This window comes from Papio anubis, chromosome 5 (genome assembly GCF_008728515.1).
Source record: "Papio anubis isolate 15944 chromosome 5, Panubis1.0, whole genome shotgun sequence".
In the NCBI taxonomy this organism is placed as follows: Eukaryota; Metazoa; Chordata; class Mammalia; order Primates; family Cercopithecidae; genus Papio; species Papio anubis.
Window position 1 is genome coordinate 96,895,832 of NC_044980.1, and position 72,089 is coordinate 96,967,920.

A 72,089-nucleotide genomic window follows, 5' to 3' on the forward strand; every position below is an offset into this window, starting at 1 on the left:
TGTGTGTCTTAATGAGTATCACCTTTTCCTCATCCCTCCCACTGTTACTGGCATGAAAACTGAGAACTAAATAACTCCTAAAATCCCATCATGAATCAGACAACTTACTTCTAAATGCCTTTGTGATTGGAGCCAAATCCTGATTTTTGAAAGCGTATATCTTTCTTTTGAGGCTGAGATATGTCAGTTGCCATGAAAACATTTTTGACAGTAAAATCAATTATATTCTGAAAATGTTTAAAATGGTAGTAACAGAAGTTCTATCCAGACAACATTTACAACATCAGAAAAAGAATACTCCTTATATACAATATTCTGGGAAGTTACCTCTGCTGTGAAATATTACAATACTCTTGTAGAAATTAAGAATTAAGTGAACCTAAGATAAGATTTAGGGAAACATAAATTAGATTTCTTTTTTGGTTTGTACCAGTTAAGATGCTATAAACAATGCAAGTAACATCTTAAGCATTAACAAAGGAACTTTGTAGGCTGAAGGTATTTTCTTTAAATATTGTGTTGAGATCAATTAGCATCCCTAATGAAATAGACACAGCTACTCTAAATGACATAAACTGAAGTATGCAAAAGCAGAGGAATGTAAGTTTTCTGGGAGAAACTTAATAAATTTACTTTGGAACCATATCAAAGCTTTTACCTTCTGTGAGCAACATCTAAAATCATGTCAAATAGAATGACATTAGATATATTGTCTTTAATTGGGTTATACTGTATTGAAAGGATCTGGAAGAATAAACTTCTATAAATATACTTTTAAAGTATCTAATAGAGTGGCTTGTGCCAACATTTACATTAGGGACCATTAAAAAATAAGAATGTGAGTTGGAACAGAAAAAAGGCAAGAAGATTTGTGTGAAAACGACCAGGACTTTAATGGGAGTAATGAATTAAGAGAAAAATTGTCAAGGGTCTAGATCTACCTGCATAAGAAAACAAGATTTTAAAATTCTCTTCTTCATGTAATCCAGAAGTTAGAGAAAGAGATCAGATATATGATACTTCTATAACAGACCACAAGCCAACATACCCATTAAATCCTAGTATAGAGCATCTGTTTTTAGAGTTGTGGCAACGGAGGATACAAAGGTCTTTAGGGCAAAGATGAAGGAAGGATGAATAAAGGGGAAACAAAAGGAAAATGGGGAGGAATTAGCAGGGGATTAGCCAGGAGAATGAGAAGAGGTAGAAGAAGAGAAGGAGAAAGAAAGTAAGGAGAGGTATTTTGAGAGCACCAAGCTAAATACGGGTTCCAGGACCAGAGTGGTTAGCAACCCTGTCCTAATGGAAAATGAAGGGGAGCTGGACATGAGTATTTTTACAGGGTACTTCTTTGACTTGGTGGATGACCTAATGACTAGTTGTCCAACCAGTAACCAGGGGATCCCTCACACGGGATAACTGCTTGTACTGGGAGATGCTCTTGTGACTCCTTTGGCCCATGTCTAGTTTATGCCAGACTGACCATTGCTCTGGCACTGTGAGTCCAACCTTGTATTCTCCCTTGTGTTCTGGGGAAAACCCAGCTTGAGGCAGATGGAATGTGCAAATTCAATACACTGCCACAATAGAATACAACTGCAAAGATTTTTTTACTTACAGATCCTGGGCAAGGCGGGCATGAGTCAGGAGGGCAGACTTCCTTCCTGAGTTGCACAAGGCAGAAATGAAGGGTCAAGCAGAAACAGAGAGAAGTGGCAACTAGCAGTATATATGAGGAAATAGAGTTTGGGTCACTTTAAGTTTGTGGGCAAATGCCTCAATCTTTCCTCTAAAGAAAGGGATAGCCCAGTCCACTAGGCTAGGCAGAAGAGATGGATCTGAGTTATCTCTGGCCACTGGCTTGAGCTACTTGGGTGAGGTATAGAATTGGAAACTGTGTCAAGCATGACTGAACCTTGCTTCTAGTATAAGAAAGTTAAACTGGTATTCAAAATGGATACTAAGGCAACAACAAATTATAAGAATTCACTATGACACCGAAAAGTGACACAAAAGGAAAATACCTTCTCTCGCAAAAGTAATCCAATTATATTCTTTTATGTACCACTCCAAATTAAAAAAAAAAGAAAGTTGTATTTACTTCAGAATAGTCATGACTCTCATGTACTGCCTCAGTTTCTTTCCATTTTAATCATCTTGTCATCTCTCCATTCCCTGATACCCCAACATATCTTGATGTTACTTCAGGTCATTTTCCTTTGTCTCTTCTTTAAGCATCATAGAATTTACTTTTCTTTGTATTTTTTATTTTTTGGTTGGTCTTTTTGCTCATGCACTGTAATATAACAAGCGAAAATAAAATTATTTCTAAAAATAATTGCAAATAAAATTAAATGCCAAAGGAAACCTTGTAGAAAATATTTACTTTACATATAATAAACCAAAAGTAAATGTCTTTAATACATTAAGGGATTATTCACACAAAGAGAAAAAATATATAATCTAGACAAAAACGAAAAATACCATCTAGAAGAAAAAACGTGGTCCGATGGTGAAAGAAATAAATATCCAGTAAATATACCAAAATATTTAACTTCTGTAGTCATTTTGTTGTTGTTGTTGTTGTTGAGACAGGGTCTTGCTCTGTCGTTCAGGCTGGAGTGCAGTGGTGTGATCTGGACTCACTGGAACCTCTGTCTCCCGGGTTCAAGTGATTCTCTTGCCTCAGCTTCCTGAGTAGCTGGGACTACAGTCGCCCGCCACCATGCCTGGCTAATTTTTGTGTTTTTAGTAGAGACAGGGTTTCACCATGTTGGCCAGGCTGGTCTCAAGCTGCTGACCTCAAAGTGATTCGCCCTCCTCAGCCTCCCAAAGTGCTGGCATTACAGACGTGAGCAATGCAGGTACTTAATCAATATGCAGAAACATATGCAAAATGTGAAGAAATGAGCAAATTTCTTCAATTAACGCCATCATAATGCTTTATTATTGTCATCTATTAAACTGTAAATTGAAGGAATATTTACACTTGATTAGCAATTTCTCTTTTAGGAGTCAACTTTAAGGAAATTAAGAGTAAAGAATATAAAGTGCATTGATTACAATTATACTTTTAATGGTGTAAACCTGAAGGCTTTTTAAATCTCTCCAAAGAGAAATGTGTTTAATTATATGAATGGGTATATAGAGATATACATTAATGTATGTCAACAATGTTTTCAGATAATAACACTATTGATGGGTCTTATATTATTTTTATGTTTTCATATCTAAAAAATTTATATGATAATATGTCTGCTGTACTTATACTCAATATATTTGCCAAGTTCTACATAATTTTCTCTAAATTGCCTTATTTATTCTTCAAGATTTCCCACTGTGCGTTTTTACCCATTAATGTGTATAAGCAGTTATACTAACTTTAGCTACTTTTGCCATTCTTCTTCAAACATGCACAGATACCGGTATTTTGGTTGTATAATGGGAAACTCCCTCAAAGCAAGTTAATCAATAAGGAAACATATGGGCTCATATGACTGGTAAGTTCAAGGGTGTGCCTAGTGCTCTTTATCTAAGATTAGACTCATGTCATCGAAAATTAAGCTTCCTTGATTTCTGGGCAGGCTTCTTCTATTTGCTAGCAAAGAAGGCAGTAAAGAGTTCAGGCTTCCATGGATCTTAACGCCTACAAATAAAATAAAATACTTTCTTAAAATGTGAGCAGTTTAAATTCTAGAATAAGAATTTTGATTGGTTGTATTAAGTCATATACATTTAGAACTCTGATTCACTAGTATGGCTCTATTGACCTCTCTTTGGCAGAAGAAGAAGAGCTCCTTAATTGACAACTCTACTAGAGGGAGGAGGAGGTCCTAGTAATAACATGATTTTATTGTTAACAGTTCAGGCAAAAATACAGTTTTCAAGTACAGTATACAAATATTCTAATTCTTTCCCCAAATGTATTTCTTACCTTAATCTCTTTTTCTTTTTCTTTTTTTGCCTTCTTCTGTCTAATTTATACCATAATTTTTACAGAAGTTTTAAATAGTATTTAATTGCATATTCGGATGGGCTCTTTCTTGCTGCATTCTTCTGTATTTTGAGAAATGGCTCATTTCTTCACATTTTGTATAGGTTTCTTCATATTGATTAAACACCTACATTGCAGTAAAATCACAAACCATGTCTAATATTAACACTGGTCAGAAATGTCGCTTTTTGTGGGGAACCACTTTTATTTTAAAAAGTAGGATCACGGCCGGGCGTGGTGGCTCACACTTGTAATCCCAGCACTTTGGGAGGCCGAGGCAGGCAGATCACGAGGTCAGGAGATCGAGACCATCCTGGCTAACATGGTGAAACCCCGTCTCTACTAAAAAATACAAAAAACTAGCTGGACGAGGTGGCGGGCGCCTGTAGTCCCAGCTACTTGGGAGGCTGAGGCAGGAGAATGGCGTGAACTCGGGAGGCGGAGCTTGCAGTGAGCCGAGATTGCAACACTGAACTCCAGACTGGGCGACAGAGTGAGACTCCCTCTTAAAAAAAAAAAAAATAATAATAAAAGTAATAAAAATAATAAAAATAAATAAATAAAAGGAGGATGACATCGATCCCAGAAATAGCGAGAACAAATGTCCATCATTCCATTCTTCCTTTAATGCCACTGACCTATCCTTGGTCCCAAGGGCAGTACTTCTTTGAGGTTGTTTCCTTGTATACTAGGCCTCATACCCTTTAGCTTATTTATTTGTCTTAATTTAAATAAATTATGTTTCATTAATTTTAAAAATTAATTTTAATTCATAAATCAAACATCAAATTTTAAATATATAAATTTAAATTAATATGTTTGTTTGCTTTATGAGTGATGTTATAGAAAATAGTGCAAGTTGAACATTAAAAGACTTACTTAGGCAACCCTTTGGATTGTCCCTTTGTCTTCCCATCTCATGTTCATTTTGAATTATCAATATTCTAATCCTTTCCAGTGTTCACTACATACTCTTTGGAATATACAGTGTATAACCCATACCACATTCTTAATGAAACTTGTATTCACAATGAGATTTTGTCATAGTAATATTTATTTTACTGTGAGATGTGCCTAGGAAGACAGCTGCTTTAGTTGTTAAATTAAAACCCTGTAATTAAGGAGGTATACTGTGGTTGGCTACAGCTTTCATATTTCTGGTTTTTACTTAGTTAAGAACATCACAATAATTTATAGAGCTTTTGACACATGAATGTTGATTAATCTTGCAAATTACTACTATCCAAATAAACAATATTCCTGCTGGAGAGGCAATAAAAAATGTTGATTTATTCTTAAATATCGAATGTAGAGTCAACTGTCAATTAACTATATTAATTACAGAGATGGAACACTAAAAATTCCCAGGTAATTTATAAGCATTACTTTTGACAAATAATTGAAATCTATCCTCTGTTATTTATTCCGTAACAGAAAGCAAAATTGAATGAGTTGAATTACATGTTTTTAAATTTCTCTGTGTTAATGAAGGGGAAAAAATGGGCAAAAGTCATTTAGCAGAAGGAAGGAGAAGAAGTCAATGGCCTGGATAATTTACAAACTTATAATCAGCTCTCAAACAATCATGAGTTCACTGACTCTCTTCTGGAAAGTGATATAAGGGAAAAGAGTATCGAGGTTAAATAATATAACTGGAAATTTCATTTTAGACGATATTTATTTCATAACTCTTGCTAACTTTATTAGTTGTCTTTGAAGTCAATTACATTAAACTTATATAAAAATTCGATAACAACTTTTTCCAAGGGAGGGCAATATAAGAAAAGAAATTTGACATTGGATGTCCTGCCTTTAAGTCCCAGCGAACACTAATGTGATATTTTACTTTAGGCACTTCAAGTAAACTTAAACTATTGAACCTTCATTCGGTGTAAGTTCCTCTGATAATTACGAAGCAAAGGCACAAATAAATCATATTTTGAGAGAAATGTGTAGTTAGTTGTGGGGGAAAAGACTTGTTTATAAATAATTCTAATACAAGTTACTATAAAGCAATGTACTAAGGAACAATAAGAATTACTAATTACTTCTCAGAAGGAAAACAGTCACTCCTTCCTGGAGGAAGTAGTATTTAAAATGCTCCTAATGGAAAGGATTCCAAAATTTAGGGATCATGAAGAGGGATAGTAACAGATAAATCAAGTTATGATAATAGAGTAATGGAGGAAGAAATTCTGAAGGCTTGAGTAAGGGTTGTCATACGTTTCAGTAAACTACAGAAAATAGGAAGTCAATGAATGAAATTAAAGTTGGAAGAAAAAACAAGAGTTGAAGCCAATTCATGCAGGGCTTGCAACATGGTGGACTTTAATGGCAGATAACTTGATAACCTGGGAAAAAGAGTTGCCTTTGAAGTGAGAACATGATTTCACCTTAGATTTGCACCTGATGAGCTGTGTAAGCAACACAACTACTCTGTGTTTACATTTACTCATCTAAAGGATTATAATAATACTTCGTGGATTAGCAGCAAGCCTGGAAACTCTAAAAGTAAGGGATCTACAGCACTGTCTGCACCGGATATTGCACAGGTATTGCATGTGGGAGTCATGATCTAGGATTACTATAGAAAAGTACAAGCGTATCACTGTGGGAAAGCGGTTTGGATAAACCGACTTCAGAAATGGAGAGACCAGATGGAATATTAAACCAATACTCCTGAATTAGGTAAATGTGATTATGTGAATAGTGCAACTGATAGGGATGAAAAGAGCTTTGCAAATCAGAGGAACTTGAATCTGGAAGCATCAGTTGGGCAGCTTTTCACTAATCATTCAGAAGAAGGTTTGTGGAAGGGTACAAAAGTACCCTTTACCCCACTAAAAATTACGTAGGTGAGTGATGTTTTCCTGGTACTGAAGAGCACTTCTGGAAAGAGCATCAAAATTCTTGAAGTTAAACTGGGGCTTCCAGACAACCTAAGTAGAAGAACAACAAAGGACATAAAGGATGTACATTGTTTTTACATTTATGAAAGAATGCATTGATATTTGTTTAAATAACCGGTGTGCAATAAAAAACAAAAATTTAAAGATGTAAAAGTTTATATTAACTGGCTCCTCTTTCAAAAACTATGACTTGCTTAGGCACCAATATAACCAGCCATAGTAGTTCATAGCAAAATCTGGGATTGATAACTATCTATTAATCAAATATTCATATGAAGTTACATAACAGTAGACATAAATTTTACAATAGTTATGGTGATACTGATAACAATAACACCACCAATAATAATATAAAAGTAATAATAAAAAGCCAGCCACCACCAGTAATAATATAAAGGTAATAATAAAAAGCCGGTATGTATTTATTACTCAAGACATGATAGAAATTAACAGGATAATGTTAATTTCCTCAGTTTATAAGAGAGGAAATTCACTCCCAGAAAAGTTAAGTAACACTGAATGGTCATGCTAGTAGAAAATGGCATTATATTTTACCTTAAGTCCATTCTTAAAATCCCCCATTTCCTACCACTCAGAATGGAACAGAAGTTTCACACGCAATTTGCAGGTCTTGAGTGATGAAAAACCAGTCACGATAGGAAGAATAGTTAAAAGATAACTTATTTGATTCTTATATGTGTGTCTGTATGTCAGAGTCCTGGGCAATACCTACTATTTGAAATAGCTCAGGATATTTTATCACACTTTTTAAAGTTGTTCTCAGTCTAACCTTAGTAACTCTTATATCTTTGAATAAATGTATTAACCATTAATGAAACTGTATTGGAGATAAAATAAGAGGAAGAAAATACTATAGGAAAGAGAAAAACCTGGGCAGCATTGGTTTTGTCATTTTTCATGCACAAATCAATTATAAGAAAAAAAAATGTGATTCAAATCCCCACACAATACAGATAAAGAGGAAAATAAAATCAAACAAAATATAACAGCACTTTTTAAATAAAAGTTTTTCTAAATTTAGAAACACAGAAATATGAATGACATCAGATGTTTTTCTCTCAATTATTATACATTAGAGATAACTAAGCAACTTTTACAGATGTTTTAGAGTTAAAACCTGTCACTAAAGATATCTATATTGTTAGGATATCATTTGGGAAGCATGAGAGGGGTATCCCTATGTGTATAAGAGATCAAGAAGTAGAATGCTCATGTATTTATCCAGAAACAAAATACTGAAAGTTTATTAATGATCCTTCAGAGATTGATGAAAATAATTAAAGAACAGAAAAGCTACAATATGTCTTAAAAGAACACATTGACAGAATCATGGCCAACAGCAAAACACTAAGTCCAAATAATTGATAAAAACATGAGTTAAAACTTAAAGCAAATGTGAAAATACTATGTAAATATTTAGTATTCAAAGTTAAAGAATTTATTACAGTTTGGAACTATAATAAATTTATTTTCAAAACTACAAATATAGGTTGAATGATAAAGGAAATATCAATTTTATCTTGTTATGGGGAAAGCATGTTCAATATTAAGATTTATTTGAAATAGACAAGTTTCTTTAAAAATATAATTTAGCAAAAGTGAAACAAGGAGAGAATCATAATGTGAACAATTTATAACTATCAAAGAATTATTTACAGAGAGTAAAAGTGAGATGCACATGTCTTTAGAAATATATCTACAAAGCCATTTAGAAACAAATGAAGATAAGACTACATTAAAAAGGTGGGAAAATTTATAAGTCAGGTATAACTTTGGAATCAACTTTACGGTGACATTACAGTTCAGGAAAATTACAAGCCAATTTCATTAATAACCACAAGTGCAAATCCCTACACAAAATATTAACACATCAGATGCAAAAATTTATAAAATGAAAACTGTGATGTCACAAATTTGTATTTTCTTAGGAATAAAATATTAATTTAACATTTGAAAATTAATCAAGGCATTTTATCACATTAGCAGAACTAGAGTAAACTTATTAAATCAACCTAATGGTGTCATAAAAATCATTTGATGAAATCAATGTGTATTTTTATAGACAGTTACTAAACTGAAAATAGAAGTCAATGTGATAGAAGGTAACTACAAAAAAACATAACTTATTAATAAACAACATGCTTCTAAATATTACATTTGTTAATAGAATTTTGAAAGCTTCCTGTCATATGCTACATGAGATAAGAGAATTCCTATTTTCACTATTTTCATTAAATATTTTAGGCAGTATAATAAGGCCGGAAAAAATGGTATAACACGTAAAAAGGAATAAACAGAAGTGTATTTACCATAATATGATCATATACATTGCAAATATAAAAGAATATATATACATTGTTAGCATATGTAAATTAAACTATGTTATTTGTCATATCGTTATATAAAACCATTTGTATATCTATAATCAGACACAATGGTGAGATAATACAATTACCAAAATTTTATGATTTACAAAAGCATTAGAAACATAAAGCACTTAGAAATATGTCTAATAAAAGGCCATATTAATAAATGCAAAGATGTGATACATCCGCAGGTCAGATTGTCAGTTTTCCTTGAATTGATCTATAGATTAAATTTATTTCATTTAAAACCCCCAAATTGTACATCTGCGTGTGAACTGGCAAGCTGACTCTAGAGGAAAAGCAAGGGCCAAAAATGCAAGTACTCTTTAAGCAGAATAATAAAATTGAAGGATATATATTACCATATATCATAATTTATTATAAAGCTACAATAATTAAAACAGTATAGTGTAGACTGAATATAGATAAATATAAAAATATAAAAATGGAACAAAACTGAGAGTCCAGACTCTATCTTTTTGATTTTTAGAAAGGTGGCATTGCAAAGCATTGATCCTTTCTGTTCAATCTAATACATTATCACAATTGGTTGGCCATATGAACAAAACATAAAAAGAAACCATGCCTTCCTTATGCCATTTCCCAGATAAATGTCAGGCAGATTGTAGTGTTAGAGTTTAGTTCTAAAATGTGAAAACTAGACTGTTTCCAGAAAATAATATAGGAGAATGTCTTTATGATCTTTTGGTGAGCAGTTTTCTTAAACATAACAGAAAAATACTGACTGTAAAGGAAAACCTTGATAAATTGTTTCACATTAGATATAAGAACTCTGTTTATCAAAAGAGTCTGAATAGCTACTAAGAGTGTGAATAGCTAACCAATGAGGTTACTTGCAATACATGTCACCAAGAAATAGTTTATATCAAGAATATATAAGGAATGTCTACAAGAAGATATAAATAACCCAAAAGAAATATTGTCTTTCAATTTAAACTGGACCTTCACAAACAGAGATGGCTAATAGATAAAGGAGAAGTTTCTCAGCTTCTTTCATGAGAATAAAAATTAAAAACATAAAAAGGTAACATGTGTTATGATAGATTTAGCTGATAGCTGAATATTTAAATGTTGCTGGAAGTGATCTACCGTCTTAAACTTTTTAGGATTTTATATCCAATTGTAACCTTTTAACTTAGCTTTCTAGTTATGCTAAATTTGGGAAGAAGAAGAAACAGATTAAAAATAAACTGTTCAAATCAATGGAGATACTCCTGAGATGTGTAACTAGTCATTCCATGATTAAGACTGTTACCAGATTTGATTCTACAAAGAAATTTAAGTGATACTCACCTGCTTCAAACTGAAATATTATTCTTACTTAGAAACACTGCCACATTGTTGCGTAACATAGCCAAACTCCTAATAACGATAAATATATTCCATTAAGTTCATTTTTTTCTCTAGGGATTATTTTGATACATTTCTTTCATGGGTAAGATATTAAGTCATGTTTGGTCACTAGCAGTTTAGCAGGGATTTGTTAGAATATTGTATTAGTTTCCTGTGGCTGCTGTAACAAATTGCCACACCTGATCGATTAAAACAACAGAAATTTATTATCTCACAGTTCTGGAAGCCAGAAGTATGAAATTAGATGTCAACAGAGCCCACACTTTCTTGTGGCTAAATTACTTTTGATCTCTGCCTCCATTTGTGGATAGTGTTGAATCTCATTCCTCTTCTCACTTATAAGACACTTGCCATGGCAAATGTCAACCCAAGTAATCCAGGATAATGTCTCCATGTCAAGATGTTTAATTTAATCTCATCTACAAAGGTCATTTTCCTTATCAAATAAGATTTACAGGTGCCAGGTTTTAGGACCTGATACCTTTGAAAAATCATTATTCAGCCATGTACAACTATTAAAAAGAGTTTCAGCCTGATGGGAGGAAGTAGAATATAAGCAGCTGCATTTGATAGGAGAAATGAGGAAATGGTTCAAAGAGCAGAATATCTCTTGATGGGGGTCATAATTGGAGCAGAATTAAGGCAATGAACATGAGGATTAGGGCAAAGTAAAAAAAAAAAAAAAGATCCTGAAATGATGTATGTGATAATAGTGTTGTACTAATTTAGCTGTTAACGGACGCTAGACACAATCTTTGAAACCAGAAGATCAGGGTTGTTCTAATTTTGTGTGTGTGTGGAAGAAATTGGAAAAAAAAAAAAAGAAAAACCACGCTATTGTGATCATAATTCTTCCTCACTTTGCCTGCTTTCCGTGAACAGGTAGAAATATGGAGTAGGTTTAGGTAGTTGACATACCTCTTAGAACTAACTACTATATAATATAGAATAATTTAAAAATGGATAATTGAGGGATTCTAAATCTGGCTCTGGGCCTATAATACATTACTTGCATGGTAGGAGTCATTTCCCTACAAAGATATGTTTCTAGTTTACTGCTTTATTTGTGAATTCACTCAGCTTTTATTTGCATCGATATTTTTGTATAACTTTATAAATTGGATATCTCTAGTCCAACAGAGCTAGCTTCCTTCAGTATTATAATAGGAGTGTTTAATGCACATAGAGTCCTTATGAAAAAGGTGAATATATAATATATACAACCTAGAATCACTACTCTCATGAAACATGCAAAATAATTTCCTGACAATCCTGTGGCCATCTGCTTGGGTTTTCTACTTATTGTACAATAAAATTTCAAGAGAAGACTACCAAAAAATAGTAGTCTTCGAGGAGACTACTGTGACTTGGGCTATCAGCACTGGGCAGTTTGAAACACAACAATTTTCTTTTTGTTGTTGCTATTCTTTGGATGAATAGTTTGTCTTATTTCGTCTTAATGGTTGTGATACAACTGTCATCAACCCAGCCTTCCAGTATTCTGACCTGCTGTGCAATGAAAAAAAGATGAGTCAGACTTCACAGAGTTATAGAGTTTGAGACAGGGGTGATGATTACTACAGTTCTCATTTGGTTGCTAAGATATATAACAGGAGAAAATATGGTATTTTCTTAGTACTTAAATGTACTTTAGAATGACAACCAGGACCTATGTAATTTACTAGAGTCAACTTTCCAAGCATAATGATATCAGTCCTTTAAATTTATGAGACAATTTATGATAATAGTATTTCTTTTAAAGCAGCTGAACAGTAAAATATGAATGATAAAATGAGATTCATACTTTTAAAGTATATTTATTCAGTACCTTTTGCCAGCGTGTCTCGGAAACCTCCCAACTAGTCTTTGTGTCCATAATTTTCTACTTATCATGTATGTCAATCATTTTGCTCTCAGAGAAATGTTTCTAAGCCTACATACTTATGTCCCAAATGCAAAATTAAACATTGATTTATTCATTCAACAAATTATTGAGTGAATAAAAAGAATAAAGGTACAGTCCTTAAAGATGCTCAACATTATGACTTATGTACACAGAAAATATGTTTAAATAATTACAAAACAAATTGTAGGTAAAGGCACAATGAGAAAGGTAAAAATAAATTCTAAGAAGTTTAGAAGAGTGAGAGATTATTTCCTAATGTGAGGAAAAAGGTGTGAATCTGGAAGAGGTAATTCTTGAGCTTGGACATGATTTCTGGGCTTATTTGCAGACAAAGGAGGTACAGAGAATAGTTAAGAAATTTGAACTTAATTCTTTAGATGATTTTTAATAACTGGTATGTTTTAAGTGGAAGACTTCCATGATGTTTACTTTTCTAATAGAATAGCATTTTTGAAAGTATGACAAGTAGCCATGTCAGCATGGTATGAAGAAAGAGCAATGAAGTAAATAAGCTGTTACAATGGTGGGTATATATGTTAAGGAATTATTCATTAAAGTGGATAGGAATTGGGATTTTTAAAAAGTAGAGCAAACAAAACTTGTGAGCAGTTATAATTTTATTTGGAATGGTGAAAATGAGAGCTGAAGACTAAGCAATTTTCTCTCTTAGATTTGATGGATGGTGATGACATTATCTAACAAAGAAAATTTAAAAAGAGAAGGTTGTGACAGAACAAGAGCTGAGAGTTCTAAAACTTTTAACTAATTTGAAATACATATTCCTTAAATGCTTTGTTCATGTTTTAATTACAGAAGGCTTTGAATGCCGGTTTGGGAAGAAGTGAAAAAGGAAGATTTCTTGTGGTACAGTCTTAACTTGTGCATCCTAGTCAGTAAAATGAGTTTTGTAGCTAGATGGATCCATTCATTATAGGAAACAGCTTAACAAATATCAGTAACTATTGAAACATGTATCTTTGAGGGCAATCTTGTCCCAACCCTCTTATGCAATACCACTTTCAATCATATAGAGTTCTGGAAATTCAATATTATCTATCTTGTTATATTTACAGTGATATTTTGACTTTCCCTATAGATTGGAAATTGGCTTCCTGGCAGCTACTGAGCACCCTTGACATTTAAAAGAGATTTAGTTAAGAAATAACATATTTTGCTTGGCTTATTTGTGTTTAAGGACTTGGTGGTGGGCACAATGCAAGTCTGGAATGTAAAAGAGCCTACAGCAGGAAATATCACTTTAAAAGCTATAGTAATATTGATAGTTAAAATCATGTTAATTGATGTCTTCTTGGTAAGGAAAGAAAAATATAGAGAATCATGAGATTAAAAGCACTTGAGCACTTGGGAACACCAAGATTTAAAGAAGGAATGAGGAAGAGCAATTGGGGAATAAAACAGAAAAACAAAACAAAACAAAACAAAAAAACAAAAAAAAAAAACTAGTCAGAATTGTAGAAGAGATTCGAAACATTGTGTATGGAATGACAGGAAAAGATGAAATTTTCAAGAAGGTGATGGTGAATAGTGTGGGAAAGTGAAAAGAAATATTTGGATGAAGACAAAGAAGATGCCAACAATCTAATACTTGGAAAGTCTTTGGTGAGAAATTGTAATAGAAATATTTAAGACATATTGGAAAAATTGAAGAGACACGATGAACAGAGATCAATTGGTGGAGTCCTCTCTTTCAAAGTTTGGGAATGAATAAAAAAATGTAGATTTTTTTTCTGAGAGAGAGAATTTACAATGTCTAATTAAATAATGTAATTTGATAGGGGATATAGTTATAAAATCAGGAGAAGGAATCAAAAGAGAAGGAGTGATTGATTAAGGGTATAAGAAATTGATAGGAACATTAATGGTCTAAAGTTCCCAAAGAGGCAATGTAATTGTTTATGGGAGTAGGGAGGTAGACACCAAGAATACAGGAAACAAAGAAAAAAAAAAAAAAAAAAAAAGGAAAATCTGCATCAAGAAAATAGGAGACTAACATAGCAGGCCAGTTGGACATTAACAAATTGAGCCAATTGTGGTAAAATTTGTAGCTACTACTGTGTGTTAAAAAAAGAAAAAAAAAAAAGTTACCTAAGTAGGAATGAGTTAATTAAATTCTCATTAGTATTGATGATGATAAGATAATATCACATATGGTAGCTTAGATGAGAGATTAAGTGATATCCTAAGTGCTAGTATCTGAATGTGTTCCCCAAAATTCATATAAGTAATGTAATAGTAATAAGAGATAGGGCCTGTAGGCAGTTATTAAGTCATGAAGGGGGAGCCCTCATGGAAGGGACTAGGGTGTGTATAAAAGACTTTCAGTAAAAGCGTTAGCCTTTCTGTATCCCTTCCCCCATGTGAGGACACAGCGTTTATCCCCTCTGGAAGATGTGGCATCAAGGCACCCTCTTGGAAGCAGAAGATTGTGTCTTCACCAGACACCAAACTTGCTGGCAGCTTGATCTTGGGCTTTCCACCCTCCAGAACTGTAAGAAATACATTTATATTGTTCATGAATTACACCATCTCAGGTATTTTGTTATAGCAGCACAAACAGACTAGACACTAGGTTTCAACATTATTGGTTTCAGGAATTTTTGTTGTTGATGTATCAAAAATTATCACAGCTTAACATGTTTCTCTGATGAAATTGACGTAGGTGGCCAGCGTTTTAAAGTATAGAAAATTATATTATGCTAGAGTAAGTATGTTGGTATAGACTGTGTTTGTTTGCTCTGCTTTGTGTAGAAATCAGTTGAATAAAAATCAAGAGGTTTTTTTTTTTTAATCTCAGTATTAAGATAAAAGTTCTAAGTTACTCTGATTGGGACATCAAGTTTATTGATTAACACAGAAGTCATATAAAGCCTTGGATTTTGGTAAATTATTACTTAAAGACATTTTCAGCAATTGGTTCTTTCTCTAAGACTCTTGAAGCACTCAACTTACACTTTCATGTTAATATGATTCATTTCATACTAGTATTTGGTTAAACAATCCAATATTTATGTAAAATTGGGTTTTACAGTAACACATGAAAATTTCATAAGCCCTTTGGACTAAAATAACTGACTCCAACTTGTAAATGCAGATATGCCTAAGTTACTGGGTCCTCTAATTATGAGCTACCCATATGCATATTCACAAAACACACAAATGGCCACAATCAATAAAAAATCAGCAACTCATTGTGCCAAAGGTCTTTTGGGTGTATCACAAAGCATAAACAAGTTAAAATGGGATGCTGAACATCATTTGTAGGTTATTCAAATGTATTACTTAATTGTTCTTTGCTTCTCTGCTTCTACATTTAATCTATCTTGTTATCCATGTTCTCAAGATCTCTTGAGAACTCTTTCCAGAGAGCTTATTAACATATTTTCCATTAAATATAAAATTCTTATAGGTACAGGAAGTCCATGACCTCCTTTTAAAATAATTTTCTTTCTTACCACACTGCTTACATTTCCAGGGCTGTGTATTGTCTTTTTCCTTAAGACATGACGTGTCCCAGGGTCTAGGATAAGTTTTATCTTTTTGGTATTGGAACAAGTGAACAGACAATCACAAGATGGGGCATTGTACATAGTGTAAAGAATGCTGATGCTATTTTATTTCACTTTAATTCCAAAACAGTTCATTTGGGAAGTGTGGAAATGGACTGCAAAGTTTCCTAAAATAACATTTTCACGACTTCAATTAATTAGAAGTTTTTAACTTGAAGCCATTGATTTTTGCCATTGACCATTTTTTTCATTTATTCATTTGCTATAGACATATTACCATTTCATGATATTTTATGTAATGCTTTGCCATCAGACTTAGACCAATTTGTTATGAGTATCTACTAGGTTTTCCCAGTCAGGTAATAGTTATTGGCAATAATTAGGTGAGCGTTGGCTATTTTTCTACACCCTTACTTTCAGATTGTAATTAAGACTGAGACTAGATTCTTCCAGATATATAAATCTTCATTACTGAGCAGGCAGAAAAGAGTCACACAGACGATTTTGTTGAATAACTTTAATGAAGTTTTCAGCTTTCTGTTGTTTGAGATGTTGGATCACAACTTACACTACAGGTTTATTCAAAGCATATATAAAAATATTCTAAAATCAGCATTCTTTTAAGTTAATGTCCAACAATTACATCTTTCAAGTGCATGAATGGGTGCAGGAATTAAACCTAGAGTGTTTTTATGATTTCAATAGTTCACTTTAAAATAATTCAACATAAGCAAATATGATATATTACACTTCATTTTCATTTCCAGATGTGGTCAGTTATCCTAACCCATATTCCATGAGTGATCAGCTTACTGTGTTTCATTGGAGGTAACTTCAAGAGATACTGTTGTCTATAACAAAATTTTGTGCTTTTTACATTAGAACAGTGAATGTCAAAATTCATTTTATTGTTGGAAATAATGGCCTATTAACAATTATCTTAATGATTGGACTGTTAACTAGCATAGTAAATTGGAATAGATAGTTAGAGGTACTCAAGATATGGAAATTAGATATTCCCTAACATTTTATGATCAAGTTGTAAGAACCCTGTGGATCTAGGACCTGAAGCTTGATTCCTAAATATGCTTGTGCCACTATTCAGGAGGATTTCTGACTCCCTGCTGCCTCTTATACAGTATAACAGAGTTCTGCCTTTGGAATATTGTCATATCTGACTCTAGGGAACCTTTCATGCAAAGATTTGATCAGAGAACATAAAAGGATAGAGAGCTGGAAAATAATGTACCTGACAGAAAAGATTCTATAAATTGTTTGTGCCTGCTTTCTGATGAATGATTGCTTAATAAATGTTTATATGTGTGGCAAAATTTGGTTTAAGGCATGCTTTTATTGTAGCATAGTTGAGAAGTTGTGATGAAATAGCTAAACCTCTGCCCTCCGCAAAGTTCTGTAGTGTATGTATATATTAGGCACATTCAGGTTAGCCTATGTCAGTTTGCTATGGGGATCCTTCTTCTTTTGCAGAGATGGGAAGTGTTTCTAAAATATGTCAACTAATCCATTTTGTTGACCACCACTATATGGCCTAGTGAAAACACATTTATTTAGGCCACTCTGTTAATCAGCAAATCCTCTGGTGCTGATAGAAACTAAAGCTCTTCTTGTAGCTACCTAAAGATTTTCTGATAAGAATAATAACTGACAGTCTTTGTTCTGTGAATTCCTGTTTAATGCAACTTACTGCACCTAGAATTCGATGTAAATATATATATATAATATATGCATAACATACTACTTATGCTGAAATATTCAAAGTGAATTATATATATCTTGATAATCTTTGACTTTTAAATAAGATTTTCATAGACAGTATAGCCTCATAAGAATACAAGAAATTATAGATAAACCTAAATGGCTTCCTAGGTATTTTCTTTTTGTAGATTTGGTACTGAGAGGGTTTGATAGCATCAGTAGACACTATCAACTAATAGTGATTTTCAATGGGGATGGTCTCATTCTCTCAGTAGGCATTTGGACATATTGGGGAAGGAGCTTTTACAGGATTCAAGATGATTCTCATAATGATTGAAGAATGCGACTGGGAGGCTATATTCCATAATATCCGAGGTTTAATGCCCAAGAAATACAAAAAACCGTTCCTCCCAAAGTTTCAATTGCATTTCTATTGGAGAGCACTGCCAGCCTAAGCAATATCATTTTTCTCATACTTCTATTATGTTATGAATTTGGCACATTGTAATTACCATTTCTTCTGTCTGTATCTCCACTCATCTGGAAAATTTAAGGGTGGACTGTCATTTTGGATTTTAGTGTATTATAATTACTATTTCTTGTGTCTATATTTCCACTCATCTAGATAATCTGAGGGTCTGTCAACTTAATCTTCATTTGTTGAGAATTCTTACAGTGTTTGGCAAACAAAAGGTTTTCAATAAGTGTTTATAGTTGAATAAACAGTATGTATATGCTACACAGTGGCTTTGTGTCCTTTAGGAAATGCTAAAGTTTGCTTCCTGAAGCTGACTTAAACATTTTCAGGGATTTGAGATCAGCAATATATAATTTGAAATAGTTAAAGATAAATAAATAAGGTTGAATTTATTTTTCCTACAACTGGTAGGAATTTTCTAGTTGGTGGAATTTTAAACAAGGGTGGAGAAACACAATAAAGGTGTTCTCTAATTTGGTCTTCCTAGATAAATTAGAATCAGATGTCTCAAAAGATAACTCAGTTTTTTACTATTTGTTCCTCTAATGTTAATGTTGAACAAGTTTCAGCACAAACAGGAAAGCTACATCTCTACCTCCACTTTCTAGAGCAATACTTTCCTCAGTTAATTTTTTTCATGGCTGTCAAAAATGTAGGGCTCCAGTGCTATTTTTTGGTAGAAATTATATTTGAAAATTATGACACATGTTGAGACATATACTGTTGTCTTATGAAGAATCATAATGCCCTCTAAATGTTTCATAATTCCATCAGAATATTCAAATTTCATTTTGTATTTTGGGTGCAGAATTTTGTTCTTTGAATATTCAATAAAATATCCAAGTTCACATAAACCTTTTCATGAAAATCTTATGGAACCTCAACAGTCTCCAAGACTGTGGACTATAAATCACACTAATATCTTGCTAACATACTGGAGGAGACAAAGCAAACCACTAGTAGATTGAATTTTACTGCTTCCTTTGGCTCATTTCGGATTTCTCTTTTGGTGCACATTGGTTTGAGGTGGAAATTGGTTTTCTTTTTCCACTTTTATATTGAGTGTGTTTATGTGTGTACATTTCTTTTCAAAAACTTTTGATTTCCATCTACTGTGTAAAAATCAATGAAATAAAATAGAGGTTTTTAAAACTAAAACACTATACAGGCTGATAATAATTGATTCAGCAATTGTTTCATTGGGCTAACTAGATTTTACTTAACCTGCAGCCCTTCAGCAGATTCAGGGTTAAAGAGCTGGTTTTAGGAACCCATCTATTATATCATTAGTCTATGATGATAGGCTATCTGGAGCTTAGGATAAGCACAAGTGAAATGGTATAATTTCAGGAATGGGAATATTGTACAGACTAAGAGAATGTTAGGAGGTTTGCATCACGGTGTTGAATTGAAGCAGGAGAATGTATCATTTAAAGAATGTCTCTGCAGGGCAAGCGTATACCTATATTTGATTTAATACTTTGGAATTTGCATGATGATAGTATGCTTACAACTTTCTGTTATCTCACTACCATTAATACAGAGAAGAGTAGCTTTGAACCTAACTTAAGTTATGAATTGTTTTTTAAATAAAACTGCGAGAAGCTGGGCTAGAAGATCATTGAATTTCAAATTCTCCCTCTGCATTCATAATTTCAAGTTCATATTCACAATATTAGAATGTATAGCTCTTTGAATTGTTTGTTCTGCAAGTAACACAACGGCAACAAACAGCAAGTAGCTTCATTTTTTATCTAGTTGAAAATCTCCAGACCTAAGACTGGGTCAGATAAATATAACATTACTAGCAGTGAGTAAAATTAGCAAAGAAAACATGTAGAACATATTTAGAGGGAGTGCCTTCTTAGATAGGACATGAAAAGTTGTTTTATTTCTTGATATCATTACAAAACCATACACTGATCTGCCATCACCACAAAGAAATTCTGCTTTAAAATTTTTTGAGTTAACTCTCTTGACCAATTTATAAAATGTCACTTATTTTATTTTTCACTAGGACTGGTTCATAAAATAAAGACAAATCTCATATATTCTTGTCAAAGTCACCATGAACTCCTACACCAAACATATAGTCAGACATCCCTGTAAGCAACAGTCACAGTTTGACCTTGAGTTTAGTTTGGTATATATTAAAGACATTGTTTTACTTTTAATTTACAAAGGCAATACAAACCCCTCAATCAAAAAACTATGACTGGTTTAGTTTAGATTCACAATATTATTTTGTTGGTGAGAAGGGAATATACAATATCTAAGTGATATTGGCATGGCATTTTGGATATTGTTTTCATGAAGTTAACACCTGTGTGCAAGGAACTGGTGAAGTGAGCCTGCCAAATCATGACTTATCAATTCTAGAATTGCTGTCAGATACCTACAACATTCAGTTACTGCAGTGATTTGGATAGAACTAGAACTGATATGGAGAATTTGTTTGAAGGCTACGTATGTCATTCCCAATAGCCAAATTCATTGAATCCCCTTTCTGTTCTACCTTTGAAAGCCAATACACTCATAATAGAATTTGTTGGTACAGTTTCTTTTTAGTAAGTACAATACATTTTTTTTGTTTTCTCTTTTCATGATCTACTACTAATATTATCTACTACTGAAAGGAAGAAAAGTACAATTTTTAACTTTATGAAAAGTTTTAACTTCCTTTGCTTTTTAGTTACCCGCATCTTAATATTTCTTTTAAAATTTGTTGAATAAAATATTTATCTCACTGATAAGAGATCTTTCTAATTTGTTCTACTCTAATGATTGAATTCATTTAATTTCTAAAATTTTATTTTATTTATTTAAATGCAATATATTTTTCTTGTTAAATATTACTATTTCGATCATCTGCAAGAACCTAGTGACACGGAGGTTTGAATTGGGTTGAGTCTGAGACAAAATAAAGTGTTGGTCCCTATGAATCACTTGAGAGGGCATACCCGGGTCTAATTATATTTCAATTCCCAAGTATTTCCAACTGAATGTTTGTAAAATGAAATGTTTTTGTGGACTTCTAGGTTACAAACCTATCCAGCTTGTTAGTGTACTGAATATTACAGGCAATTATAATACAATGCTAAGTATTTGTGTATCTAAACATAGAAAAGATATAGTACAAATACAGTATACAAAACAAACAAACAAACAAACAAAAAGCAAAAGATGCACTTGTGTAGAGCATTTAACACAAGATGAGCTTCCAGGACTGTATATTCTCTGGGTGAGTCAGTGAGTAAGTGGTGGGTGAATGCGAAGGCCTAGGACATTATGGTATACTACTACAGACTTCATAAAAACTATAAACTTAGGATACACTAAATGTATTAAAAATATGTTTTCTTCAATAATAAGTTAACCTTGGCATGCTGTAACATTTTCACTTTATTCACCATAAATTTTAAAAATTTGATTCTTGTAATAACACTTAGCTTAAAACACACATTGCACAACTGTACAAAAATATTTTATTTTTAATATCTTATTCTATGAGCTTATTTGTATTGAAATTTATACTGTTTTACTTTTCCAGCTTTTAGTCAAACACTAAGACACAAACACACATATTACCCAAGGCTTATACTACACAGAATCAAGGTCATCAATATCATTGTCTTCCACTTTCACATTTTGTCCCACTTAAAGGTTGAGGGGCAATGAACCATGGAGTTGTCATCTCCTATTATATCAATGCCTTCTTCTGGAATACCTTCTGAAGTACCTGTCTGAGGTTGTTTTACAGTTAACTTAAAAAAAAGTATAAGCAGAAGGCGTACACTTTAAAATAAAAATAAAAATTATAGTATAGTATATAAATACATAAACCAGTAACAGTCTTTTATTATCATGACCAAGTATTATGTAATGTACATAACTGAAAGTACTATACTTTTATATGACTGGCAGCACAGTAGATTTGTTTACATCAATATCACAACAAACACATGTTGCACTACAATGTCATGATGGCTATGACATCACTAGGACATAGAACATTTTCAGCTCCATTATAATCTTATGGGACCATCATTATATATGTAGTCTGTTGTTTACTGCAATGTCATTATGCAGTATGTGACTATATTTTCTTGAGGATTTTTGCCTCTGTATTTATCAGGGATTTGACCTATAGTTTTCTTCTGTTATGATATTTTTGGCTTTCAGGGTTCCCAGTTTCCTCCTCTTCAACATGTGTGTCATCCCTCCATCTGCTCTCAATGCCTTCCCTCTGAAGATTGGCTAGGAATGTACCAGTCTGCAGTCCTCCTGGTCCCTCAGTGGGAGCTATTCCTCCTGGCTCCATCTAGTCATCCATCTTGGAGTAAAACTCAGCCATCTCTCCATGTATTTATAGACTGGCTTCATACATGGAAATAGCTTTACCAATCAACCTGGCTAGAGATTCTATGGGCTTCTCAAACCTTTTCTGTGAATGTGTCTTCTCTGGAATTTTGTGTGTAGATTTATAATTAGAGCTACTTACTGTTTTTATTTCTTTCAGTAACATAATCTTTTGCATCCACTCTTTTTCATCTTCTTTGAATTAGATACAACATCAACATGTCTGAACATTATGGTAAACAACTTAATTCTACATATGCATTCATGATGAGAAAAAAAGAATAATTTTAAGTGAACAATTCAACATTTTGAAGATTGACATCGTTTTACACGGTTTCTTTTCTCAGTTAATGATGTTTATATCTACCTATTTCCCGAACTGAAAACATCCCCAAAACATCTTTAGTTCATATCACTTATTCCTTTAGTTAATCAATCACTGAAACATGTTGATTAGAGCTCCCAAGATTCCTTTGGAAATTTCAGCACATCATTCCCACCATGATTCTCTTTTTGCATAATCCAATATCTACTATTAACACAAACTCCTGTTCCTAAAACTCAAATGTCATTGGTGTAATCATCTGCTAATCTTTTTCTCTCTCTCCCCGCTCTCTCTCACACACCCCTACACAAACACACACAACTCTTTACCTTTTCCATCCCTTTACTTATGCTAATACCACACTAGTATGTCCAAAATCATTAGAATGATACATAAGACCCCTTTTCAATATTTTAACTTAATCTTATAGCTTTGTATTTTCCATTAATTAAGACACGTGATTTGCTCTTAAAACATGCTATAGTCTCTATTACCCTGTGGCTCCCGATTTCTTTCACACCTCTTTGCCATTGAACCTACTATTGAAACAACCTTTGCAAAAAATATAGCAGTGAGAAAATTATGACAGTGAAAGAGATCTGACCTAACCAACTCCATCTTGCCTATAACCTTCAAATTGCCTTTGGTCATTCCTGGGAGTGGGCCAAGCTAATTTTGCGAGAAATTTAGTTTATAGTTTAAATGACAATAGCCATTCACAAAGCTAAACTGACTTTTTAAAGTTAATACAAAGCCCCAAGTTTAGGATTACAAAAGGGGCCTGAATTATGGTAAGTTGTAGGCATAGTTAAATGATTACCAGATGATTATCATTGTTCCAGATGTCACAATATTTGTCACTTCCCCAATTACTCCTGTAAATAACATCACTACTGTAGAAGCTAAGATTGGTCTTTTGAGATGTCTTTTCAGACTTTGAATTTCTGTTGACTGGCTGACTCCACCTGGACTGGTGACTCATAACTCATCTGGCCCCATAGCCCCCACCCAGAAGCACACTCAGTGCATGAGAATTATTTTCCACAACGCTGTAATTGCATCCCCAACCAATCAGCAGTATCCATTCCCTAGCCCCCGACCACCAAACTATCCTTGAAAAATCCTAGCCTCCAAATTCTGGGGGAGGCTGATTTGAGTAGAAGGAAACACCGATCTCCCATTGAGGTGGCTCTCTGTGTGTTAAACTTTCTCTATTGCAATTCCCTTGTCTTGATAAGTTGGCTTCATTTGGGCAGTGGGCAAGAAAAATAAACCACTTGGCAGTTACACTATTCTGTCTGATTAAAATTTCCTACTTGGGTTAAGTCTGCCACATCTCAGTCAGAATTGTATTTTTAAATAAAAACTTGGACCCATTTTTCTCTCTCTCTTTCTCATTTCTATCTCTATCTAACTCTAAAAACATATTGTTTTAAAATTTTCTATATTTCTTGTATTTTCTATATATGGAAAAATATATTTTCTATTTTCTATTCTCTTGATTATGTATTCAAAGTACAGGGGAAAGTGTTAGGTATTCTTTTGTAATGTCAAGATGTATTTCTATATAGCTAATAAGAATATTAAAATATGTAACAAAATACAGAAAATAGAAAATGCCTTTAATTCCATGAAAAAATCTCAAAAGATAGTTGAAATGTTCATATATCCTTTTGAGTAGTGCACTTCACACATACACACACACAAATTAAGAACATGTAATATAATTTTTAAAAGCCATTGAATATTGCTGTGTTTGGCGCATTCATTGTTTAAGAGTGGCATTTGAGATTTTTATCCTTGAATAATTATTTTATCAATTACCTGATATTATATAACAATTATTCATGACATAATGCAGTTGAAATTAATTCGCTAGAAAAATAATAGCCTACACTTTTGCTTCTCCATTAAAATCCATGACTTTTATATTTGTCTTTCAGATAAAAAATTTATTTAGAGATGTAGGAAAGGCACAAAATGTTTTCTTAGGTAGCATATAGTACAGTGCAGCATCTGAGAAAAGGAGCAGCTACACTCTCACGAAAATTGCATTTATTAGTTACAAATATATAGTTACAGAGATTGTCATATCAATCAAGTAGATATTGTAGACAGGGAATGCTCTTTTTTCATGTCCTTCTATTTGCCTTTCTTTATTTCCATAAGCATTTGTTAGACATCTTCTATGTAACATCTTCGTGGAAATTACCACCTCTTTTGTATTTCTCAACTCCTGAATTAGCATATTTTTCATCATAATGGGTTGAGTTATTTTTGCTATGTCAAACATTTATCTATTAAGTCTAAATGTTTACCAGAGCACAAATTGTCCGTACGTATATGTCCCAAGTCTATTTTACATCTTCAGATATTAAAGAAATAAAAATCCAACAAAATAAAACAAATAAATACAAATAAGCAGAATTAGAAAAGGGTATAATGATAACAGATTCACTAATTGTTAGGGACTGAAAATGCACTAGAAAAATGTGATATTCTATATCTAGATTATAATAATTATTTTTTGTCATTGACTTTCCAAATCTTACTAGAAGTTTTCTATCTCTTACCTTAATATTTGGTAAATGGAAAATCACTCTAGATTGAAAGTTATGTGATACAGATCACATGTAATTTATATAGGTTCGACATGCCATAGAATATCTTGTTCTCATTTTCCTTTTCAGTTTAAAAATATTATAAATTAGAACATTTTTGTGCATTGGATAGAAAAATAAAACTGAAACTATATTTATGCCTTGAAGTTCATCTCTTCAAAGTAAAGTGATAAATTTTCATCTGATTTTGGTATACTGTTATTGCAAAAAGTTCCATTTTCTGATTTTAATCACCTATTACCCAACACCAGCCCTATTAACTTGAAAATAAGTATGCTGTCTTCAGTCATATATGTGAAGGATTGCTGGACGGAGGTTGTGCAAAACAGAAAAGAATGAAGACGCAAAGTAAATATTATGGCAATATTCATAATATAATATGAATTATAAGGAAAAATATAATGTTTGATTTATTGCAAGGTTTTATTCTGACCAAGATTTTACTTGTTTGATATTGTTACCATACTCACGGTAAGCTTTTCCATAGTAATACAAACTTGTGTGAGTATAGTATCTCTCTTTTGCCCCTAAGATTGACTTCTCCTTTAGTACATTAACTATATGAACTACATCAATGGGCTGCTGTAACAGTCTGTTTTTGGTTTGGGTTGACTAATAAGAGGAACCAGCAGGAGGCGGGGGACAGGGAAGGGAAGGGAAGGTGAAAACTGGTTTTGAGGTAATTATTTATCTGGCTATATTCCTCATAGGTCATATTTGTTCTTTCTGTTTTCTCTATCAGCCATAGTTTTTGTCAGGTACATTTTTCTATACAACTACTCTCTTTGCCTGGATATTGCGAAGGCTTCTTGTTCTTACCATCCTCTGTTGTACTACTATCTTTTTAAAGTCTCCTTAATCCCTCCGCACAAATAATTTTACGCTGAACCCCTCAAAGCACGCAGTTTCCATGCACCATCTGCTTGTTGCCCGGAACCTAATTTATACAGTGAAAGAGAACAATGTTTATATTGCTTCTGAAAAAAAATCTATTTATAAATTTGAAGAATTAGTAGACTACTTAAAATAATTCTATAAGTTATTTTCATACTTAATATAAGAAACAATTTACAAAATGGATTTCTTTTGTCCTTTTGAATCTTTTAAAACAAATCAACTCTAAGGGGAAATACTAGAGAGCTGTGTTAACATATATTTCACACATGTGTGCACACACATCTACCCATTCACATATATAGCTCTGAAACTTTAATTCTGTAACTTAATAGCAATTAAGGTATTTCTATTTTGCGTTCACATTTTTAAAAACTAGAGAACCCCTATGTGAAACCCAAAGTATACTTATCCCTCTGTCAACCTGAGAATAACCCATTGTTTTACTCTAAAAGATTGAGGTTAAAAGCAACATATTATTTGAGAAAACATGAAACATAACAGAGAAATTAAATTTATCTCTGCTTTTCATACCTTTCAAGTCTAGCTCCCTAGTTTACTTCCCACATAGCTGCATCTAGTAAATTGGCAAGACATTTTGGTAGCTGAGGCAATAGCAGCCTTTAAATCCAATAATTTAAGATCTCATTCAAACAAAATAAATAAATAAGAAAGGAACAAATGCAATTACATAAAAATCACACTGTCATTATAACTAAAAAAAAAAAAAAAAATCTAAATTTTATATTATCTGTGGGTAAGAAAAAATCAAGCAAACAGAAATATTCAAGAACACCAACAGACTCCAACAAGCTACCTCCATGGAACAGGGGAGAGGGCAACTAGCAGAGTCTAAAATTAATGCTGAACCATCAGCCAAGAATGGAATATTATTCAACAAGTGAAATAAAGATTGCAGGGTTAGAATTGATAAGGTATAAGGGCATGTTGGATGAAAAGGCAGTCTCCTAGGAGTGGAGGAACACGGTGAAATGAGTTGATGGAAATGGAAAAACATTCTTTTGGAAGTGGAAAAAAACAAGATTTTCAGAGCAAGAGAAAATTTAAAAAATTAAAAGCATGCACCCTGGTCCCCACTTCCTCACTCCTCCTAAGAAAAATCTAATACAGAATTATGCTTTGTTACAGAGACATAAGTGAGAGATTTTTGAACCAAGATCAAGTGAGTGATGGTTCAACCAAGATCCTTATAAAACAACAGATTGTCAGTCTTGTCAATAAAGATTCAGAATATCAAACAATCTTCTCTGAAAATGGTGACAAAGCTAAAGTGAAAAATATAAAGTTATACAATTTAGCTGGCAAAAACCTTCCCCCCAACCCCCCAAAAACATGGCACTTGGTCAAGCAGAAGAAAATTGAAATATATAAATCGAATTGCAAATCTTAAACCAAGTGTTTATGGATCTGAAAAATCATCTTGAATCGGAAATCAAAAATCTAAAATATAATGTTAACAAGAAGAAATAAAACAAAATTGATTGAATCAAAATAAATAGAAGGAATGATAAAATCATATTAGAAATAATATGAAGTTACAAAGTGACCTAGAAAGAATAAATTTGAATGAGAAATATTAAACTAAGACTAGATATAGCTAGATAGTCAAAGAAACAGAGAGAGAGAGACAGGAAAAAAGGAAAGAAGGAAAAAACAGACGGAAAGAGGAAAATCTAATAAAACACATGGGGTAAAATGTAAACAATAGGTGAATCTAGGTAAAGAGTGCATATATATGGGATATTCTCTATACTATTTTTGTTTTATCAACTTAAACAAAATGTTAAATTATTACAAAATTCAGAGTTTAGTATATACATGCAGACCTCTACAGTGTACACATCATACTGCAGAGTTACAATAAAGACATTTTTTTCTTTAGCACTTATAATCAAGGGAGGATAAGAACTACAAATGATTTTAATCATAACATTTTTAATCCTTGCATATCATTCTTTTGCCATCTTACTCACAAGTTCTCTTCTGTTAGCAATTAATATTATTTCATATAGTTGTAAGATGGTAGTCTTTCAAAAGGCATACCTCTTCAAGAATACATAGCCATTGATATTCTCATTTAAAATATTAATCATTATTTTTGTAAATTATATATTTTGTCCATTGGTTATTTGGTTAAATTTCATTTTTCTCTCTGATTTTTAAATATTTTTTGTATATTTAAATTTGGTTTAATAATAATAAAAAATAAGGGTCATGAAATAAAAGCAGGATAAAAAAGTCATAAATAAAAGTCAGAGATGAATGTATTAGAATGGAAGAAAGGAAAATAATAAATAATATATGCTTAACAGAAGATAATAAACAAAAAATCAAAAAAAGGAACCAAATTAGTTTGTGACTATAATCCAATTATACTTTCCAGAAACAAAAAGAGACCCAAATCTATACTGAAAGAAATTATCATACCCCAGGGAAAACTAATTCACACAATCCATCCAAGACATATTCAAGTAAAACTTTTAGACTTTGCAGATATAAACAATGACAAAATCCTCAGAATGTCCAGGTGAGAAAAAGATCAAATAACCAGGGCAAGAGACTTACAATGGCTTCAGAGTTTTAAAAACAACAAATAAGACAGTGCAAAAATAATGAAGAATTTTCAAGAAACTCAAGGAAAGAATACAGACATAATGGTGTGTGTGTGTGTGTGTGTGTGTGTGTGTGTGTGTATGTATAGCTATGATTTCCTTCAAGTATCAAGGACATAGGAAAATAGTTTTAAGATATCAAGGATTTCAATACCCAGGACATAGTCTATGAGAACATGAAATTCATTCAATAGGAGAGAGCTGGGAAATTTTAGCAAGAGGAATAATGGTGAACATTTAACACACTTACTTTTATATCTAAGACTAAAAGCAGAATCAGGGCATAGATAAAAGAATAATTTATTATAGGCCATATACCATGTGTTGGATATTTTGGCAAAGCAGAAATAACACACATAAAATGAGAGGTGAAAGTTGAGGAAAAAAATTTAGGGTAAATGAAAAAGTGTGTAATTAAAGATTGCCACTAGAGACTAAAAACACAGTAAAGGCTTAAATTAAACAATTATAAATAAGGATATTAAAAGAGTATCAGTAAACAAGCAACCACTAGGGGAAAAATATCCAAGCCTTCCTAAATACTTAACACATAAAAAAAGAAAGATTGTAAAGATCTGTAAGCAGCATAATCTGTAAGGTAGACCATACACATGCAAACATACACACAAAAATCCTTCATTCCCAAATGATATAAAACACAGCTGTTTCTCAAGTGCACATGGGACATATATTAAAAAATGATCATATAGTAAGGTATAATGAAAATATTGTTAGGCAACAATGTTTTCTTAAAAATAGAGTAGAAATATTACAAACAAAACTATTGGATTAAAACACAATAAAACATCACGGCGATTAAAAACATAGGAAATATGATATAATGCACATACTAAGTATAAGACATAATATCAAGCTGAGCCCAAACGTATCAGTCACATAAAAATTGGGAATGAGCTTCACTCACCTTCTAAAAGAAATAATGCTTAATTTTCAATTTATCTTGCAAAGCAGGACTCCTCTATATGATGAATAAAAGAGAGACATCTAAAACAAATGATTTTAAAAGGTTAAAATGAAAGCAAGAGGCAGGTATCAATCCTGATGTGAGGTAGAATTCAAAGTGAAAAAACATTGTGAGAAAGTCGTACACATTCATAATGTTGAGAACCACAAAACACAATGAAGATGTCATAATTATAAATATCTATGCACGAAATAATTCAGTTGCTTTTATAAAGCAAAATCTGCAAGAGGTGAAAGGATGCATTGATAGATGAAAAGTAAGTGACTTTAACATACTACACTCAGTACATGACAGATCAAGTATATAGAAAAGAAAATATATAGAAGTTACAAGCAGCATAATCTATAAGGTAGATTATACACATCTAAACACACACACACAAAAATGCCTCATACCCAAATGACAGAAAACACAACGTTTTCTCAGGTGCATACATTAAAACTGATCATATAGTAATGTATAATTAAAATATTGATAAGCAACAACATTTTCATAAGATAGTGTGAAAATATTACAAACAAGACTCTTGGATCAAAACACAATATAAAAATAATAATTCTTAACAATATAAGACACAATAAAATAACAATATAAAATATAATTAAAAAAAACTTTGCACCTAGATATTAAATACCTCCTCTTAAACAACTGATGGGTAAAAGAAGTACAAGGCCAAACTAATGAATTTCTAAAAAAAAAAGTAGTAATGAAAACACCAATTATGAAAATCTGTGGAATACATTTAAACCAGTGATGACAAGAACATTCATAATAATAAAAACTTTCATCAAAAAAGTTAAAAATAAGTAATATTTTCAATTGAAAAGCTAAAAAGGAATTAAATGAAAAAGGAATATTAAGAAATAATAAATATATAAACAAAATTGAGATAGAAAATAGAAGTAAAATAGTTTAATGAATTCATATATCAAAATACTATTTATTTGAAAAAAATTTAGAAAGACAAACCGAGAGATAACAATAAAGTATAACATAGGAGAAAGGAGGAAACACAAATACAGAAAATAATGACAAGGAGAAAACAACCTTTAAAACAGAAATAACAATTTTCTTTTTTTGAGCCAGAGTCAGTCTTGCTCTGTTGCCAGGCTGGAGTGTAGTGGCAGGATCCCGGCTCATTGCAACCTCTGCCTCCCAGGTTCAAGCGATTCTCTTGACTCAGCCTTCCCAGTAGCTGGGATTACAGGCACCCGCCACCAGGTCAAGCTAATTTTTTATTTTTAGTACAGATGTGATTTCACCATGTTGGCCAGGCCGGTCATAAACTCCTGACCTCAAATGATTCCGCCTCATCCTTCCAAAGTGCTGGGATTACAGGCGTGAGGCACCCCGCCAGGCCCAGAAATAACAATATTAAAAGAGTCTGACAGTGTCTGTAACCACACTGAAAATATTAATTGTATATGTACTTTCAGAACACTTAAAATTATTCTCTTAATGAACATATAACTAAAATTGCTATTTATTATCTGTAAATGATGTCTTACAATGGTTTCTCATCCAAGTAGATTTTATTATTTAATATGAAATATAGTTAAATATGTTGTCACTTTCATCAACGATTAACAAATTATTCTGTAATGTGAATATTGTTTGATATTTATTGTTTAAGGTTGAAGATCAGCAGATGGTCATATTTGATTGGTTAATTTTGCAATGGATAGCATAACAAATGGACTATGAGAGTTTTAAGTCCTTGGTATTAATTTTTAAATCACCTTGAGTGAATTTCTCTACAGTTATCTCTACAGTTACTAAAAAACTGAAAGTCCTGAATGAAATTTGAAATGTCACTGTAAATTGTAAGACCAAGATTCTTGGGCTTTCTTTTGTTGTTGTTGTTGTTTTGTTTTTGTTTTGAGATGGAGTCCCGCTCTGTTGCCCAGGCTGGGCTCACTGCAACCTCCACCTCGTAGTTCCCGATTTCTAGCCATTCTCTTGCCTCAGCCTCTGGAGCAGCTGGGATTACAGGCACCCGCCATCATGCTTGGCTATTTTTGTTGTTGTTGTTGTTTTTGTTGTTTTTAGTAGAGATGGGGTTTCGCCATGTTGACCAGACTGGCCGCAAACTTCTGATCTCAGATGATCTGCCCACCCCGGCCTCCCAAGGTGCTGGGATTACAGGTGTGAGTCACTGCGCATGGGCAATTCTTGGGTTTTTAAATTGTTCTTTTTAATTTTCGTTCTTTTTAATAGAATTCATAAAAGTTGCTAATAACAAATTCTGTAGATTGAATAAAATACAGTTTATGTATCAGGACACTGGCTATGTGGCCACCAGGTGATAAGCTGGTTTAGCAAGTGATTTCCATCTCTAGCCCCTCCGTGGCTGCTCTTGTTACCATTTTTAGACAGCAGGAAAGGGCATGTGGACATAAAGGAAAACACAGCATTTTTTTTAGGCAAGTTGAACCCAGTACTTCAACATACATCTCAGAGTCTAGTCTTATGTTCATAACTAGTTGCAAGGGCAGTTGATTACTGACAGGAAACATGGAGAATATATTTTAGGGGTTCCATTAGATGGCTTTTCTACAATATAGACTATCTACTTTTGTGTGATTAGAATATTTGGTGATTGATTGCTTATTGTGAAATGACATTGAACCAGTACAACAATTACAGATATGGATGGCTCTCATTTATGATTAGGGGATCTCAACATATTTTTCTTTGTTGATAATATTTTTTATGTCAAAGCAATGGTGGTTGCCCTTTTTATCTTGATTTTAATCAACTAATTTTACAATACACAAACATTCTTTACAGTGTTATATTAGGTCATTATTTAAGAATTATATTCTAAATGTGAATAAAATGACTTGTTAGCCTATAACTGAAGTAACTTGCTTATTTTCCATTAGTCTCATGACCACATCTAGCTCCAAAAGTTAATAGAAAATATCGTTTTCATTACAAGCATTTGTTTACCAAGCTGAGCTTTGGGGGTTCAATGACCAAGAAAAAATGGCAAATAGATAAAAATAAGTGAAAAAGAAGTAGCATCTACTAGCCTGTAGCTAAAATATACTAAAAGTCTATCCACATAATCCCAGCAAAACATGTTAATTTACCTAATTTGCTATTTGATTTCCAGTCCTGTGAAAATGCTTACCTCTTTCATTCAGCTCCATTGTAAAAATATTTGAAATGTTTTTAATTGTATTCTACAGTCCACGATTGCAATACCTTGTAGAGCTAGCATCAGATTCAGCTTGATTGGACATATAACCTTTGAAAACCCCCTTCCATTTGTCTACATAACTTTATGATTTCCGGTTCAACCCTTTAAACTTAAAGGTTTAAGGCGACAAAATTACTTTCACTTGAACCTGCGAGTGACAACTTCTAGCAGATAGGGTACCCATCAGTGTCACGGATGTCTTTTAAAATAGTGAAAATGTCGACCTGTGTTCCCATGAATGTTCCTCCAGCCATCCGGCGTCATGTGAAGAAAATATATTTCCAAACTGTCTGTTACTTCTGGTAAAAAGGCAAACCTCAAGGGCACTTGGAGGTTTAGTTTATCAAAACAATTCTTTTAAAACGTTTCTAGAGAGGAACTGCTCAGGTCATCTGTCTTGATATCATGTCTTAACCATTTCTAATTTGACTCTTCATATTTCTTCGCGTTTTGCTAGGTCTCTGGAGAAAAATTCACATTTCAAAGAAATTTATAATTTTTTCTGCGTTCTAAGAATAGAGGCAATCTCTTTAAAAACTACATTTACATGAATTATAAAAATAAAACAACTTTTAGCTATTTTTGCCAGATACATAATTTAATATTTTACTATGTGTCTTTAACACATGGTAGAAACTTTACCATTATGAAAACATCTAAAAATTAAAAATGGAAATGCAAGCAATAAGAAATGTTCTAAATCTCTGTTATGAAATCTGTATACCAGTGAGTAATAGTAACATTATATGAAACAGACTTAGAAATTCTGAAGTAATTTTTCAATTCTTGAGAAACACTTTTTCTATGATTGTAACTGTTTTATTTTGCTTTGTTAAATTTGAGAGCAGAATCACATTTGCTACTTAGTAATTAACAGATAAAATCTGCTATAATATGTCATTATAGATCATTGCCAAATAAAAAGCAAGCACCAGATGGTGTGCTTTATGTTAAGCTACAGTGCACATGCATTAGTACTTTTTTTTTTTTCTCCCAGGAAAATTGCAATTTATTTTAGAGAGATTCTTTACACTATGGAAGCTGTAGAGGAAGAAGCTGTTTTATACTAAACTGGAATCCATAAAGAAGTATGGTATCATCTCATGCTTTAATGCTGTTTGTTGGGTTACTGTAATAAATAAGGCTTCCTTTATTTTCTTCCTTCTCCTCCTCCCCTTTCTCCTCCTCTCTTCCTTCTCTTCATTTTTCTTCTTATTGTTAGAATTGGACAACTGCATAGGCAACTGAAGCTAAATTATAATAAATCCTATTGTCTATCAGTTGTTAATAGAATCTTAGATTATGTTTAAGTTATAGATATTCTTTTTAACCTCTCCTTCATTGGCATTCTATTATATTCTGAGAGAAAATATTTTCCGTCCCCCAACAATGATATGCCTCTTAATATTTGTCTGAAATGTCTGTGTTCAAACACATGGAAGCTTGGCTTGTTCACTGCTCATTGTACTCCTGTTAATAATCAAGCTCTTTTTGTGGACTTTGAAGTCCTACATGCTGAGACCTTTCTTATCATTCTAGCTTTATCTTAAGCAGTCTTCCTCTTGTCCAGTATTGCTGGCTCTACTGGTCATCTCTCAACTCTTAAAACAGAGCCAGCTATTCCCCATTTTAGGACTTTTAAATATGCCATTTCCCTCAGCTTCCTAGATTTCTCTTTTCTTCAGTATGGTTCTTATTTATTTTACTTAATTAATTAATTAATAATTTTTTGAGGGAGGGTCTCACTTTGTCACCCAGACTGGAGTGCAGTGGCATGATCTCGGGTCACTGAAGTCTTGCCCTCCAGGGCTCAAGCCCTTCTTGCTTTTTGAAAGCACTTTAAGTATCAGGGAGGCCACATCCTCACCCCACTTCCATCCTGACACTAAAGCTTGTTTCTTTGATTTGTGCCAGTTTCTAGTCATGTATTTATATTCTGTTAAATTATTGCTTGTCTACCTCACAATATTTAAAATCAAGAATGGTAGGGACTATGTGAACTTTATTTACATATGTGTGTGTGTGTGTATATATATACACACATATATATATACCTGAAATTCAATAAAATGTATTAATTATAAATCACTAAAATCAAAAAGAAAAATAACTATTTGACATACTATCCAATAAATGTCATATGAAGTTAATACTTAAGTATTAATGTTAAAAACTACTACATCTACTGTGGAAATAATTCAAATTGAATTGGAATCTCTTCTCTACCTTCCGAGTTCTTGTAAATTAGCAGATACAACAGACATATACAGGAAGAATTCTCAGAATTAGCACTTGTAGAATTGTTTCACCTGGTGAGAGCTAATACATTTAATGCAATGCAGTTATCCATTGTTCTCCATATTTACTAGGAATTGCAGGAAATAATTATTTAAAGTTTATTAAAATGGACTTAGTTGAAAGATCTTACTGAAACGGAAAATCTATTATTTAGAGAATATTTTCAACGTATTTTTAAAAACACAAATGGGTATGTAACTGCTGTTTTATAAGCAGGAGAAAAATGATTTGTCTAGCTCTGAGATTTTGGGGATGGGCATTATTGCAACCTAAGGAAAAGAATTCCGTAGCGTCTCTATCTCCCTCACTTGAAAGGCGATCTTAAATTTCTGCACCGTTTGGATATACCTTTCTTTATCACTTACTTTTATTATATTAGCTTAACTTTTCATAAAGGGAAAAAGATATTGAGTAATATTATGGGAAATTAAATATACTCAGATAATCAAAATGTTTATATACACTCTACTTCCACTTTGGGTGTTCACACGCTGTATTTTTCCAATCAGCCATTCAGAAATATGAGATGCTACTTAAAAAGCAGAAATTAAAAATATATGCAGGCCATTTAGAGATCATTTCCCCATAAAGTTCCCATGGTGCTAGTCAAGATATTGAAACTTAGAGAAGTGGCAATAAAATCCAGAAGTGAGACATAAAAAAAAATTGTGTGAAAACCTTTTATACCGTTCCTTAGTCCACTGCTTCACAGAGTGTGTTGAGATGAATAAATCGCCACTGATTCTGCTTGAAAAAAGTATTACATCTTCAAATAAGTTTGGTGAGTCCTGCATATGAAGTGCTCTTTGTGGATACTCACAATGCTGTGTACTCTAAGAAATGCACAGTTGATAGAAAGCTTCATATTAACATAGGTTACTGTTTTCACTTCTTGTTAAAATATTGGGAATTCCAAAGATATTTCTGCATAAAATGCACTGAAAAAACCTCCTTACTTGAGGCACCCTTGCTCTAAAGCACAGTGAATGATATGAATCTGTCACATTAAATGCTAATCTACTTGCTGACTTACCCACACTAAAGGGAAGTATGTTTAAACTTTCTGACAGTTTATTGTATTGTGGTTATTTTAGCGATATTGTCTGTTGAGAATTTTAAAATGTGCAAGCCTTTCTATAACTCTACTTTAAAAAGTAAAATGAAAAAGGAAAGTTCAATACTATAGAATGAATAGAGGTGTCAGAATGGAGATTCACTATTTATTATGAATTATCTTGCTTTTATTGGCTGCAGTCAAGCTTTTGAGGTTAAATAAACAGTTTTCTGAGACTGACTGACTATACTTCATTTGTACATAAACATGTTCAAGAACCATAGCGATATTAGAGGTTTCAGAGTGTTGTATACATTGAACAAATGCACACATTGTATCTGTAGACATTATTTATTCAACATTTGTCATGCATTTCAATGACTAAAACTCACATGTGCATAGAAAACACTTCTCTAGGAATCAGCAGATTCTTGTTTTCCTTCCAGAAGAAACCCGACAAGAGAAAAAAGTATCTGAAACATTCAGTGCCATTCAAGTTCACATACTGAATAAACTTGCTGTCAGTCAAAAGTCGGATATATTAGGAAAAGAAAAACAGCTTGTAAGTAAACATCAATTCAGTTAGGTTGGAAAAATATGAAAAACCGCAAGCACAATGGACTAACTCACAGGTAGCTGCAGAGTGCTTCTGGTCTTACTCAGCTTCAGAGAGGAGAGAACAGAGTTTTGATATAGAGGTAGAAGAGCACTTTTCATTCCCTGATCCCTAGATACCTAGAATGCCCTTATGCAACCCTTGGAGGAAAAAAAAATAAACTTTAGTGTTTCAGTGTCGTTTGTTTGAAGATAACTTAGAACTCTATTAAACAGATTTTGGTATGGTATAAATATTACATGTTTTCTAGCCTTTATTATTAATAAGCCTGAACTTATTGCAAATATTTTAATATATAATGCAATGAGAATTAGTTGATAAATTGAAAAATATCAACAACAAAAAAAACTAATGGGTCTTTAATAATGAGAAGCTAATTTTTAAAAATCAGAAAAATTAAAATTAACTAGTAATCATGATTTGTTTTTGTGGTTTGCCATTTTTGCTTTATTTAAAAAAGTTTTTTTGAGTTAGTGAATTCTACATTGAGTGAAATAATATATAGAGAAGAAAAATGAAGAAAATATTTTAATTCAAACTTATACATTTTGAATAGCACAGCTAAAAGTTATTCAGCACTGCCTCGTTTTTAAAAAAGTGATTTTTTTTTTTTTTTGGTTTTAGCTTTCAAAAGAAAAAGATCCAGAGGATAAGTATTAAGTAATTATTGCTTTTTTCATGACAATTGTGACTGGGAAATAGATATTTGAAGACAGGACATCCCAGCTTTAGTAATTAATTAGTACACGTTACTTATTTTACTTTATTTTCAGAAATGTCCACACCTTATTGGACTTTCCTTAGTGTAACTTACAAAGAAAACATTAAAATTTGTCATATAATTTATTTCCTCGAAGTATACTGTCTAGTGTTTTTGGAATTTCTTAATATAAAAGCAATTTAACTTAAACTCTATTAGATCTATTTTAAGTTTTTTATTACTTTCCATCAACTTCACTTCTACCCTAAAAGGTAATAATGATAAACCAAAAACTTATTTGTAGATTCTCAAAATAGAAGATTTTATAGGAATTTTTTGTTCATCAAAATAATTGCTCCTTCTATCATTAATTCATTCCCTAAATAAATATTTCTTCTGTACTTGAGAAACATCTTTTCATTTTAGACCCAAAATATTATTTCAGGCCAATATCTTTGATGAACATTGCAAAAATCCACAACAAAATACTGGTAAAGGAAATCCAACAGCACATCAAAAAGCTTATCCACCACGATCATGTGGACTTCATCCCTGGGGTGCAAGGTTGGTTCAACATGCATAAATCAATAAATGTGATTAATCAGGTAAACAGAACTAAAGACAAAACAAAAAACAAAAAAACCAAATGATTATTTCAATAGATGCTGAAAAGGCTTTTGATAAAATTTCACATTCCTTCATGTTAAAAATTCGCCATAAACTAGGTATTGAAGGACCATACTGCAAAATAATAAGAGTCATCTATGACAAATCCACGGTCAGCAGCATACTGAATGGGCATACACTGGAAACATTCCCCTTGACAACTGGAACAATATAAAAATGCCCTCTCTCACCACTCCTATTCAATATAGTATTAGAAGTTCTGACCAGGGCAATCAGGCAAGAGAAATAAATAAAGGGCATTCAAATAGATAGAGAGGAAATCAAACTATCCCAGCTAGCAAACAACATAATCCTATATCTAGAAAACCCTCTTATCTCAGCCCAGAGGTTTCTTAAGCTGATAAGCAACTTCAACAAAGTCTCAGGATGGAAAATCAATGGAAAAAGTCGCTAACATCCCATACACCAACAACAGTCAAACTGAGAGCTAAATCACCAATGAACTCCCATTCACAATTGCCACAAAAAGAATAAAATAAGTAGGAAAACAGCTAACAAGGTAGGTGAAACATCTCCACAAGGAGAACTAAAAACCATTGCTCAAAGAAATCACACATGACACAAACAAAAGTGAAAACATTCCATGCTCATGGATAGGAAAAATCAATATCATGAAAATAGCCGTACTGCCCAAATAAATTTGCAGATTCAATGGTATTCTCATTAAACTACCACAGACATACTTCACAGAATTAGAGAAAACTATTTTTCAATTCATATGGAATCAGAAAAAGAGTCTAGATATCCAAGGCAATCCTAAACAAAAAGAACAAAGCAGGAGGCCTCATACTATCTAATCTCAAACTATACTACAGGCCTACAGTAACCAAAACAGTGCAGTACTGATACAAGAACAGACATAAATCAATGCAAAAGAATAGAGAACCCAGAAATAAGACTGCACACCTTCAACGATTTCATCTTTCACAATCCTGAGAAAAACAGGCAATGGGGAAAGGATTTCCTATTCTATGAATGATGCTGGGATAACTGGCTAGCCATATGCAGAAAATTGAAATTGGACCCCTTCCTTACACTGTATACAAAAATTAACTCAACATGGATTAAAGACTTAAATGTAAAACCCAAACTATAAAAACCCTGGAAGACAACCTAGGCAATCCCATTCAAGAAATAGGCATGGGGAAAGATTTCATGACAAAGACACCAAAAGCAAAAAAAAAAAAAAAAAAAAAAAAAAGCAAAAATTGACGAATAGGGTCTAATTCAACTAAAAAGCTTCTGCAGAGCAAAAGAAACTGTCAGCAGAGGAAACAACAGCCTACGGAATGGGAGAAAAATTTTGCAAACTATGCATCTGACAAAAGTCTAATGTCCACCATCTGTAAGGAACTTAAATTTATATGAATGAAACAACCCTATTAAAAAGTGGGCAAAGGACATGAACGGACACTTCTCTAAAGAAGACATATATGTGGCCAAAAATCATGGAAAAAACAAGCTCAACATCACTGATTATTAGAGAAACAAAAATCCAAGCCACAATGAGATGCCATCTCATCTCACACCGGTCAAAATAGCTACTATTAAAACAGGTGCTGGCGAGGTTGTGGAGAAAAATAATACTTATACATTGTTGGCAGGAGTGCAAATTAGTTGAACCATTGTGGAAGACAGTGTGGCAATTCCTCAAAGGCCTAAAGACAGAAATACCATTTGACCAAGCAATCCCATTACTGGGTATATACTCAAAGGGATATAAATCATTCTACTGTAAGGACACATGCATGCTAATGTGAATGTTCACTGCAGCACTATTCACAATAGCCAATACATGGAATCAACCTATGTGCTCATCAATGATAGCCTGGATAAAGAAAATGAGGTATTTATGCACCATGGAATACTATGCAGCCATAAAAAGTAATGAGATTATTTCCTTTGCAGAGATGTGGACAGAGCTGGAGGCCGTTATCCTTAGCAAACTTATTGAGGAACAGAAAACCAAATACCATGTGTTCTCACTTATAAGTGGGAGCTAAATGATGAGAACACATAGAGGGGAGCAGCACATATTGGGGCCTGTTGGAGGGTGGAATGTGGGAGAATCAGGAAAAATAACTAATGGGCACTAGGTTTAATACCTGGGTGATGAAATAATCTGCACAACAAACTCCCTTGACACATGTTCACCTATGTAACAAACCTGCACATGTACCCCTGAACTTAAACGTTTAAAAATACATATTTTTTCAATCTTTATATATCCATTTGTCAAACATGGTTGGTGGAAATTTGTCATCTGAAATGACTAGTTACAATTTAAAAATTCTTTTGGTTCTTATTATATTGATGCTGAGATTATTTTATAGCAAGTGGCAAAAGAAAGTAGGTATTCTTCCTAGTAATTATGCCTGGAAAAATGTTTTAAAACACATTTTGCTGTTCTTTTCTCATGAAAATAGTCAAAAAAATTAATTCTATAATATTTTGAAAGGAAAGAAATCTACTACAAATCTACTACATTTTACTTTCTGAAGATACAAATCAAATTCTTACCTTTCCTTACTATTTACCATAACTATTAATACTCTATTACTAATTTTTAACTAACATATTGCTTTTGAAAATAAATGTTATTTTTGAAAAATATACTTTGGCCCTAAAGTAAGTTATCTTACTAATTTTCACAGGAAACTCTTCTATTTCTAATACATTATTGGACATATATTGCATCTATAATGCTACAATTTTGTTTTTTATCACCATACTCATAGGTCTGGAAATTACATGCATAAGATGCAATCTGTGCATATTATATTCTAAGTGAATACTAAAAGAAAATGTATAAGCTTCATAAAGTAAAATGCAAAATAAAAATACAGATGATTTTGCTCGAATCCTCTCAGTTGGAAAAGATAAAAATACTTTCAATATTTGAACATGTTAAAAAGAGCTCTCAATGAACTTTAAAAAGAACACCTTGGAATATTTAGCTGAATACCTTATGAAAATGTGACCTCGAGATTGATAACACTGACTTTGAACACATCATCAATTCTTTCAAGAATGGCCTTAGGGTCTTGATGCATTTTAAGTGTGGTGCCAATATCCAGGATCAAGTCCTTAAATTTGCATGTTTCTAAACTCAGTTTTTTCACATTTACCCAGGACTGTCAGACTCTAGGGAATTCCTTGCCATAAAGAAATTTAAATTAACAAATTAAGTTATAAATTTTAAGCTAGTGGTGGGAATAAGTGTAAGGAGAGAGATGAAAGTAATACTTATCCTGAATAAGGCACCTGCATATCTCCGTAGAATGGTTCTTTGTCCAAAGGACACATCAGAATATTGTTTGAGGAACAACAGAATTAACCCAAAGGAGTTGGATTTTGTTTTGGAACGCATTGAATTTTAGCAGTTGAATTTAAATTCTTTACAAAAGACTGCAGAGTAGAATAAAAGAAGGTGTCATTTTAAATATACAATTTAGGATCAAGGTTAGCCAAAATCTGTCAATAATTCTGTGGAGTAATCCTCAATATCTTTATCTATAAAATTATAATAATAAGAGTAAGATTGATTACCTCTACCTCAAAGCATACTGTGAGGAAGGTATAAGTTAAACTCTCTTACAAAGTGTCAAGGATATAACATTTGTTAGTTATTTTATTTTATTTTATTTTATTTTACTTTATTTTATTTTATTTTATTTTATTTTATTTTATTTTATTTTATGTTATTTTATTTTATAAGACAGAGTCTAGCTCTGTCACCCAGGCTGGAGCGCAGTGGCGCACTCTCGGCTCACTACAAGCTGCGCCTCCAGGGTTCACGCCGTTCTCCTGTCTCAGCCTCCCTGGGAAGCTGAGACCACAGGCACCCGCCACTACGCCCAGCTAATTTTTTGTATTTTTAGTAGAGACGGGGTTTCACCTGTGTTAGCCAGGATGATCTCGATCTGCTGACCTCATGATCCGCCCGCCTCGGCCTCCCAAAGTGCTGGGATTACACGCGTAAGCCACCGCTCCCAGCCAACATTTGTTAGTTATTTTAAATGAGTGATGTAAAATAGACTATGTCTAGAATCATAAGTGTAGAAAAATAATTTAAAACTGCTTTTCTCTAACTCATTGCTATCCAATAGAATGTGTTTTATATCTGTTCCTATATGACAATCATTTGTATGTGGCTATCAAGTTCTTGAAACAGGGCTAGTGTGACTGATGAACGAATGTTTTAGTTTTATTTATTTAAAAGTTAAACCTTAATAGTTACATGTGGCTAGACTACTTGATTAGACAGTGCAGATCTTTTTAAAAAGTATACATTCCTCATTGTGGGGAGATTCTGGGCAGAAGGATCCAGTACCAAGGATATTGAATATTTCTGACCACCTATCCAGATGGAATGAAAGCAAGTAGAATAGGAAAAACACAGTCTTGTAGACAACATTTACAAGACAAAAAGCAATTCGGTGACAATATATCCAAGAGTACCAATACATGATCAAGTAGGGATGAACCACTGACAGGACTACAAGACCTATGTAATATCAAAAATACAACATGAAAATACACAGAAAATAAATTAGCTGCTAGATAGACCCAAGAACTCTAAAATAATCAACTGTTACTTAAAGGAAAACCTGGAGGGAAGTTTTTAAAAACTGCTAAAATCACGAAGAATGTTGCCCACTCCAATAGTAGCAGAATGTAGTATGTCCAAAATGATGTCTAAATTGAATGGAGAAGTAAGGCCCCACAAATCCTCAAAACTAGCAGACAAAAACCATCTTTTAGAGCAATCTGCACACTGCAGAGAAACTGCTGGGAACAGAATCTAAATTGAGTATACCATGCATAGTTTATTTACACAAAACTTTGTGTGTGTATATACGTGTGTGTGTGTGTGTTTGCACACTGGAAGTGCATATAGTTCTGCTGCTAAGATGTACTGTACAGTTAATTTTATACATTACTTTTTATATCAGGAATCTTATGAATTCACTTATTAAAATTAATAAGTGATATATACACTCTTGTGAATCATATTGAATTTGTAAAATTAGAGTAACTGATCTCTACAATCAATCCAACTTCAAAATGATATCTTTTAATAAGTTAGGTTTGGTTTTCTGATATGGGAAAGATTTTAATTACAAACTCTAATTCTTTAAAGCATTTTTCAGATTTTCTATTTCTTCATGTGTCAGTTTTGCAACTTGAAACTTTCTGCTATTTTTTCATTTTCTTTAATATTTTTAAATTCATTGACATAAAGTAGTTAATAATATCTTCTTAGATTCTTTTAGTGTCTGTAAATTTTGTAACGATTGCCTCTTTTACTGTTTTCTTTTAAAATTGTTTTTAAAAATAAGCTTCACCAAGCTTTTAGGTATTATTTTCCATCAACACATTGAATATATCATTCCCTTGTCCTCTGTCTTTTATGTTTTCCTTTGATAATTCAGCTGTCAGTCTTATTGCTGAAAAATAGATATGTAAAAGAACTTGGTTGCTCTTTTACATGACTTCTTTTACCCTTGATTGTTTGTATAGTATTTTCTTAGTCTTAGATTTTGAATTATTTTACTATGAAGTGGATTGGTAAGGTTTCCTTTTGATCATTTTTGGAGCTTGAGTATACACATTGATGTCTTCTTTCAGTTTTGATATTTAGCAATTTTGCTGTTTTTCCCAAAGACAAAAACGTCATTTTTTGAGCCTCTTTTTTTGATAGATTTTTAAGAGATGTTTTATTAGTTTTTACTTCCCCCCTCTCTATATACATGTATGGTATAACATTATATTACATATTAGCTGTTCTTCTAATCTCTTTAAGTTATATATGCTGTAATTTTTCTATCTCCTTGGGATAAACGATTATATATTAGAAACTTGTTGTCTAGGTAAACATATTTTGGAATCAAATTTTGTTTTAATACAACTCTATGCATTTCATAAGTTTTCAATTACTGTTATTATTACTTGGTCAAATATTTTCCATTTCCATTTGGAGTTACACATTGAGCCATATGTAATTTAGTAATAATTTTCTCAATTTCCAAGCATAAAATTATTTACTCATAATCTTTCTATTTCTTTTTTTTTTTTTTCTGATTCATAACTTAATTATTGTATGACACTTTATGTGATGCAAGCTTTTGGAATTTGGTGAGGTATTCTTCATGTTTCATAACGTGGGCAATTTTAGTAATTTTTTGTGCACTTGAAAGAGATGTGCATTTTTTTCTGTCTCATTCTCTTACTTATTCCTTTAAAAATGTACTAATATGTCCCACATTGATTTGGATTTGTCTATTATTCAAATTCTGACTCTTTTGGTTCAAATATTTCTCATTGATGTATGCATTAATGTATTTTAATGTATTCATTTTTTCCTCTGAGAATGCATTCAGCCACCAAGTTTACTTTTTCAATGTTCCTTTAGTGGCACCATATTTTCTTTTGCTAATATAAACATAGCAAATACTTTGTCATTCTCTTTCAATAGAATTCAATGATATTGTTTTTATTTCTGGAAGTTAATATTTATTTTTACTTATCCTTATATATGCTCTTCTTATATTCTCTTCATTACTTCCTGTATCTACGGTTTTCCATCTGAGATTGTTCACGTTTTGATTGAGAGTAAACTCTTTAATATTGTATTTTGTGCTGGCATGTTGATGATCAATTTTCTCAGCTTTCACTTTTCTAAACATGTTTTTCAGCTTCTTTTTAGAAAGATATATATGTTTTTTTCTGGATATAGCATCCTAAGTTGGCAATTATTTTCCATCAGCACATTAAACATATCATTCCCTTGTTCTCTGCTTTTTTTTTTCTGTTGAATATTCAATGTTCAGTCTTATTGTTGCTCTTTTAACAAGACTTTTTTCCCCTTTGACTATTCGTATATTTTCTTAGTCTTATGTTTCTAATTACTTTGCCTGAAGTGCATAGTAAGTTTTCTTTTGATGATTTTTAGAGCTGCTTGAATGTATGGGTTGCTGTCCTCCTTCAATTTTGATATTTTCCTTTCATTATCTCATCAAATATTGCTTCTACCTCGTTCTATTTTTTTCTATCTCCTGGATGTTGATTATACTCTTGTTACACTTCTATTCCATGATTCTGTTATGTTATTTTCTGTATTTTCCATCTCATTGTCTCTTTGTATTTTATTCTGGATATTATTGTTATTTATTATTATTTTGAGACAGGGTCTTGCTCTGTCACCCAGGCTGGAGGGCAGTGGTGTGAACACGGCTCACTACAGCCTCAACCTCAGGAGCTCAAGAGATCCTCCCACCTCAGCCTCCTCAGTAGCTGGGACCACAGGCTTGTGCTACCACTCCCATCTAATTTTTGTATTATTTTTTGTAGAGATGGGAGCTCACTATGTTGCTTGGGCTGGTCTTGAACTCCTAGGCTCAAGTGATCCTCCCATCTCAGTCTCCTAAAACCTGGGGTTACAGGTGTGAGCCACTAAACCCAGCCTCTGATCTGTCTTTGAATCTTAATTGTCTTTTCAGCTGTGCCTAATTCTCTGTAAACAATTCTTTATGATACATAGTTTCTGATATTTTCAGTTCTCTTTGTTTCTTTTTGCTGACCTTAAAGTACTTTGATAAAATTATTAATGTAATCTTTTTAATTTCTACAGTGCCTATATTATACTTATGGTAAAGTGCATGACTGAAATCACCATTATTCATACCTGTGTAGTTTCTTTCCCTACGCTGATTTTTCTCATTGTGTACAGCTACATATTTTAATTTCCTTATGCACTGGAAATTATAAATAAAAATTTTAGAGACTACTTGAGATTCTCAATGATATTATCTTCCTCTGAACATGATTGAAACTGGCCGCCAGAAACCCCAGATTATCTTAATTCAATAAAAGATTGAGGCAAATTGAAGCTAGATGTTTTATCTTTGGGAAGAATGCTCTGTTTTTGTTTAACCTTACTCTTAAGATTTAGCATATCAGCGTCTCAGCCAAATCCTATGGGACTAACAAGGCTTTGTCCAATTCTTCCCCTCTACCTACTTTCATGTGCTCTGTTTAAAATTTTTATCAGCTCATTAACATATCATCTGCTATGCATAGTCAAATTCCTGTTGAAGAAAAGCAGTACCAAATCCTGGGTACACGTGTGCATTCCTACTCACATGGATCTATGACTCACAGTTCCTTACTTCCTTGGAAGATGTCCACAGCCTTGACATACACACACATATGTAAACACACTCAATATATATGTGAAATAAAAAATATTTGATTTCTGTTTAAGGGATGATTATTCCAAACCATTATGCCACTACTTCTACTTTGAAGAACTTGGAACCTTGTCATTTTAAGCACGTATTCAATATTGCATTTTTCTATCAATGGCTAGCACCCATTAAGTTCTCCAGTCTTCTCCGAAAAGTATATATTATGGTTAGGCTTTTTGTCCCCACCCAAATCTCATCTTGAATTATAATCCTCATAATCCCCACATGTCAAGAGTGAGACCAGGTGGAGGTAATTGAATCATGGGCCAGTTCACCCTTGCTGTTGTCCTCATTTTGAGTGAATTCTTATGATATCTGATCGTTTTATAGGGGGTTCTTCCCCCTTTGCTCGACACTTCTCCTTCCTGCTTCCTTGTGAGGAATGTGCCTTGCTTCCCCTTTGCCTTCTGAAAAGATTGTAAGTTTCCTGAGGCCTCCCCAGCAATGGTAAACCGTGAATCAATTAATACTCTTTCCTTTATAAATGCCAGTCTTGGGCACTTCTTTATAGCAGTATCCAAATGGACTAATACAGTATAATTTAACTTACTTACACTTTCTCCTCCCTCTCCCATTGCTACTACCTATTTAGGATGTTGGGTCAAGATTATTTAAATGATATATATTAAAATAAATGCTTTTTAGATTGACCATAATTTTATGGATTTTGGCTGTTTGAATAAAAATAAGTGAGAACCCACTTTATAATTTCTGTCACACTTTTCAGAAATGCTCTTTTGCAGGTGTTTGGAGTAATGATATCTTCTATAATCAGATTTGGTATGCTCTTGATCTTTCTGGGGTTTGTTATATTTTCTGGCCCACTGAGGATACTTCTTGTTGCTTTGCAGAGAAACTGTGGAATTTAAACTATAGTAATTTTTTTTCCGGAATCGGAAGAGTGACTTCACTTACCATGAACCAGAACGTTCTCAGTGTTTAAGCATTTTTTTTCTCAACATTTGCTTAGAAATGAAAGAAGCTGGAACATTCAAACTGATTCAATCACTGCTTTGCATATAAAATGTATTTTTGACCAACCATAGGACTGCATTTAAACATAGAGTAATTTTTACACAGTGAATAGAAGAATAAGTTATTCTGTACTTGTGAAATATAAATTTGAATTGTCTACATTAATTAAATATGTCCATCTGGAATATTTTGCTTCCCATTTACCATAATAACATACCTCAACTTTCACACTCACTCAAGCTATGTAGACAAGAGTGCTATTTCTACACAAATATTATTTAGTATGTAAGGTTTGATAAATGCTTTAAGTACTCTTTATAACTGTCTAAGTTCTAATGAGTCAATATTGAGATTTACAAATGCTACTGGCAAGAAGCATAGAATTATTGATGTTACAAAGTATGACGTATTTTTTGCACATTTAGTCCAAAAATAAAATCTTATACGTTTTCTCCATTTTTGTTTTGATAGTTTTATCTACTATACACAACTTGAGTTATCTCATAATTTAATCTTAATAGAATAAGAGTCCCAATGAAAAATTAAAAGTAAGACTCTAAGTCCCAAATTTGCTGTGACAATACAGTGTATTCTTGATGTACATATATATGTAAAAGCAATTTGGTCACTCAATTTGAGTGTCGCCATAGAAAAAAAAAAGATAAATATATATTATATAATGCATTGGCTGTGATTTATTATTACAAGCTTGTCATTTCATAGAAGGCATTTAATATGAAGGTTTTAGTTATTTTGCAGGGAAATAAGGCACTTAACTGCTCAACTTAAAACTATTGCCTGCATTTCATAAGCTAATTACACATTTTGGTCTTTGATATTGTTTTTTAAATAAGTGATCACTACCAAAAATTTTTGAAAATATTTTATCAAATAGATGTTATTATATGTGTTATATGTGTAATACATATTTTGTGTTTGATTTCCTTCCTTCCTTTCTTCTTTCCTTCCTTCCTTCCTTCCTTCTTTCCTTTCTCTCTCTCTCTATTTTCCTTTTTTCTTTTTTTGTCTTGCTTTGTCGCCCAGGCTGGGGTGCAGTGGCCAGATCTCAGCTCACTGCAGCCATCACCTGATGGGTCCAAGTGGTTCTCCTGTATCAGCCTCTGGAGTAGCTTGGATTACATAATGGCCTCCGCCACCAAGCCCAGCTAAATTTTTTACATTTTTAGTAGAGATGGCGTTTAACAATGTTGGCCAGGCTGGTCTTGAACTCCTGACCTCAAATGATCCATCTGCCTCAGCCTCCCAAAGCGCTGGGATTACAGACGTGAGCCACCGCGTCTAGCCATTTTTTGTGTTTGATTTATAAATATGCTTTTGTAATTATTTTCCAAAAATACAGAATTATTTTGGCACTGTATTTTTAGAGATTAGCATTTAAGAAGGTTGTATCAAGTTACTTAACTTGAATAGACAAACATGTATGTATGAGCTATCAGTGTCATTATTTTGTCTCTCCTGATTGCATATTTTTACGGAAAGACACTTTAGTATACCTTATTAATTAAAATATATTAAACATCTATAAAAGTTGTCTAATACAGTAGCAATTTTTGCTGTACTTCATTTTAAAAAGTTAAAACTATTCTTTACTATATAAAATCAACATGACTAAATTGCTATTAAATCTTCTAGGCTATACAAATGGAAGAACTGATATATATTTATATTAGTGCAGTTTATGATATATTATTGTTATTCTTAAATAGTTTTAAATATATTTTCTCAGAGAATGAAGGCAAGTATAGCCATGATCTCTGTAACCCACTACCAAGCTAGAGAGTGACTCAGAATACAGATTTGTTAGACTTTTATTCACAAGTTGGTAGACTTGACAATACCACCACTGACTGCAATGTGACAGGCTGACCTTAAAAAATTAATTGGAAGTTACACCACATTAAAGATGTGTCGATTGCTTTAATAGGTATTGTGAGACAGAGAAGCATCTATTAGCCCTCCAGCCCTAATGATTCTGTGTGGATCAGTTAATGAGATGTAAACCTAGCAGCCAATTCAGAGAAGCAAAAATGATAGTGTGGATGGCAAGAAGAAGCTTTATTTTTTCCTTATCTTATTCAGCTTTCCAACTAGGTATTCTAAATACAGACTATTTCTCCAAAGGTGTTTTATAATTGAGCTAGAAATAGGTCTTCTAATTTCCAGTAAATACCTACTAATTTTACTAATGTTATACATTTTCACCTTTATTGTCTTGTTTCATAATTCCATGCTGAATGGTGTTTTAAAAACCAATGGTTGGTTCAGTGGCTACTCTATTTAAATGTAAGCTACTAGAGGCTAAGAAATGTCAGAAATGTCAGACTGCTTTGTCTCCTTTTTATTGTCATTACTGTAAAAGAGCTGAACTGGAGAATTTAGGGGAAAATAATCTACATGTGCTTTTCAGAAAATGAAAGCACGGGTATTATCTGGACTTTAAATTGAGGACAATTGTTACCACAAACCTCTTATACTTCTTACTATACCTCCTACAATTATCTATTTAAATAGACGCTATTTGGTGGCTGACATTTTATATAACATTCAAAACAATCCTTGAATTATCATTGTAACAACCAGTGCCAGATGTTCTATGTGTTTTTTTGGGCATGTAAGAATCTCATTGAGCTCATTAAATTCGTGGCCAAAATGCTCATTTTCTACCATGAATACTATTTATCTTGCCAGGCCATTTAATCTCAACAATCATTTCAACAGGTACAGAGTTGTAGTTATAGCTCACTTTATTCAACTGTAATTGCTCCTCTGTGATTGGAACTTATTCCTGAAATTTCTTATTCGATATTTGAATAGACATGGGCAGCTAAATGTAGGATATTTGCATTTGCTTCATTAAAACCAAAGTATTCAATTGAAATGTTGCTCTACTTTTGTTATTTTTCTTCTTCACATGTGCATGCTGGAGAATTTGGACTCTAACTTTTGTTATCAAGTACATTATGGGATTTAAAAACCGTGGATCTTTTAAAAAATCTTTCCTGGTGCAGCAAATGCTTAAATTTAAAATATGTAATTTGTTTTTGATTCAGAGTAGTACATATTTGCATAAGATGAAAATATACTCAAATGTACCAGCTTTACCTGTATGTTTTAGGTAATTATAAGAAATGCAAAACCATCCATATGATATCACAGACTGAGAGAAGGAGGGACACACAAAAGCTTTTCTGTTTTAAATCACGGATTTCATTAGCTTTATGGCATTTTGAGACTAGTGAGAACAAAGACATTTTGAATTCAGTGGTGTCTGAACTATATTATATGTGGATGCGTAATACTGGGAATTCTGGTTGATTAGCAGAGCATGCCAGTTCCAAACAGAAACTTGGGTTCACCTTTTATTGTGCATGACAGGTTCATGTGTATTTATTTGGATTTTTTTTTAACTTTCAGATCTTTGGACTCAAGTAAAAACATGGTCAGTAACTACATTTTATAAGGTGGCTAGTTTGACTCTAGGCAGCAGAATACGCAGCCTCAATTCTCTTGATTGGAAAGGATCTGTCAACACTATAAAAATATAATCAGTAGGAAACAAGATATTAATCTAGAATGGATAGAGATTTTGAAGTAATATTAAAAAATTGTTTTGAGCCAGAAATAAATTGGTGTGTGGTATGGGGGATCTGTGTGTATCTGCAATACAGTGCTCCAGATGTTACACTGGCGATTCCACACCCTTAACTGGTTTGGATAGAAGAGAAAAAAAGAAAGACAATACTGAGCCAAACGACAGTTGTCTTTAGGACAATCACAATCAAAGTCACTATCACCTCTTTCTGAAAATCAGACGTAAGTCCTTATAAATATATAGGAGACCATTCTATTTAATACAATCTGTTAAGATGTTGGCGTTTCCTTTATCTTTTTAATTGAGAAGGATTCACCTTTATGAGAAATACAGAAAGAGTACTTTGGTGAAGGCAATCACCGTTCTGAGGCACTAACTTTTTCCTGAAATAAGCAAACATTTGAATTCTCTCCATGTCATGTGTCTACTTTCTTTTTATGGCAGCTGCTTTTTAAAAGGGTTTCTTTCTAACTGCTGTTTTTCTTCTTTTATATCCTGAAGGAAAATAGAAAACAAGCTTGTATTTTTCTTTCAGCTTGGAAAGAGAAAAAATATTCCCCCCAAACAAAAATATTGACAGTCAAGAGGTCCAGAGAAGATCAGTAAGCCAGAACTGTGAAAGACACAAATAAAACTTTTTTTTTTTTTGGCCCAAGGGATGCAGGCAGATAGATACAGTACACACTACATGCTCAATTTTATTTTCCTGGGGGTGACATTTCTTAAGGTGACGGACAGGATTGTTTTGTTGTTGTTGCTTTCATCAGTTCTGTTATTATCAGTTAGTTATATTCATGTGACTTCTCCAGTATGTTTAGGCCTCATTATGGAAACAGCAATAATGATATGATTATCTGAGGAACAAAACGAAGAGGACATTTCAAGGACTACTTGATAAATTGTCCCTGTCCTGCATAAAGATTGAGTCAGATTGAAATGTTTTGCAAAATAAGGTCAAATAGAGATACTGGTACATAGTTGACCAGTATTTATTTGGAATTTATTTGAAACAAACACACAAACAAAAACCTATAAATGACAAAGGAATTTGAGGATAACTTTAATGATGTGATGATTCTTCCAAAGTTACTTGAGATACAATTAACTCATATGTGAAAGTTAAACAAATAGTAACTGTACTCCTCTCATTTATGTTTATTTACATTTTTAAAGTTATACACAATGACTAAAAGAAAATAAGTCCTGATGCTCCTGTCAAAAATAAGAAATTAAGCATTCTCATAGGTATTTGGGTTCTATTACGATAATAGAGAGTAATTCTCTTAGAAGACAAACTTCTGGGCCGGGCACCATGGCTCATGCCTGTAATCCCAGCACTTTGGGAGGCTGAGGTGGGCGGATCATGACATCAGGAGTTCGAGACTAGCCTGCCCAACATGGTGAAATCCTGTGTCTACTAAAAAAATACAAAAATTAGTTGGGCGTGGTGGCGCGCATCTGTAATCCCAGTTACTCGGGAGACTGAGGCAGGAGAAACGCTTGAGCTGGGGAGATGGAGGTTGCAGTGAGCGGAGATCATGACATTGCATTCTAGCCTGGGCGACAGAGCGAGACTCTGTCTCAAAAAAAAAAAAAAAAAAAAAAGACAAACTTCTTTAGTACAACAATCATTCATTCACTTAGTCATTTGAAAAAGCAGGATATTTGTCAAGCACTAGAAATATAATGAAAAAAAGCAATATAGCCTTTGTCCTCTAGTAGTTTATAGTCTAATCAGGAGAAATATATTTATCTATAATAAAATGTAAAAATATTTTTTAAAATTCAACGTACCATGGAAATATAGACATTATGTTTGGCTTTGTTTCCTCATTATGACTCCTGGAATGAAGAAAGCAGCAAATAAACATTAGTTGGTTTATATTAAAGGTGAAAGAAAAAAAGGCCCTTGCTATTGCTAACTGCTTTCTGTTTCTCATCATCACTCACTTTACCAATATTATTTTTACAGTATTTTCTGAAATATCTTGGTGGGAGGCATTATCAGTAGAAAATGATGGTACAGATATTTCTATGACTGAAAATAGTGGATGGAGAAAAAAAAATGTTGTTAATGAGGTTATATATTGAACAATCAAAATTAAAAAGTGAATGTTTGCTTTTGGAGAGAAATATTCATGTAAACAAGAAATGAACAATTTATTTTTTAAAAGTACTGCAAATCAATGTATACTTTAAAAATATAACATCATTTACACAATTTCTATACATGTTATTTGAATCCACATCCATGTAACTGTTGACTTATTTGGTAATATGTCACTGAATTGCAAAATCCTGAATAAATTCTAATACAGATTTTATTCGAAAGAAAAATGAAGAAAATGTAGACTTGCTTTTTACTGAGCTACAGTAATATTTTGATATATGAGAATCAAAGCCAAATTTATAGTCCTTTCACCATTAGCATCTTGACATAGCGTCTGCAGTTGATACTTGCATATGTATGCATAAATGTCTTGGTAAAAGTTTTTATAAATTATTAAGACTTTATGCTTACAAATCATCTCTAAATGACATGTAAAAAATAAAATGCAAGGGCCAGTTTCTCCCTTCAACAACAACTAGAAGAACTAATAGCTGATAGCTTTTTGAAAAGACTATAAAACAAGAGTGGGAATAAAAAGTCATATTTTATAAAGCAAAGCAACTAATTTTTTCTGATAATAAAATCTGCAACATATGAAAAATAAACTGGAGAAGAAAACTCAAATCATTGCTATAACAACAGGTAAATACTGAAATATTTTGGAGTATTTTACCTTCCAAAATCTATTATTTTTACTTTATTTTTATTAACACACAGATTTCTTTAGCCCATTTTATCTGCTTACCTTATAGCAGTTTCCTACGTCACTAAATATTTTTGCAAAATAGTTTAATAGATGCATAAAATTTCATCCAAAATAAATCATAGTTTACTGATATTTGGCTCATTATCCGGTGTTTCAATAATTTGATTAGTAGAACACATCACCTGCCCTTCATACATCTGCTGAATCCATATCATCTGTATCTGTATTGTGGTACTTATATTGTGTATAAAATGTAGTACTTAACAGTTTCTGTTAATATAAACCAGGGATTTTCTACTGAGAGTAGAAGTGGAGAGAAAGCAAAACTACAAGGGAGGCAGCAAGGGATGAACAGGTGAGGCACAGAGGATTTTTAGGGCAGTGAAAATATTCTAAGTGATGTAATAGCAGATAGTTGCCATTATACTTTGTTTAAACACATAGAACGTATAACATCAGTAGTGACCCCCAGTGCAAATTATGTACTTTGACTGGTTACACTGTATGAATGTAGTAGGTTCATCAGTGGTAACAAATGTGCCATTTTGGTGGGGGGATGTTGATAATGCGCGAAGTAATACCTGTGTGGGGGCCAGAGGTCTATCGAATATTGCTGTACCTTCCTCTCAACTTTTTGCAAACCTAACACTAATCTAATAAATAGTCTTAAAAATCAGAAAACTTAGATGTAAGAAAGATAAAGCTGTCATTGGAGTAGCATCATGTTATATCACAATGATTAATGTAGTGGCAGAAAAGAGTTTAATGAGAATACTATTATAGTTGTATACTTACTTAAATGCTAAGTATTTTACATAGATAACTCCTTTAATGTTCTCAACAATCCAATGATCCAAATACCAGTTATCCACCTTTTGTGGCTGAAGAAGCTGAAACTCACAGAGTCTTGGAACCCAGGCTATCTGACTCCAAAGTTTGCATGGTTGACTACTAGTGCTTCTAACAAGATACCTGAGTATGCCTGGGCTCAAGGAAGAACAGAAACAAATACAAGAGTCAGTGGTTCCTGCCCTGGTTTCCATTTTGGCTGCTGGTTTACATTGACATCAAAAATCCCTGGATGGAAGTTATTTTGAAAGGTCACTTAATCTATTCACCTTGCCTTAAACTTTTCTGACAGATGAGTAGCTACCTTAATTCTCTACCCCTTCAAAGGAAAGTACAGCTTCCTTCTGTCCCTTATTTGTGGATTTAACAAACCCTAGTGCAGGAAATCTCATCTTTTTTATAGCATAAATCCCACTCAATGCTATTTAAGCTTGTTGCCTTTTGCTTAGCTTCTTGAGAAAATGCAGTAATGTCTAAATAACAGAATTTCCTAGACTTCAAGACAGATACTAAAAATGTATTTTCTTCAAACTATATAATTCATTTGCCTTTAACTTTTACTTTAAACAACATAGTTGTCTTTTAGTTTTCTTTTTGGCGTTAGAGTTCTTTTCTTTCTTGTTTTTATTTTTTTAATGGAGTCAAATTAGGGTGTTCTAGAGGCAGTTTGACCTTGAGTTTGCTGGCTTTTCTAGTAGATTTTTGTTTAAATCCTTTTAAACAAATTTTTATAGCTGCCCTGTGATCTTCATCAATAATGTCAAAACACTGTGAGTAACTCCTTGTATTTTTAAAATGTATTCTCTTCCAATCACTTGCTTTATTTTAATGACTTAATCAGATGTGTATAGAGATAGCAACACTTGGTGGGTAAAAAATCCACCAATGCAAATGCCCTTCTCACTGAATATTGATTCACTGATGATGTATTTCAAGAGCCTGCTTACTTTCCCTTTTTTATTTCAAGCCTATCTGTAGTCCCATTTAATTCATATTGTGCAGCTAATAGAGTTTCATCTTTATTCAATGTTTCCATCTTAAATTTAAATGGGATTAATGCAGTGAAAAGTTCTTTTTAAATGATTAGGTTAATAATCTGGAAATTATGACTTCCCAAATAAGGCATTCCCAAAGCTCCTATCTGAATATTTACTTCATTTTTTAGGACTGCTCTTTGCCTGTCCTCAAATTTCCAAATCATTAATATAATGTTCATATGATTAATAATTCTAAATATAATTTATCTTCTTTGTGCATTACTTTGAAAACAGTAGAAATCATCTTCTCAATTGATTCAACAGCTGTAGATCTTTCTAGAGGTCACATTGCAAGATGGCATTTGTCATCAATCATGGCTTTAATTAAAATTTAGATTATAGCTGAGTAAACCTTCTCCTCTGCTGTTAATTTCTTAAACATTTTTACCCTTATCTTTTTTATTTTAAAATATAACAAAATAAAAATATTTATTGCATATTTTAATTTTATATTTTCTGTACTGCTTAGTATTGACTTTTACAAAAAACCAGTATAAGCATTAAAATCTAAATAATGCTTTCCATATAGTCAGAAGCTACCTTATTTGTATATGTACAATCTCTATTACCGTAATACACTGTTTATATTATCTTGCTTCTTAATTTTGTATCCAAAACAAACTACCACTGCTTTTCTTATTACTTGTGTTTCTTGTAAAGCAAATAAACAGAACCCAAACTTCCATTTACTTATTAAAAAATACAAATAATATGTGCTATGTAGGTGTGTGAAAAGCAACATGATCTTAAAAATATTCACGGTACTAGAAAGGATCCAATGGAAAACAAAAGGTAGTATTTTTAGCATAGTAGGCCCATTTTTTCATACAGTCATATATGCAAACCCCTGTGAAATCTTAAAATGTGTACTATAAATTCATGCCTTCCCAGAAATCTAGACAATCTGTGTCATAACTGACCTGTTTAAGAGATCATCATATATCTCCAGAAATCGGGAATAATCAAAAATTGGTCTTAAAATATATGTTTAGACTACAGTAACTCTGTAAGTGTATGAATATTAATATCACATATGTTGTTAAATGTTTAACAAGTAGTAAACTAATTTGAGTCTATTTGAAAAAAGACTATATTTATTACTAATTGAGATGTGTATAATAAAAAATAATTTAAATATTTTATGAAGTTGAAATCCATGTTGCCCAAGTCAGTGTCAATCTTAAATTACATAAAACTACGTTTTTGAAATGATGTATGTCTAGAACATGTTATCTATTTATTTATTTATTTTAAGACATAGTCTCACTCTGTCATCCAGGCTGGAGTGTAGTGGTGTCATCTCAGCTCACTGCAACCTCCACCTCGCAGGCTCAAGCTATTCTCCTGCATCAACCTCCCGAGTAGCTGGGATTACAGGCACCCACCACTACCCCTGGCTAATTTTTATATTTTTAATCGAGAAGGTGTTTCACCATGCTGGCTAGGCCGGTCTCCAACCCTTGACCTCAATTGATATGCCTGCCTGGGCCTTCCAAAGTGCTGGGATTACAGGCATACTGTGCCTAGCCTAGAACATGTTTTTAAAAAATTATAGTTACACGTTCTAAAGTAACTCTGTACTCAAATAAATCAAATACTTACATATAGCTTTGTAGGAATTCTAAAGAAAATTAAGACCAACAGCTCTATCAAACAACACATCAAAATATATGTGAAATATATGAAATTCCACCTTATATCACAATTTCAAACTTTTGCTGTACCTCTAGATCAGCAATAGGTAGTTTTATTTTATTTTTCCGTTCATTGAGAGTTTACCCAGATTATAAATCCTACTAATAGAAAGCAAGTAAATATAAAGAATGATAAATACTAAAATGTTATCAAAGTTTGTTTATATCCCAATAATAAATCATTTTGGGACATCTTTGGATTTAAATCAGTAGATATTACACACACACAGACACACACACACACACACACACACATATATATATATATATATATATATAAAATTAGTGCATAACATTTATTCTGTTAAAATAATTGGATTAAGATTATTGGAATCCATTAATTGTTGATTCCTTTTGCCTGCCGATGATTACCTTAAAAGCATTCAAAATGCTTTTTTGAATAGCCAGGAAAAACTCAAGGGAATTTTTGTCTAGTTTTATAAGATTGAATTTGTATAGTTTTGTGTAAGAAAATCCTATAAGAATTTCCATTACCTATACTACACTATATACACAAGAAGAACTTTATATTTCCAAGTATTTTTATTATTCTTACCAATCTTAGTGTCCCATATTTTATATACACAGTTTTCATATCCAACTCCTTATCTTTAAATTCTTAAATAAGTTTGTTTGTCTTTTTAAGATTTATTGAATGAAAATTTAGTATGTTTAAAGTATCTTTAGGTCAGGTATTAGTATTGCCTAATGATATTAGAAGATTCATTAGAAATTAGATGACTTTTGGAGTCACAGCAGTATGCAAAGTGTAGAAGATAAAACGTTTAAATAACAGGCCTACTGACTCGTACATTAAAAATTATACAATGGGAAATGGTTTTACCACAAGGAGTCAGTATTGATGGATGAGTTCATTGGAAAAGTCCACCAAATGGAAGATCAACAAGGTCCATTTACAAATTAGGTTTTTCAATTCAATCTTATGAGTCCAAGCTAGTGCCATATCAGGAAGTGGTTCACACAAGGGGAAAAATGTGATTATGATACTTCTCATTGAATGAAAATAACACAAATATTATATTCACATCATTTCACCTTTCCACAATCCAGTGACATGCACAGGGAAAAGTAATTCTCACATGTATTTATTACATGAAAAATAGATTTTAAAATGTAGGATTTATACCAAAAGAAAACAAAATTTTGGACTGTTTTCAACCATTGCAAAAGTGCTGCTATTTTTAATTTTTAAAATGAATCATTAAAAACAGAAAAGATGCTTCTGGGGCAACATGACAAAACCTCATCTCTACAAAAAATACAAAAAAAAAAAAAAAATTACCAGATATGATGGTGCATGCCTATAGTCCCAACTACTCAGGAGGTGGGAGAATCACCTAAGCCCAGGAGTTCAAGGCTGCAGTGAGCCGTGATCAGGCCACCGCACTCCAGCCCAGGTGACAGAGTGAGACCCTGTCTCCCCATTCCCCCCAAAAATATAATCTACTTTCTAATAAAAGTGTAAACAGGAGGACAGAATAAGAAGTTTTCTAAGGGTTGTGCTGTATTTGCAATTTATAAAGGAAAGTAACTCATGTTATTCTGGAGTTTTGCCTTACTTTGCAACTAATAACAGCTTTGGAAACTACATCTAGCCAAATCAACTTTTAAGCTAGTTATTGAAAATTTGAATTCTGCCTATAATGAACCTACAGAATACATTTTAGAAGTATCTTGGTTTTACAACTGAACTAAATTCAAATTTTCTTGGAAGTTCAGCTTCTCAATACCATATATTCACCATTTGTCCTATAACTTGATATTTAAACTGAACACATATTTCTGTTTCCATGAATATAAAATAAATATAAAACAACAAGAGGCTTTCAGTGGAATGTAAATCAATACTTTGGCAAAAATGTAACCTGTTAACTTTTCTCTATTCCTATCCAAACCCCAGGCTAATAGCACTTCAGTATTTCAAGCATTAAGTAAATCTATAACAAAACCCTACATTTGAAAGCAAACATATGTCTGGTTTTGATTTGTTATTCCCACATAAGTGCAGAACATAAACTACTTCCCACTGACATGGCTTTACCGCAAGCATACTTTCTCTAGTTTGTGGGCATAAAATATGAAACAGGCTCTTTTCATGAAGGAGGAAATCTAGCTTTGAAACAAAAGAAGACATCGTGGCTTGGAACTTTCACCTTTTTTGTCCCCAAATTTCCCTGTGATGAAAGCACATTTAAACATTACTCCTATTTATCATATTTTACTCGATTATATTATAAACTGAATTCATTGTACAAATGCACAGAGCTTCAAGATTATTAAGCTTTATTTAGCATGTCTCATCCTACATAGTTTCTTTGAATACGTAAGATTTCCTAATAAATATTGAGATAATTATTTTGCCTATTTTAAAACTCAGTTAGCATTCTAAATCCAATTAAATTTCTAACCCATCAATCCCCGTGGCAAGTATTAATAATAGTATTTCTCTTTTTTTAACTTAATACGTCTATGTCGTAGTTTTGTATACACAGTAAAAAACTTAGTCAGAGTCAATACCCACTAAATTACCATGTTCTGATGGTGTTGTTTTCCTGATAGGCTATGCCACATGGGTTGGTATGTTACCATGGCCTTCTGATTAAGAAATAGCAATGGACTGGAAGGAAATCTACAAATGTACAGAAAACTCAGAGCAAGCATTTTATTCATATGTATCCAAGTCTATGGAAAATGTTACAACCTACTATTTTAAGGAAGCATCTAACTTTTACACAGAGATGAACTTGCCCACATAATATCGCTTGTATAGTCATCAAATAGTATAGTCAGACATATTTACTTCATTAAAAAAAAAAACAACGAGGTATTCTGATTGAGCAAATGAGGAGGACATATAGGGAGCATCTATTATGCATAACAGACTGAGTCAGTCAGATGTATTATATCTGCGTATTTTATATCAATATTCTGCATGGACAGAGAAATATTAATACTAAGTATTTTCTTGTACAAGTTATTTAATTTCATCCAAGTACTTGTAGGACATACAGGAAAACCCCTTCTATGGCTGACTTCAGAGGCTTTGGATAGCAGATATTTTTTTTTTTATGGTCGTAATAGAAATGTCCACTTGGGTATATTATTTAGGAGAGAAAACATAATTTTCTATAAAGAATAACTTTAATTTTGAAACTTCCTCTAGAAAAAAGCAATACAAAGGAGAAAGATATGGAATAAAATCCTACAATCATGTGAATATTGGACTCTTAGAAATACTGTTTATAGCAAATTATGATATATGTTTTGCTACTTTCTTCCTGTGAATTATACTGAATACAGTATTTTTATTTCTTATGCGCCAGCATGTCAACATAAAGATAAGCATTAAGGGAATCTTGGTGATACTATATCTACTATTGTGTATTTTTCAGAGCCCTGCTTTATTCTCAAAACCCTTCTCTAGAGGAGATGAAGAGGTCAACACCAGTACCTAGTTAGACCTCGTTAGACCTCACATCAGCACACTGATTGGGGTCCTTTCTCTGAAGCACTGAGATATTGTTTGCTTGATTGGCAAAGGAGAGCTGTCTCACCATGTTCATGCTTGCTCTTCATTTTATTTTTCAATTTTATATGATTAAGCTCCATTATGAGGAGTTTTTAGGTCACACACTGTTAAATGTTATTCCAACCGATGGTCACTTTGATCAGCTTGTCTCACAACTTTTCTTTGAAAATTCTGTGTTCCCTTTCAAAAGCTTTCTCAGTAAAAATGGTTTTAAATTAAGTCATCAAAGAAAAAATAATGCACAGGGGCCAATTAATACACTCACTGGCAGGGCTTCTACTCCCTCTTTTTTCTTTCATCCTGACTCATGCAGTTAATTTAGAGGACATGGATTTCTTATACGACTAAGAAAAGAGACAGAGAGAGAAAGAGAAAGAGAGAGATGCACTAATCTCAGACCGCCCTGGCATTGGCCTCAGAAATTATCTTCATCATGATTCAATGGAATGAGAACAATCATATCACATGTTATATTGTTACTATTGCTGAAATGTGTGAACACTATTTTGTAATCTGTTGATTGGTGCAAGATGTGCATTTACCGTAGACTTAGCTATGAATAAAATGCATGGGAACCACAAAACAGATTACATATTTAGATTCATGATAAATGCATTTTGAAAATGTACTTAGAGGAGAGAAAAAATTACTTAAGTTAGGTATATAAATGTGTGTCACATATTATAGGCTTATATTTTTGATATCTTTTATTTTTTAAAAATTTCATTTAAAATGTAAGTGTATAATAAGCATAATTAATAGGCCGCTAATATTATACTAGACAGAAATTACTTTTAGACTTACTATTAATTAAACATGTTAAAAATTATAATTTTACTGACAATTTTTATTATTATTCAGATATATTTCATTTTCCGCTGCTTTCAGCAAAAAAACCCCTGCTATTATTTATTTCCCTTAAAGGTATGTGCGTCTTCAAAAGTATAAATATATGCATTATTCTTTTTACTCACGTCCAATATGTCACTGTTGCTATACTTTAAATAATAATTCAAGTTATCAAACACCCCAAGACAATGATGTTTTCAGTAAGTTTAAGATATATTCTCACATGAAACATACTTGTAATTAATTCCACACCTGCATAGCTGAAAAGCATTTTATAATACCAGAGTCTCCAGCGGATTTCAGGTCTAGAGATTATAGTGCTGCAATTAAAGCAAGGTTTGTAGTGGCATTCTCATTATCTGAACAGAACTCCATCTCCTGAAATTGACAGAAAATGTTTAATTCTAGACATTTAAGGGACATTTGCATTAATAAAAGGGAAACCATACAGTGGGTCACATAACTTGCAAAGAGATTAAAGAATGTATAATGTCAGAGAAGCTCAGGGAACTTCCTTATTACAAGAAAAGAAGGTGGGAGACTCTTATATAGAGCTTTCAAATGACGGTGCATTGTTAAGCTGGCACGTGAGAAAAGAAATTAACTGATGGGACTGACAGCATGGAGCTGCCAGGAAACTAACCATGCTATTTCCTGATCCTAGTACTACTCATCAATGTCAAATTATAAATTATAACATCCTAAGTGAGACAAGAAGATTACAAAATATGAAAATGAAGACATTGGGAAAAAATTCTCAATTAACACTTGATTTTGATCCTATCTCTATAAGGAAAAAAATGTAATGTCTTTCTAAATTCATGGGTTGCAGAAATAGGCTTTTTATTATTGTAACTACAGTATTATTATATACCTCATTAAGTGATTGCAATTGCGAAACATTATTGCTCAACTGGGTAAAAGAATGTGCTGGTTAATATTGAGTGTCAACTTCTTTGGATTGAAAGATGCAATATATTGTTTCTGGGTGTGTCTGTGAGGCTATCATCAAAGGAGATTAACATTTAAGTCAGTGAACTGGGAGAGGCACAACAACCCTCTATCTGGGTGGGCACTTTATTTGTCCATTCTCATGGTGCTAATAAAGACATACCTGAGACTGGGTTATTTATAAAGGAAAGAGGTTTGGCCAGGTGCAATGGCTCACGTCTGTAATCCCAGCACTTTGGGAGGCTGAGGCAGGTGGATCACCTGAGGTCCGGAGTTTGAGACCAGCCTGACCAACATGGTGAAACCCCACCTCTAGTAAAAATACAAAAGTTAGCTGGGTGTGGTGGCAGGCACCTGTAATTCCAGCTACTTGAGAGGCTGAGGCAAGAGAATCACTTGAACTTGGGAGGCAGAGGTTGAGTGAACCGAGATCGTGCCACTGCACTCCAGCCTGGCCAACAAGAGTGAAACTACGTCTCAAAAAAAAAAAAAAAAAAAAAAGAAAGAAAAAAGAAAAGAAAGAAAGAAAGAAAAATAAAAAGGAAAGAGGTTTAATGGACTCAAAGTTCCACATGGCTGGGATGGCCTCACAATCATGGTGGAAGAGAAGGGAAGAGCAAAGGGACGTCTGACATGGTGACAGGCAAGAGGACATGTGCAGGGGAACTCCTCTTTATAAAACCATCAGATTTCATGAGACTTATTCACTATCATGAGAACAGCAGGGGAAAACCCCACCCCCATGATTCAATTGCCTCCCACTGGGTCCCTCCCATGACATGTGGGAATTATGGGAGCTATAATTCAAGATGAGATTTAGGTTGGGACACAGCCAAACCATATCAGACTCCATCTAATCAGCTGCCTCTGCAGCTAGAATAAAGCAGGCAGGAGAAAGTGGAAGAGCAGACTTGCTGAATCTTCCAGTATTCATCTTTCTCCTGTGCTGGGTGCTTCCTGCCCTCTAACATCAGACTCCAAGTTCTACAGCTTTTGGACTCTTGGACTTACACCAGTGGTTTACCAGGAGTTCTCGGGCCTTTGGCCACAGACCGAAGGCTGTGCTGTCAGCTTCCCAACTGTTGAGGTGTGCAGACTCGAATTGATCCACCACTGGCTTCCTTGCTCCTCAACTTACAGATGGCCTATTTTGGAACTCTACCTTGTGATCGTGTTAGTCAATTCTCCTTAATAAACTCCCTTTTATACATACATATATCCTATTAGTTCTGTCCCTCAGTAGAACCCTAACTAATACAGTAGTGCCTTGTAATATTTGTTAAAGAATCTAAAACTAAATCAACTTAATAAAAGCAAATGATTTTGTAACACTTCGTAATGCTCTCACTATAGATAATTAATTTGGGCCTCCTATACTTGTCAGGTTGTCTCTATTTATTCTTACTAAGAAGCTGAGGCTTTTGAATACTAAATGTCTTCCCTAAGGTTACTAGTACGTTGTGAAAATAAGTATCAAATATAAGTCTTCCCAATTCTAGCTCAATTCTCTTTCCTTTATATTATCCTGCAACCTGAATAGACTCTTAAATTAGATTGTAAGTGTCTAAAGCCAGACACATTTGATAACCTTTATATTTTTTAAGGCAGTACTCATGTGCAACTGACCGAAAAAGGTCACTCTATTATGTTCAATTTTTTGTGGCTTCCAACATTTATTCCTTATGTTAAACGACAATATGCTTTATAAAATAAAGGCATGCCATCAAAATCAGACTCTAATGAGATAAGTTGAAAGTCAATTATGAGACTTTTGGTTTAATATAGACTAGCACCTAAATGAAACTCTCATTATTCGCTAATAGAAATGTGAATACTAGGGAAAAAAAGATAAATGTTCACAACAGCAAAAGAAAACTAAGTATGAGAGATAAGCAATTGTCAGAATCTTGGAGAAAATGGAATTTCAGATTCTTTGGTTTGATAAAAACAATTAGTGTCAGAGGATCTGCTGCCACAGTTTATGTAGGAAGCCAATAAAATATGTTGTTTCAACCCTAATAATGAAATCTTGGTAGTCTACAAAATTTATAGCTAGAGTATTCATATTAATGTTATAAAAGCTAGATTTCAGAGTATAAATTCGTATTAGTGATAATAAAGAACATTTCATAATGACAAAGGAGTCAATTCACCTAGAAGACATTCCAGTTCTAAATGTATATGCACCTAGCAACAGAACTTCGAAATACATGAGGAAAACTCTGATAAAACTGAAAGGAAACATAGGATAACTAAAATGAGGAATTGGCCAACATTATCTGCCCACTAAATCAAATGAATTTTTATAGAAAACTCGAGCCAACAACAATCAAACACATATTCTTTCAAAATGCACACAAAACACTAATCTATATAGACTATATTTAGGGCCACAAAACAAACTCAATAAAATTAAAATAATAAAATATCATTCAAACATTTTACAGATTATAACAGAATTGAACTAGAAGTCAATAACAAAAAGATATCAGGAAAATTCCTAATTACTGGAAAATTAAACAACTTAATTATAAATAATAGTTCAATTTATAAATCTCAAAAAGTTTTTATAATATTTTGAATTATATTTAAAAAGAAGAAATTATTTCAAAATTTGTGGGAAGCTGCTCAAGCTGCTGAGATTAAAATTTACAGCATGAAATGATTACATAAGAAGAGGAGAAAGTTCTCAAGTCAGTAATATAGACCTCTACCTGAAAAATTAGAAAAAGAAGAGCAAATAAAAACTAAAGCCAGAAGAAAAATAAAAATAATAAAGATAATGGCAGATATTAATGAAGTTAGATACACCAAAGCAAAGAAAAAAAAAATCAATGACATGAAATACTGCTTCTTCAAACAGATCAAAAAAAGTGATAAAAATTTGTTTAGATTGACCAGGAAAAAGACAGAAGACACATTTATAAGTGCCAGAATGAAAAGGAGATATCACTACTAAATCCCACAATTGTAAAAATAACAATACAGCAATACCATAATAAACCCTAGGCTCACAATTTTTAAAAGTTAGATAATATTGACTAATTCTTTGAAAGAGAAAAGCTAACAAAACACTCAAAGAAAAGCACACCATCTCATTAGACTTAATCATATACAATATATAAAATTTGTGGTTAAAATTGTCCAATGGAGAAAACTATAGACCAAAATTATTTCACTGCCCTATTCTGCCAAGCAATAAAGAAACAATACCAATTCTATACCACATTTTCAGAAAAGAGAGGAAAGAATACTTCACAATTTATTGTAGGAAGATAGCCTTAGTCTATACTGAAAGCAATACATAAATAAATAAAACCAAAAAACCTACAAATCAGTGTCTCTCATGAACATAGATGCAAAAATCTTTGACAAAATATCTTCAAACTATATCCTACAATGTATAAAATACAGAAATACATTATGATCAATTTATATTTTTCCTGGGGATGCAAGGTTTGTTCAGCATTTGAAAATCAATCAATAATTTGTTGGATCAGTAGGCTAAAGAAGAAAAAATAATTATAAGTTAGATGTATGAACTAGTATTTGATAAAATTTAATGTTTTCATGATAAAAATCTCAGCAACTCAAGAAAAATGTTAAGGAAACTTTCTTAACTTCATAAAATGTATCTAAAACAAATTCACGGCTAACCTTATACTTAATTGTAAAAGACTGAATACTCTCACTGAGATAGGAAACAAAGCAAGCATTTCCTTTTATATAATTCCATCCTATTGGAAGATTTACCTTGTGTAATAAGGCAATAAAAATGAATAATAAATTGATTAGAAAGAAAGGAATAATACTGCGTCTCTTAGATTTCAAAAATCTAATGGGGGACACTCTTAGAATTAACAAGTGAGCCTGGCTGAGACAGAGGATTCAAACTAAATACACCAAAACTGTTGTTGTTTCTACATATTAGCAAATAACAATTGGAATACAACGTGAAGACCAATTCCACTTACACAAGTATAAAAAAATTGAATATTATGTATAAATATAGTAGAATGTATTTTTAAAATCAGTATGCTGAAAACTACAGAACACTGATAATAGAAATAGATAAGTTATATTTGATTGGAAGACTCAATATTTTTAATAGGTTAATTTTCCCCAAATTGATATAGATTCCCTGAAATCTCATTAACATCCCAATTGGCTTTTTGTTTTGTAAATTAGTGAACACAACCACACATTTTCGAAAACATCTTTTTATATAGATGTTCATTATGTTACATATTTATGCAATGCATATTTTGTGTATTATGTATTTATTTAGATGGAGTCTCACTCTGTCTCCCAGGCTGCAGTGCAGTGGTGCAGTTTTGGCTCAGTTATTTTCACTTTAAGTCATTGAACGTATTTATAATACACATGTCTTTGACTATCAATTCTATTAACTGGGTTTTTGAGGAGTTTGTTTCTTAGGAATATTTATTTTATTTACAGTGGATCACATTTGCTTCCTTTTTCTCATGTCTGTTAATATTTTGTCATGCCATTACCATTGTGAATGATATATTGTCTAAATTTTGAATTCTATAATCTTGCCCTGAAATGTGGATTTTGTTCTAGCAGGCTCTTAAACTACTGATTGATAACTTTGAAGTTGTAATTCTTGATCTGTGCTTTGTTAGGGCAGATCTATGGAAAGCCTGAGATATTGACCAAAACCCTCTCATCTGGAAGTGTTTAAACTGCAAACTCTCTTTCTGAGGTGGATGGTACCTTAAATCTTTGCTTACTACTTTCAGCTTTTAACGTGCTGTTTTCTGGTATCTATTCTCCCTCCAAGTATAATCTCACTGTCTATAAAGAGGTTAAGCAGCAATTTATGTGGAGATTTTAGGATTCTATTCATTATAATCCCTCTCTTTCGGAAGTCCTATTGGATTCTCTGACAACTCAAGCCTATAAGATTATGGCTTTCTGCTGTATTTCTATTTGTTTGACATCATTTTTGTATTATAGAATGTCTTTTGTGGAAAAGCCATATTTAATATAGATTTACAAGTTAGTATGCTAGATGTTTAGGGTTAGTATGCTACATTCTAGTTTCAGTTATGCACTTATAATTTTAAATTTCATTATTTTTATTTTTTGAAATATAGTTTTGAGAGATATTCATATACTATAAAATTTATACAGGTGAAGTATGCAATTTACTGGATATTTAATAGTATATCTCAAGGTTGCTTTCAGAACACTTTCATCACTCCGCATGGCTCAATGTGCTTCCATACATATGACCCTGGCAACCACTAATTCACTTTCTGCCTCTATGAATTTGCCTATTTGTCATAAAAATGAAAATATGCAATAGTGATAGAGGAATTAAGAAGAAATCACTTAAGCAGATAGTAAGGGTATGGGAGTCCTTGGCAAGGCTTTTCTTTTTAATGAAAAGCAGTCACAAATTATTTTCTAACAAAGAGCAGACAGTAAAATCAAGCTGCAGACATAGACAAGAAAGCTGGGAGTTTGCACAGGTGAATGCCAGCAGGCACTAGGGGCTACACATGTTCAAGATGGTGACTCCATCTTTCCTTCTCTGTCAGCCACGTGTACAATAAGGATAAGATATGGCACCGGCCACGGAAGAATTTATTTGCATATTAAGATTAAGACGGGGGAACCAGCCTTCCCCACACCCTATGTAAACATCATACCTGATCTAACCGATCTGTGAGCCCTATGTAAATCAGACATTGCCTCCTCAAGCCACTATATAAAAACTGGTGTGTCCACCGCCAGCTGTTTTTTTCTGTTCGAAAGTCCCCTCTCAACAGAGAGGGAGCTGTTTTTCTTTCCCTTTCCTTCTGCCTATTAAACCTCTGCTCCTAAACATTTTGTGTATGACTATGTCTTAAATTTTCCTGGCTTGAGATGATGAACCCTGGGTGTATACCCCAGACAACATAGTTGCTTTATATTGGGGATCTCATCCATGATACCAAGGTGCAACATTTATCAAAATGGTGAGTAGAGGAGTGAACTCCAACTCTGTCCTTTCATGTCGGGGCTTTTGCCCTCCATTTTAGAACCAAATCAAATCAATAATGGGCATATATCAGCCAGGTAAAAACACAGTTAACTTGGCTGCTGTTCTTAAAGACTTAGATGTGGAGCTTACTAAGGAGAGCATGGAGAATCCCCTGCAACCACAGGTTGCTGGACATGTTGGCCATGTTTGAACCAGCTTCCTTTCATGGAGGACTTAACCGTCATATGGAACTGAAAGAGATTTCAGTGCAACTGAAGATTTCTGGCTGGGGCTATCCTCTGGTGTTATCCAAAGGCTTCTGGACTGACCCCAACCTCTGACCACCCAGTGCGGTGTTGGCTACAGAATCTCCAACTTTTCTATTGTAATTTCCTCCTTTCCTCTCCACAACTGCCATATCTCCTATGCTCTCTGCATATGCAATATGCAGTAAGTTTTACAGTTCAGGGAAGTAATCTTATTTGGCAAGATCAAGGGATATTGTAGTAACTGGGGATATAGCTCAAGGGAAAGCGTCTTTCTGATTTTCTAGGAACAGAGGGTCTCCTTTCTACACTGAGAGTCACTCTCTGCCCTTGGTCTGGAGAGCATCTGGCCTTTCCAGGTCTCTCTCTGCCCTTGGTCTGAAGAGCACATGGCATGTCAAGGTCACTCTGCCCTTGGTCTGGAGAGCACATAGCATTTCAAGGTCAATAGCACTGCCTAGTAGAATAGGTATCATCTCCATGAGGCACATTGTTGGTTCTTTACCGAAACACTGTTAGCTTACCAATTCTCTTCCCTTTTTATGCCTCTCTATAGACACTAGAAACCGGCCTTCATGCTGCTTCTATAAATGGGGAAATTCTGCCTTCAATAACTGGGAGTAAAATGCTATCTGAAGCCAAATTTTAGTCTCAATACTCTCCCATCAGCAGGAAAATAGCCATTTGGTTTCTACATTCTTTTAAGTCACCTATTCTGCCTCTAATTAGAATGTACTTAATTAGTAAGGGGATTTTTAAGTTCAGAAGTTAACCGGAACCATTTTCTGAGGTTAAATGCTTTAGCATGGGCTATAATAGTAGGATATAGAGCCCAAATCAACACACCTCCTCCATCAAGGAGGAAAGTGCAAAAGTTTCCCAAACGCGACTTTCACATAGTCTCTCCAGAGATCCATTTATTTGGGGGGGTGGGGAGCCAGGCAGGTCACACAAGTCTAGGAAGTCACAGGCAGAGAACTACAGCTGCATGGTGGGCATGACTCATCCAAATCTCTTAGTTCCTCTGGTTCCATGGCTGGGGGTCACACCTGCAATCATGGGCAGCACATTCAACAAGGTGCCAGGACCCAGAAACCATGGAGGGAAAACAGCTGGGGGACACCCACACTGTCTTCCTCTCAACCCTGGGTCACACCAAAAGGAAGAAGGCAAAAGGGATGCCTTTTTCTCACTTCTCTTTCTAGATGGGTAATAGGTTATCTTCAGTCTGTACTCCTCTGGAGTGCATTCTGAAGCACTGGGACTCCTTTGGCCCTGAGACTTCGAAGAAAACATGGCCCATTTTCTTTTGTATAAAGGCATGATCTTCTTACCCTCTTGAACCACACTGGCTTGTGGAAGGGACCTTCTCTACTCAATAGTGTTACTCAAATTGTTTCCTCTTGCCTAGAAGCAATCAAATTCCAAATGGTGCTGCCGAGTGAACCACGCATGGACACGCCTTTCTTCTGAAGACTCTTAGTTCAACCCCAGGAGGAGTCCTATTTTTTGTTCCCCACACTCCTTTTCAGCAAGAAGTAGCCAGAAAGAGTCATCGACCAACACCCCTAACAGCAATTAGGGTTACCACTCCTGAGTGAGGAAGGATACAGGAGTTAAGAAGAAAATCACTTTGGCAGATAGTAAGGGTAGTGTGGTCCTCAGTAAGGCTTTTATTTTTAATAAAAAGCAATCCCACATCATTTTCTAACAAAGAGCAGCCTGTAAAGTCAAACTGCAGACATAGAAAAGAAAGCTAGGGTCCAGGCCTGGTGGCTTATGCCTGTAATCCTAGCACTTTGGAAGGTCAAGGTGGGTGGATCACCTGAGATCAGGAGTTCAAGACCAGCCTGGCCAACATGGTGAAACCCCATCTCTACTAAAAATACAAAAATTAGCTGGATATGGTGGCAGATGCCTGTAGTCCCAGCTACTTGGGAGGCTGAGGCAGGAGAATAACTTGAACCTGGGAGGCAGAGGTTACAGTGAGCTGAGATCACACCATTGTACTCCAGCCTGGTCAAGAGAGCAAGATTCCATCTCAAAAAAAAAAAAAAAAAAAAAAAAAAAGAAAAAAGAAAAAATGAAAGAAGGAAAGCTGGGAGCTTGCACAGTTAAATGCTGGCAGGAACTAGAAACTAGGCATGTTTGCAAAGATACGGGTTGCCTTGCAGAGCAAAAAAAAGCCTGCACATAAAGTACCTTGGACCATTTGCCCTCCTGTTTGCAGAAAAGATGTCATAGTCAGGTAATATTAAAATTAAGCTCCCTTCCACATGTTCAAGATGACAGCTGCATCTTCCCTTATCTGCCAGTCACATGTACAGTAAGGATCAGACGAGATGGCATGTACTGAGGGGAGAATTCGTTTGCATAGTAAGATTAGGGTGGAGCAACCAGCCTTCCCTGCACCCTATGCATACACCATACCTGACTGAACTAATCTGTGAGCCCTATGTAAATCAGACACTGCCTCTGCAAGCTGGACTATAAAACCCAGCACATCGGTTGCCAGCCATTTTTTTCCACTCAGAAGTCACTTCTCTTAATAGTGAGAGCAGTTTTCTCTTAATAGTGAGA